Source organism: Phaseolus vulgaris, chromosome 7 (genome assembly GCF_051622355.1).
Source record: "Phaseolus vulgaris cultivar YP4 chromosome 7, ASM5162235v1, whole genome shotgun sequence".
NCBI classification, from domain to species: Eukaryota; Viridiplantae; Streptophyta; class Magnoliopsida; order Fabales; family Fabaceae; genus Phaseolus; species Phaseolus vulgaris.
Window position 1 is genome coordinate 13,909,596 of NC_143504.1, and position 72,089 is coordinate 13,981,684.

General features: G+C 32.5%; 2 protein-coding genes across 4 annotated transcripts; one reads left to right on the plus strand and one right to left on the minus strand.

Annotated features, from left to right (window-relative positions):
- The first annotated feature begins 24,765 nt into the window (after nt 1-24,765).
- Nucleotides 24,766-35,732, plus strand: LOC150025793 (uncharacterized). The gene is made up of 3 exons (XM_090304737.1): nt 24,766-26,040; nt 33,789-34,736; nt 35,592-35,732. The coding sequence occupies exons 1-3, from the start codon at nt 24,766-24,768 to the stop codon at nt 35,730-35,732; spliced, it is 2,364 nt and encodes a 787-aa protein (XP_090160863.1).
- A 13,917-nt stretch (nt 35,733-49,649) lies between these two features.
- Nucleotides 49,650-51,541, minus strand: LOC137828687 (protein LIGHT-DEPENDENT SHORT HYPOCOTYLS 4). Of its 3 annotated transcripts, none has more exons than XM_068635364.2 (2): nt 50,315-51,541; nt 49,650-49,978 (listed from the first exon to the last, which is right to left on the minus strand). In XM_068635364.2, exons 1-2 carry the CDS (start codon nt 50,889-50,891, stop codon nt 49,965-49,967), a joined length of 591 nt encoding a protein of 196 aa, XP_068491465.1. In that variant the 5' UTR covers nt 50,892-51,541; the 3' UTR covers nt 49,650-49,964. The 3 variants fall into 3 exon arrangements, with proteins under 3 accessions (XP_068491465.1, XP_068491468.1, XP_068491467.1); XM_068635367.2 differs by having other exon boundaries at nt 50,319-51,455; XM_068635366.2 differs by having other exon boundaries at nt 50,311-51,446.
- Between the last annotated feature and the right edge of the window lie 20,548 nt (nt 51,542-72,089).

The following is a 72,089-nucleotide window of genomic DNA, read 5'->3' on the forward strand; positions in this document are numbered from 1 at the left end:
TGTATGATGTTGATGAGTGTTAAAGCTTTCACATCATTTATGTTATGTGTTAAAGTCTTACTAGTTGGTTCTCATTTTGGCCTAAAGATGTCATCATATATATACATATAGAAATGGGAACCAAATTATATGGAATAAAAGTGTTTATTTAAGATCTTGCTTGCATGGTTTTCTCATGTGTGATTTTCCTATTCTATCATTGAATCTTGATTTTCACTAACATTCGAGCTTTAAACTATAATTACAGTCACAGTTAAGGTGTACTCAAATCTGGATCAACGATCTACAAATACATGATTTCAACCATGTATTAATGGTTTCAATCGAGATGGGTCCAAATTTTAAAATTCATGATTCCAAATTCACATAAAGATATACACACAAAAAAAACCTTAAAGAATAAAAATATCAATTGAGTTTTTTTGTTATCCTCGAACTTTTTATTTGATATTTTTCTTTTATTAAATATTGATTTGTCCCTTTTAATCGAGCTTTTAAATTATAATTACCACGATTTAAATAATTGATCTGACCGATCGATTCAATCGAAAAAAATCAATGAAGTCAAAGTGGTGAAGGATTGACCAAATTGGTAGAAAGAATTGGTGATTTATAATTTAGACCGGTCTCCAAAATCTCAAAGTCAAAGTTTGAAATGGATTAAATAAAAGATGTTTTCTTCCTCAGAATTTTCAGTAATGTTTAAAGGTTTGTCTCATGAAAAGTAAGAATACTAAATTGGAATGAGAATGAACAATTAGGGATTTACTCAATTTTTTTATCAGCAAAGAAAAAATGAAATAAATTGGAGACATTTTATTGATGTTTCAACCCTATTACATTTTAGGGATTAGGTATATGTATACCCCAAAAAATCATAATATCATCAAAACCTTCATATATAAAAACTTCTTTAGTTGACGGCGGCGCAAGCATGACAGCGGCGCAAGTATCTGTTCTCAAACTATCTTTTTCTAATTCGTTTCATCTTAACCTAATTAGGGTTTTTTTTTAATGGGCTTTACTCCTTTGTAAAACTTTTGTAAAGTTCTTTTAATTTTTGTTAGACAATTGTTATTCACAACTCCCTCCATTATTAAATATGACATTTTTTTTCTCTTTTTCCATTTATAAAATTACCTTTTTTGTGTTTATTTGTTGAAGATTTTCATATTGATTAAAGAAATGACTAAATTATAAAACATAAGTGGATACCAAACTCATCTTATAAACTAATTTTATGACATAATAATAAAAACATCATAAATATATTAGGTGTTATAAAATATTTATGAGAAAAAACGTCATTTCGCCATTAATACTGACATAAATCACACTAGATAAACTCTTTATTTTGTTAGAAATAATAATAATTACATTAAATTAAAACACGTTTTTCATCGCAAAATTTAATGGGATGATTTGTCACAAATTATGAAAGGATGATTCAAAATGAACCATATGTTGTTTGAAGTACAATAATTGTTATTTAAAGCGAGACAATGATCATATCACTTAAAGTGATAATAATGAGAAATGTATATGAGTTGGTCGCTTTATGTGACATAAACACGCTTGAACCAAGATACGAAGGGTTGATCACCCCGTGTAACCCAGACACACGCTTAAAGTAATGTTGTACTCTCATCCATATCTCAAAGAATAATTGTGTATTTGGATTGGGATTTTCCTCGTGAGTCTTAGAATTAGATTTTCAAGATACTTTCATTAGTTGGTTGATAACGTAATTGTCAAACAGTTCTTGTTGACTAGAAATAATATTTTTAGTACGATTGATACAAGGGAAAATAAGAAATATTTTCACTATCATTTTCCTAACAATTATAAATATGCATAAAATCTTTTTGTTCTACACTACAAGACAATCATTAAATAAAAATCAATTTTCGATACAAAAAAATAATTAGTTATTATATTGACTAAATTAGATTCTATTTTAGAGAGTAAAAAAATTATTGATATATCTAAAGTAATTTTTATTATTAATAAAAATTTATAAACTAGCTTCTAAATTGGTATCTAATTATAAGTTATCAATGTTTTAGCTACCAACCTCTTTAGATTCTAAAGTTGGTAAGTTGGTAGTTAAAATTATGCTAGTTAATTAAATATCAATTTAAAAACTAGTTTATAAATTTTATTAATAATAGAAACTACTTTAGATACAATTAATTTTTTTAGTTTATAAAATAATATTTAATTTAGTCAATATAGTGACTAATTAATTTAAATTTCTAAAATTAGTTTCTATTTAATGATTTTATTGTAGTGGTAGAAACGAATCTTTAGTGCATTTGACTCTTTTGTATTTTCACATTTACAAACTTTATAATGACACCTTATTCACTTTTATCGAATTTTAGTCTCTAAAATAGTATCTAATTAAATTAATATAGTAACTAATTATTTTTTTATCTTTAAAACTAGTTTCTATTTAATGATTTTATGGTAGTAGTAGAAAGGAATCTTTAGTGCATTTGCCTCTTTCGTATTTTCACTTTTACAAACTTCATAATGACATCTTATTCTCCTTTATTGAATGATTTTTACATCATTATCTAATGCAAACTCACAATTCTTGAATTTCAACCAAAAAATTATTTAATGATACTTGATTGAAATCTACCATATCACTACAAGAAAACTATCAAATAGAAACTAATTTTAGAAACCAAAATTAATTAGTCACTATATTGATTAAATTATATAATATTTTATAAACTAAAAAAAATAATTGTATCTAAATTAGTTTCTATTTTTTTAAAAAAAATTATAAACTAGTTTTTAAATTGGTATCTAATTAACTAGCAGAGTTTTAAATACCAACTTTATAATCTAAATTAATTGGTAGTTAAAACCTTGGTGATTAATTAGATATCAATTAACTAACTAGATACCAATTAACTAATACCAATTTAAAAATTACTTTATAAATTTAGAAACTACTTTAAATATCAATAATTTTGTAGTTTATAAAATAATATTTAGTTAATATAATAACTAATTATTTTTTATCTTTAAAATTGATTTCTATTTAATGATTTCTAAGTAATCTATTATCCAATCATAATTTTTTTTGAAAATTTCTTTGTATGCAACATTTTCATTAACAACCACTTACAACATAATTATTTTTACAACATAACTATCTTGTGTATCACACGCAATTGAAAGAATTCTATAATTATTAGTTCACAAATATTTTATGTACTTAAAAAGAATCGCTAAAACGTATAGTAATCACTTGAACAAATATTGATTAAAGTGCTCACCAAACATTTTAGTGAAAATAACTATTGTACCTAATTCACTTTGAACGACTATTTAAGCAACTAGTGAGTAATCACAAATGTTCGAATGCTACCACTTCAAAGCTATTGTGAAATTACCTTTACAATGTGGAAAATGAACTTCACATAACGAAGAAAATGCAACAAAGCTGGAAATTAACCTTGAAAAAGTGTAGTTCTCTCCGTTATGCTTGAGATAAAAAAAAAAAAAAAAAAAAAAAAAAAAAAAAAAAACCCACCACTTATTCTTCAAAATTGAAGCTACACTAATTTTATTCAAATTAATTGAACAAGCCTATGTGTTGGGTTAATCTGAAACACGAATTTTTCTAATTGAATAATAAATGGTATCAAACGCTAAAACTTAGAAAAGAAAAATACGATATTGCACCAAATGAAAATTGAGACAACATGGAGAAGGATGAAAAATCACAAAAAGATAGAGAGGACTACTATATACAGATTTCATTCACCTAATAATATTTAGGTTCTCTTTGATTGTGAATACGAGAGAAGAGATGATACAAGTAATAAGATTGTAGCTTGTGTGGGACACAAATATTTCTTTAAAAAGATAAGATTCACTAAAAATAACATTAAATAAAAACTAATTTTAAAAACAAAAATAATTAATGCCTAGATTAGATTCTATTAATTCTATTATTAATAAATAATTTTTAAATTGATATTTAATTATCAGCAAAGTGTTAATCACTACAACAAATATAAATTCTTTGTAAAAAAATTTAATGATAAACATAAAATTTATCACTATTTATCTATTAGTTGTGATTATCATTTTTACTTCTCACAAATATAATTTATAATAATGATAAAACTAAAACAAATGTCCACAATAGTTATATTAAAAACTTAAGAATATATATCAATTAAATAATTACTAAAAATATATAACAAAACTATTTTTCTTATAATAAAAAAAATTATATAAGTTTATCAAATATTTATAAATTAACAGTTATTTGTTATCTATGATAAACTATTAATTATTAGTTTGTTGAAATGTGTCATAATTATTTTTTATATGCTTAATAAAAAAACACAGAAGTACTTGATAATAATAAAATTTATCATTGTATATTTTTGTGACTATTTTTAATTTGTTACAAAAAATTAAAAATATGTTCAACTTTACTATTGAATTCATTGAACCTTTAATAAGATAACTTTATAACTTTCACTATATCACTTTACAATTATTATGATATTTTACAAATAATTTGAGTCTGTACTGGCCAGTCTTCGGACATCGGACCTCGGCAACAGAGGGAGAGATCGAACGTCGGTGGTCTGAACAGCTATATTGGGCTACGTAAGGTGGGTCCCAAGAATCATATCAGTTACTAGTTAAAACATCCAAATATAAGAGGAAGTACTAAGACATGAGGGATCCATGCAGGTGGTGTGTATTTGGGCGCAACACGAGTAAATAGCCCTTGGAGGCGCTAAAACCCGTTAGGGTTAGGGTTTCCAATGGAGATTGCATGCATGGCACGTGAATACTTAGGGCACCCACAAAACAAATTGGCCTCGCAGCATTGGTGCATGAGTTGGTACCTTGGCGGCCATACTGTTAGTCGTTGCACTCTAGTAAAGGGAAGTCTTACGTGTCAGATTACGCTAAGATTGTGTAATAGCGACGCAAGGACGTTCTCACAGGAACCCTAGATACGGGTAACAGAACAGAAGTAAACCCTAGCTACAACCTATATAAAGGGCGGTAAGAACCCTAAAAAGGTACACGGTTTCTAAGCTTGAAACGATTTTACTTACTTACTGTTTCTTTGCCCCAGTACTGACTTGAGCGTCAGAAACGACCACCAGGGCGCCCTTTTGTCTCTACAGGTACAACGTTCTTTAACCCAAGGAAGTGCAAGAGAAGCAGGAGACATGCGGGGCCATTGAGAAGACGGTCCTAGCAGTAGTGTTCTCAGCGCGAAGGCTTCGCCACTACTTCTAGAGCTTTACGGTGATAGTGGTGATAGACCTTCCCATTCGCAAGGTCTTGCAGAAGCTAGATGTTGCAGGAAGAATGGTGCGTTGGGCAGTACAACTATTAGTGTTCGACGTGCTATATGAGCCCAGAGGCCCTATCAAAGGCCAAGTTTATGCTGACTTCGTGGTAGAACTCTCATCGGCAGCCACACACCAAGAAGGAGCAGGTTTCAAATGGATACTCTTTGTAGACGGTTCCTCCAACCAACAAGGTAGTGGGGTTAGCATCATCTTGGAAGGACCAAATGGGCTATTGATTAAGCAGGCTCTGCAGTTCGTTTTCAAGGCTAGTAACAACCAGACAGAGTATGAGGCCCTAATCGCTGAAATTCTATTGGCTAAGGAGATGGGTGCGAAAAGTTTGTTGGCAAAGAGTGACTCCTTATTAGTCACGGGTCAGGTTACGGGAGGATACCAGGCTAAAGACCCTCAGATGGTCGCATACCTAGAGTACATTCAAACTCTGAGGGAGACGTTTAAGGTGTTCGAGTTAGTACACGTCCCTAGATAATAGAATGTCCGAGCTGACTTGCTAGTAAAGCTCGCCAGTTCAGACAAAGGACAGTTATTCAGGAGACCCTAAGGACACCTTGAACTACCACAAATAATGCAGAAGAAATCCAGCAGATAAGCACTTCGGAAGGGGTGAAGAGGAGTCATCGGTCGTTGACTCAGAAGACGTTGAAGACGCCCAGGGTAAGCACATACCCAGTTTCTAGGGAGAAGTCATTGCAGGTTTGCCTAGTCGAAGGGGGTGAAACCTGGATGACACCCTACAAACGCTACTTGGTTGATGGGATACTCCCGCTAAAGCCCACAAAGGCCAGAAAAATCAAGAAAAATTCGAGCAAGTACACCTTGATCGATGGAGAGTTGTTCTGACATGGGTTCACTTACCCTATTATGATATGTGTAAGTGGCGAATAGTGCACACGCGTTATGGCAAAACTCCATGAAGGGATATGCGGGAGTCACATCGGTGGTCGAGCTCTCGCATCGAAGGCCATTCGTGCAAGATATTATTGGCTAGCCATAAGGGAAGATTACGCAAGTTACGCACAGCGGTGCAAGCAGTGCCAGCAACATGCTGATTGGCACAAGGCGTCTCCAGAAGAGCTCATATCGATTTACAGCCCATGGCCGGTCCATACCTAGGGGATCGATATTCTGGTACCATTCCCTTTAGCGGTACGACAGATGAAGTACCTTGTGGTTGCAATATAATACTTCACAAAGTGGATAGAGGCTGAGCCAGTAGCGCAGATCACAACCCACAATATTCAACACTTTGTGTGGAAGAACATATTATGTCGTTTTGGAGTCCCAAAACGGTTGGTGTTTGATAATGGCACCCAGTTCGCGAGTCAAAAGTTGGCCAAGCTATGTACAGAATTTGGCATAAAGCAAGTGTTCTCATCAGTCGAACACCCCCAGAAAAACGGACAGGTCGAGTCTACCAATCGAGTTTTGCTCAGAGGCCTAAAGAGAAGGTTGGAGAAGGCGTGATGTATGGTTCGGACGCGATGATTCTTGTAAAGATCCAGGAGAACTCGCCACATTTCCAAAACTTTGTGGTTGAAGAGTCCAACGAAGAAAGAAAGGTGAACCTGGATCTACTGGATGAAGTGAGGGAGGAAGCAAGAATCAAAGCTAAAGCTTTGAAGAGAAGGGTGGAGTACAAGTACAACTCCAAGCTGAGACCTCGGCAGTTCCAGGTTGCCGACCTGGTGATGCGGAAGGCCCACCCATACCAGCTAGAGACCAAGTTGTCTCCCAAGGGAATTGGTCCCTTCAGGGTGACAGAGGCCCTTGGGAATGGAGCATACATGCTCAAGACTTTAGAAGGTGGAGCGATCCCTTGTACATGGAATGCGATCAACCTTAAGTTTTATTTCAGTTAAGTTATTGCATTGTACACAGTTTTAGGGGACACTCTTTTTCCCTTATAAGGGTTTTTTAACGAGGTCACCCAATAAAATTTTAGTTATTCAGTTAAAGCAATATGTCTTTTTCCCTTGGGTTATAAGTCTCAAGATTGGGAACAATATGGTTTTTCATGAACCTCCCTCTTGAGTGAGAACGCCAAGGTCGAGAACAATATGGTTCGCTAGTTAAAATCCTCCCTGGACCTATAAGGCAAGGATGGGGTCAGATAGCGAACCTCTCCCTTTTCTTGTAAGACAAGATGGAGAACAACACAATTCACTAGCTAAATCCTCCATTGCCCTCATGGAGCAAGGTCGAGGTCAATAATGAACCTCTCCCTTGTCTTGTAAGACAAGATGGAGAACAACACAATTCACCAGCTAAATCCTCCCTTGCCCTCATGGAGCAAGGTCGAGGTCAGTAATGAACCTCTCTCTTGGGTTAGAAGTCTCAAGATCGAGAACAATACGGTTTAGGGTTTAGGGTTTAGTGTGGAAAGGCCAAGGTCGAGACAACAAGGTTCTCAATCAAATCCTCCCATGAATTAAGGTCGAGATCAGCCACGACCCTCCCTTCGGTTATAAGTCTCAATTTTGGGAACATAATGGCTTTTCTATGGGCCTCCCTCTTAATTGAGAACGTCAAGGTCGAGCCAGCATGGTTCAACAGTTAAATCTTCTCTTGCCCTCAGGGGGCAAGGACGAAGTCAGCAAGCAGACCTCTCCCTTATCTTGGAAGGCAAGGTCGAAAAACAGCAAGTGAGAGTTTTCCCTATGTGATAAAGATAGGGCAAACTCACATCACCAATACCTTAAGACATTGAAGATTGAAAGAAGCGTGCTACTTAAGGGGTGAATATTCGTTGAAGGCGTTGTTAATGAAGTTAATACAAGACATGCAAGGCAGCTAACAACCAAGACAGAGAAACAAATTAGAAGAATACGGATTTCATAAATAAGAATATATACAAGTTATCAAATTGTTCTTCAAGCTACAAAATAATTACAGATAGGAAGGAGTTACTCCTGGGCGTTTACCAACTGCCCATCGACGACTCTCTTTGTCAGCCCCATTTGACATAGGTCCACCCTAGGATGCATGCAGGCAACCTGGGCCATGGCATCCTCAAACCCGGCTCCATAGGCCCCAACAACGTCTTCGGTAAGCTCCTCCTTGATCTGGTTGAAGAGTTCGTCCTTACGGGCTAGCTCTCCCTTCAGTTGGCCAATTTGTACCTCCTGCTGAGTTGCCCTCTCCTCGAGCCTAGCCAATTTAGCTTGCGACTCCTCATCCTTCTCCTGCAGAACAACGACCTCTTTTCGGAGATCCAAGATCTTAGCATGAGTGCTCAGAGTGTCTTGGGAGTTCTCAAATAGAAGCTTTTTGGTCTCCTTGTCGGTTTGGCGAAGGGCAGACACCTCCAGATACAGTGCAGTTTCACGTTGAGAGAGATTTTTTATCTAAAGGGCGTCTTGACCTGCTGCCTCCCTTAGTTTTTGCACCTTAGCCTGCAACTCTTGCACCCTGGTCATGGCAAGGCTGGAGGCGATAAGGAACTCCCCAAGGCCTTTAGTTGCACGCCCCTGCAGGAGGTCTTTGCCCAAACTTTCCACCAACCCCCGGTCTTGGAAGGATAGGAGGGCCTATTGGAGGAAGGTGGGTAGATTAGCTGCAAGAGGCACGCCAGGGGCATCTGTAGGGGCATTCTCCCCCTCGCCCTCGTGCATCACAATGTCACGAGGAGAAGAAGCGCTTGGGGTATTCTCTCTGAAGCAGGGGGCGCGGTCATCTGAGGCCGAGTGGGTTGGAACCGCAGCACTGACAACTCGTTGCCTCTTGAAGACGAGGCCAATACAAGTGTCCTCGTCCTCAAAGGCAGTGGCCTCCACTGCCCATTTTTTCCTTTGACCCACAGAAGCCAAAGCGGAAGGGCTTTGGACAGAAGTGGTCGTAGGAGGACCATCAACGGGGCTGAGGCATCGGCGGCAAAAGGGTCAACATCAGTTTTGCGTTTGGAGGCTCCCTCGGCCAACATCCTCCTCTTCTCTGCGTTAAGCACCATATCTGCACAAGGAAACAACATTGCATAAGAGTCTAAGCCAACACAACACACAAGCAAAAATAGGTAAAAGCAGAAACGGGAAAGTACCGATATAAGCCTTGAGAGGCTTGGGGTGGTACTCATGCTTGATCAATTCAACGGTGTTGAACACCACCCCTAGGATGGAAAGGAACTTCCACACCTCACGATTAGTCGGGGTTAAGTCCTCAAGACTCTTTGGCTTCTTGATCCCTGGTTTCTCCACCTAGTAGAGTGGGAACCCATCCAGCAAGGTAGGGTCGTGTTTGTTGCGGCATATTTTAAAGAACTTCTTCTTGAAGCCTTTGTAGGACTGCTGGAAGAGGGTTAGATGAACTTTCCTCGCAACTCCGTTGAAGCTCATCCACAACCTCTTTCCAAGGTTCTTTGCCTCGAAGAAGTAGAGGAAAACGTCCACCGATGGCGTATGGCCAAAGTGGTTGCAGAGAATGGCAAAGGCCTACACAAAGGCCCAGCTTTTGGAGTTCAGCTGGGCAGGGGCCACGTTCACCTCAGTCAAGAGCGCGCGCTCAAAACCCGTAAATGGTAGGCGAAGCTTGATCCATTTGAAGATTGTGGAGTACATGAAGAAGAAGGGTTCTTCAGGGTCTGCGCGATCATCGACGCACATGGGTCGTGCTCCCTCCCGAAGATGCGGAACTTCTCGTCAGACCCGCTTTCCTTGTAAGCCGCTATGTCTTTGAAGGAAGTGATTTGGGAAGTTTCGGCTAAGAGGTCATTAGGAACCCAACGATAGAGAGAGTTGTAGTCAATAGGAGGAGGAGTGTTTGGTGTAGTTTTCGTTCGGGCCATCTTAAGAGAGGAAGCTAAAGAAGAAAATGAGAGGAGAAAAGAAGAAAAACGAAGGTTTAGAAGAAGATGATGGTGTGACTTATTGATCCAAAAAAACAGAGACTCAAAAACGAAGAATAGAGAAAACGTAAAATGCAGAAAACATAAACAATCTCATAACAGTTATAGCATGTTATGAGCATCAGAATCATAAAGCAAGAGTGATCATGAAGTAAAAATACTACCTTTGAATAAGTTAGGGTTCGAAGGATGAGGTATTCAAAGAGGAAGAGAGAGCGTTTCGAGAATAAGAAATGTTCGAGAAATGCTAAGAGGAGTAATGAAACAGTGGAGGAGCGTAAGGGTTTTGAGGGGTTTAACGTATACAAAGAAGCGCAAGCGACAACGAGTCTTAGCCGTTGATCTTGCCACGTGTTTGTTGATTAAAAAAGTATGGTGAGACGTCACTTCGATGCACTGTTTATGTTTTATCAACCCAGAACGCCACGTAGGTCGTCATGAGCGATCACTTAGCCTCTTCGCTGAAACAAGTTGCAGCTCGAGCCTGGGGGCCTTGCGTACTGGCTAGTCTTCGGACCTCGGCAACAGAGGGAGAGATCGGACGTCGGTGGTCTAAACAACTATATTGGGCTACATAAGGTGGGCCACAGGAATCATATCAGTTACCAGTTAAAACACCTAGATATAAGAGGAAGTCCTAAGACACGAGGGATCCATGCAGGTGGTGTGTATAGCGCATTTGGGCACAACACGAGTAAATAGCCCTTGGAGGCACTAAAGCCCGTTAGGGTTAGGGTTTCCAGTGGAGATTGCATGCATGATACGTGAATACTTAGGGCACCCACATAACAGATGGCCTCGTAGCATTGGTGCTTTAGTTGGTACCTTGGCGGCCATATTGTTAGTCGTTGCACTCTAGTAAAGAGAAGTCTTACGTGCCAGATTACGCTAAGATTGTGTAATAGCGGCACAAGGACATTCTCCCAGGAACCCTAGATACGGGTAACATAACAGAAGTAAACCCTAGCTACAACCTATATAAAGGGTGGTAAGAACCCTGAAAAGATACACGGTTTCTAAGCTTGAAACAATTTTACTTACTGTTTCTTTGCCCAATACTGACTTGAGCGTCGGAGTGCAAACGGCCGTCAGGGCGCCCTTTTGTCTCTACAGGTACAATGTTCTTCAACGCATGGAAGTGCGAGAGAAACCGGAGACAGGTGGGGCTTGTGGCTGTTGTTAGAGTTAACCGACAACGAAGTCAACCAGCGAGAACATAGTCAATTTGAATTTATGATCTTTCTTCTCTTAAGTAAACATTATTTTTTTAATATGATAATATAATTAATAATGATATATATAAAAAAATCTCATTATTTATATATTAATTATCATTATAAGAAAAATACATTTTAACTGTATAAAAAAAAAGTTATTAATGTTCATAAAACCTACACAAAATAAACATAAAAATAAATATTAAATATTTCCTTGCTTATGGAGACGCTTAAGCCATACTAAAAATTATAAAAGTAAAAATAATAATAATTATTATTATTATTCTTTAGTATCTACATTGAGAGACAAATTCAGACATTGATATGTTTAATGCATTAAAAAAAAATAAAGTGTGAGTCTTACCTATGTTAAAATTTGCATTATAAATACATAAGTGTGTTGGCTTAGTTTATACAAATAAATTATATTTATTATGTGTAGTGTAGTTCTAAGTCACGTTAAGTTGAAACTTATCTCAAGCTAACTTTACTAACAAAAATAAATAAAATATTAAAATGCTTTGTTTCACATATTCACTTTTCTTACAAATATTAGAATACACACATATTCTCCAGAGAATTTAGAAATTTAGTATGGGCGTTCTTCTCCATAGTTTTTTTTTTACCAATAATATTACTAGAATATATTACTTCCCATTAGTTCATGTCATCAAAGTATTGGGTGCATGTTGGTTTTGTAATTTCGTTGACAAGAATTTTAGTAAGATGGTGCCCAATAATTAATGGTTGGTAACATTCCACTGCACCATACTATCATAAATCAAAATTAAATTAAATAATTATAAAAATAGTAAAATCATTCCCATCATCAATAGGAAATTTTAAATCAGTAAATAGGATTTTTTCTTTTACTTTATCGTTCTGCCCATGTAAATGATACAACAGAGGACTACAACCCCCAATTAGTGTGGTTAATCCGTTAATGCTTGCCATGGGAACATTGGAACAGTGTGAAAGCAAACAATAATAAACTTGTATTCAAGTTAAAGAAGTGAAGTTTTATTCAACAATATTACACTTTTATTTAATGACAATTATAAGATTTCTTTTTGTTATCTGTAATATTTAAAATGCAAAACAAGTCAAGTAATGTCATCACACAAAGCCAAGTCAAGTGAGTCTAGTACGGTCACTGTTGCCGAAATTCAGTATTTCATTTCTTATGTGTAGTGTGGACAAGAAAAAAAAAATTAATTTTTTTTATTTCATTGTTCACATATCCACTTAAATAAACAATATAAAAGTTGATTTTATTATATTTATGATTTGTATTCAACACACTCACGTGAAATGTCTATTTTGTTCTTAATGATTTTAAATTTTTGTCTTTCGGATATTCATATCTGTAAGTCAAATTACAAAATTTCGGATATATAAATCTGGAACTAATATGTCATTTTTGGATCCGGAAGCTTATTTGGACAGCATAAATAACCTTCCGGATGTTAAGATCCATAAACAAACATAAATGTGTTCCGGATTTCAATCCTTAACACCATTTACAACACACCATTTCGAATATAAAAATCCGGAACTCATTATTCACTTTCGGATATGACCATCCAGAAGCTTAGATGAAATATGAAAATGACCTTCCAGATTTCGAAATCCATAATGAATAAAAACGACTTATGATATTGAAATCCGTAAGCAAATGTGTGAGAAGGGCTAATGGGGTTTTAAAATTTTCGTTGGGTGCGAGTCAAAATTGATTGGGTGCATGAAACAATTGTCCAATATAAAATATAATTTTATGTGGGTAACATGTAGATTAAGTCCACACTTGTTTACAAATTTTGGGTGACCAACATGTAGGCTAAGCCCACACTTGTTTAAATAAAAAATATAAAACATAATTTTGTGTGGATAACATGTAGGTTAGGCCTACGCGAAAAAACACACCACTTGTGTTGTATCCCACTTACTCGCAACTATTTTTACGTCAAACATATTAGCTTCCAAATTTCAATAAAGCATTAAGCCCAAGATAATTACACTTTTGCGTCCGTTATTTATAGCTAGTGTCATTTTTTGGCCAATCCTAATAAGCATGTTTTTTTTAAGTGTGCGACTACTTTTTAATTTGTCATTATAAATATTTTTTAATTTGCAATTTGTGTATTAGTTGTTTTTATTTTTAATCTGTCATAAAGTTTTTATTAAAAATGACAAAATATATGTCACAAATGATTTTTCATTAAGATAAAATATCATATGATAAATTTATTTTTCTTTCAATAATAATATAATTAATAAAAAATTCTTGAATGTTTATAAATTAATAATTATCATATAATATTAGTTTTCATTATTATTATATCACTGGTAATTGTTTATAAAAACATTAAAGCTCACCCGGCTCGTACCTCACTGTGCCCAACAATCCGTTAAACTTCACCCAACACTTTGTTTACCTTCGTGTCATCGTGTCACTATCAGAATCAAAATATTGAAAAAGAAGTTGTAAGTCATATTCCTTCTTATGATTTTCTCACGAGTTAGAGTTTTTATTATGAAATTTGGGATTTCAATCCATTTAGGGTGTAAGGGGTGAGCTTCCTTTGATTATGTTTACCAAGAACTCGTTCATTAGCATTTTGCGCGACGATAAAAAAGGTCGCTGATTATGGTTAGTTTGGGAAGCTTGCATCAACGATCTTATAATTGGGGAATATATACCTTTTATTTTCAAATGGGTTTTAGATGCAAACAAAGATTTCCTATTTCCTATTTTTTTTTTCAATTTCAGCTTTTAATTACTATGTTGTGTTTTTGAATTTTTTGAAGCACTTAAATAAGCAAACCTTTGAGAAACCCAACAGATTCATGAACTATAATATATTTCTAGAATGATAAAGTATTTGTTCTCTTAGATTTTGAACTTCAGACAAATTTGGAATTTCAATGATAGATTAGTTGTATGAGAAATTGATGTTAGACATGAAAAATTCTGCAAAAATGAAAAAATTCAATACTAAGCTATATTAATTTTCCAATTTTACTATGAAGTTATTATAAAAAATGGAACATAAAAAGTAAAAAAGTTGTTTTTATAATAGTACCTTAAGTGATTTAGCAAATGTTTTGGCTCAACTACAAAAATATGTAATTTAAACAAGAAGAATTCTAAGTCATTTCATTTTATCAAATTTCGTACCACTCCAATCTACTTCTTGTTAAGTTGGATTAAGCCTTATCACTTGAATCTTATCACTTTCCTTCGAAAAAAAATCATACAAATAAATTGAATTACATATTGTCATTAATAATATAATATAATGTATGACTTGAAAAATAAAATAGTAAATGATTCTTATAGAATGTTCATTTAGTGTCTTAATCTTATTGTTATATTCCCATATTCTGTTAAGTTCTCCAATATTTGGTGCTTCTTGTCTAGAAGGACCTTCTTTTGATTAAGCTTGCATTTTATTTCATTAATTCCTTTCCTTGTACTGCCTAATTCAGTTTGTAACTCCTTTAACATCTTTGATAGAAGTGTCTTTGGTAAATCTTCCAAGCCATTGATTTTGTAATAGTGACACTTTTGTAATAAACAATGAATTTACTATGTCATTGACAATTTTATGTTAATTTTACTAACAACTGAGATAACAAGTTCTCTATTTGGTAAGTTTTTTTCTTATCTTTGTTTATTGTTGCTCTCACATGACTTCTTGCTTCCTTAGCGAATTGGGGATTGTTCATTTATTTACTCTTCTCAACTTTCTAAAGCGTTTCTCAAAAGATTTTATTTGGAATCTGATGGGAATGACAAACTTTCATCAAAAAATTTCAGTTGTTGGTTTTTAGTGACTAAAGTTGGCTTATTCATTTGCTATCGATGCCTACTTAATAATCTAATGATTTGTATGTGGATATTGACTGCATGTTTTGAAAATTTTGAGTCATATTTTATTTCATTTTAGTTTAGTTTTATTTGGCGTGGAAAAGTTTGACTTATTTGTAAGCTAAAATTCACTTCAACAAATCCTTCTTCAAGTGGAAAAACATACTAACTTTTTTGTTCACGGGGGACATGTCTAAATATGAAGAACAAAGGCTACATAGAATGGAAAAAAACAAAGCAAAATTAGAGGCTTTATGATTATCATATATAGCTTATTGTTTGAAAGTCTCAACTCAAAATACCAAGAACCGAAAGGGAAAAGAAAAGGATGAAGAGTATAAACCCACATAATTGGAAAAGTTTAAATACTCAAGTGAAGATGAAAAATACAGTAAGAAAAATGTATGTAATGAGACCATTAAAATTAAATTCTAAAAGGATCAATGTCTCTGAGTTGGTTAATGTTGAACAACATGAAACAAGTACAAATATTAGTATAACATGTATTCTTAGATTAAATAAATCATTATTAAAATTGGTATTGATTTATTTTACCTAATTTAATTTAGTTCGACATGTTAAGAAGCGACATGGACATTGTTGAAACAAGTGGAGTTCAATGTTTTGAAGAATCCAAATCCTTTGAAGGATGATAAGCCTCTGCTTTGCTTGATGCTGTTGTGCTGGTTTCAGCCTTGTTCTGGGGTAGTTCAATGTTGTAATCAACACTTAGATTAAATCTCAAAGCAATTAGCATCTCAATTTTAACAAAGCAAAATGATTTTTAAACTAAGTTGAAACAACCGATTGTTTACACTTAGATGTTTTGAGAAAGTTTGAAAACTGTTTTTGAATGGTGTATTTTGTTAAGTAACAAAACAACCGATTGATTCGAGGAAACAATCGATTGTTTGTTTTAAAACCATAACAGAAAAACTATTTTCTTTGACTAAGCTTTAAATGCTTTAACTGAATACGCTCCAGTCATTAAATGCTTTGACCAATCTATTTTAAATGCAATTAAGAGTTTGTTAAGATTTGATAACAAACTATATTCTTAGATATATTCTGAAAAACAGTTTTGATATATTAAGAATCTTGAAACAAATTTTTAAGAAGAAGAGTTTTTCAAAGTATTCTGAGATTGCTAAAGAGTTGAGAGATTGATCAAGGTGCTGAATAGGGATTCTACTAGTATTGATTTCAGATTTGCATCTGTAACAAGTGTAATCTTTGTAAAGTGCTGAACAATTTGTTTGTGTGTGTTGCTGAGATTGGTTGTGTGTTCTTGAGGTGTTCAAGATCAGCAATCTTAGTGTTGGCCAAGGAGAGTGTGTTTCTTGAGGTGTTCAAGGTCATTCTCTTGGTTGTGGTGTAAGTGATCAAGTGGTGATTGCTTAGTGGATATCCTCAGGGTTTCTGAGAAGATTGGACGTAGCTCTTGTTTGGAGTGAACCAGTATAAACAACTGTGTACAATTTCTCTATCCCTATCTCTTTAATTCAGTTTGATATTTTGGAACTGGTATAAACAACCGATTGTTTTTCCAGCTTTGTGCTTTTACTGATTGTTTTGGAAAAACTGAATCCTTAATCAAGGTTCTTCTGAAGTATTTTTTATTCTAAGCTTAAAAGTTTTCAAAAATCCTTCTTAAACAATTTACCCCCCCTCTCGTTTAAGGCCATATATTCTAACACATATCATTAATGCAAAACTCCCAAAGAAAAGAGAAAAGTTAATGGTAATGGGAAATACATTTGACATCCAATTCCCCCTCCCTATTTTAAGCTTTGTGGAAAACATACAAAATATTTCAAGGCTGAAGCAATTATGTGTATACGTCAAAAGACTCTTTTACAAATTAAAAATTCAAAGGACGGGGGTGACTCCTAATCAGGTTTCTTGTAATGAATTTCTTAATTGAATTAATACTAATGATCTTTCTTGTATGCCTTTTATTGGACCTTGTTATACTTGGTGTAATGGAAGGAGAGGGTTGCATAGAATTCATAGAAGTCTGGATAGGGTTTTATGTAATGGAGTGTGTCTGGATTAATGAGATTCTTGTACTTATAAAGTTCTTGTTAAAAATTGTTCCGATCATTCCCTTATTCTTGCTAGGGAGGTTAGAAATTTTCATTCCTTTTCTACGTGGCTTCAGGAAACTTCATGTATGAAGCTTATTCATGATTCTTGGGCTAATAAGGTTGTTGATTATCCTATGTTTATTTTGCAACATAAGTTAAAAAGGTTGAAAATTGAGCTCCAGAACTGGAATAAAAATTCTTTAGGTAATGTTCACAATGTAGTTCTTCTAAAGAAGGGTCTTCTTTTTGGTATTCAACAAACCTTAGAGACTGCTAGTTTGTTTAATATTGATGGACTTCTCTGTTAAGAAAAGATTGCTAAGGAGGAGCTTGATCATGCTCTTCACTAACAATATTTGTTTTGGAAAGAAAGGGTTAAGATGCTATGGTTTAAAGATGAGGATCAAAATACTGTTTTTTTTCATGTTGTGGTCAAGAGGAGAAATAGTTCTAGTCGAATTCATCGTCTACGGATTGATAATGAGGTTATTGAGATCATAAACTCACTAAGGATCATATTTTGGACTTTTATAAAAATCTTTATGCCGAGTCTATTTCTAATGTTTAGGATACAAGTAATATGGAAGATTTTATTGGTACTTATATTCCTGAGCTAGTTTTCTCTGAGGATAATATGATGTTGATTAAATGTCCTGATTTTTATGGAAAACAAGAATGATATTTTTAATCTTAATGGTAATAGTGCTCCCGATACTGAAGGTTTTGGTGGTGTTTTCTATCATTCTTGCTAGGAAATTATTGGGACAAATGTTTGCAATGTTGTTAAACTGTTTTTTAAACAAAATAGGGTTCTCCTTGGAATGAACAGTAATGTGGTATCTCTTATTCCTAAGATTCAGGGTGTTAACTCCATTAAAGATTACAGACCAATTATTGTTGCTAATTTCAAATTTAAGATTATTTCTAAGATACTGGCAGATAGGCTTGCACTTGTGGCTACTAGAATCATTTTTCCTAATCAATATGGATTTGTGCAGGATAGACAAATTCAGGATTGTATTGGAATTGCTTCTGAAGCTATTAACATGCTTTCTCAAAAGGTTAGATGAGGTAATGTGGCTTACAAAAAGGATATTCATAAAGCCTTTGAACTTTGAGTTGAAAGTTCTTATTATTAGTTTTGACACGCTTTGGTTTTCTCCCCTCGTTTGTCGGTTAGATTAGTACAATTCTCCGTTCAACTATGCTTTCTATCATAATAAATGGTAGTTTGGCGGGTTTTTTTCCTTGTAGTACAGGTGAGACAGGGTGATCCTTTGTCTCCTTTACCTTTCTGTCTTGCAGAGGAAGTTCTTAATAGAGGTATCTCTAAGCTTGTGAATGATAAGAAGATTCTACATATGGCTAGTCCACAAGGTTATCTCAGTCCCTGACATATTTTATATGTTGATGACATATTTGATTTTTGTAGAGCGAATAAGGAGTCTCTTAGACTTTTGATATTTTTTCTTAAAACATGGTGATTTTTTTTGGTCAATATGTTAATAATTCTAAGAGTAGTTTTTTCACCATGGATAATTATGCAAGATTTGTCACCAAAATTCAACGTATTCTTTCTTGTAGTCATGGTTGTTTTCCTTTCACTTATTTAGGAGTGCCTATGTTTATTGGTGCTCCAAAGCGTTGATTTTTTCAACCTTTGGCTAATAAAGTCAAATTGAAGCTAGCATATTGGAAAGGTAAATCTCTTATCATGATGAGTCGGATTCAGTTGATCAATATGGTGATTGCAGGCTTTCTAACTTATAACTTTAGTATGTATAAATGGCATGTTTCACTTCTTAAGCTTTAGTCCCCCCATACTTTTTTTATTTTATTTCTTTTTTCTTTTTGTAATAATATTTGTTTCATGTGATGACAGATGATTGTTGTTACTTGAGGTGTCATCATAGCTGAGATGTCAAGTTCCATAGTGATGCCTAACATGAAAGCTTTTATAAAAAAAAGTTAAAACTTGAAAGGAGATATCTCAAGAGGACTTAACTCTAATGTGGAAACATATGAAGGTTAGTATAACTCTATTCATGTAAGTGTACTCAATTAATTTTTATTTATATATTTAATGTATATTTTGACTATTTGGTATTGCTTTTAACTTCATGGCTTTAGGATGCATTATGTTTAATGGAAGGGGGAAAAGAATATGCAATGAAACAATTGTTATACCAATATAAAATAGACATCATCATTTTCTATTAAACATACATCCAAAACAAAGGTAGACCAAATGATGTACTACCCAAAGATTGGAATTGGTTAATACATAACAAATAAAATGATTCTAAATTGAAGGCAATGTTACTTTCTTTGTATATCTATATCTATATTTTAAATTTGAATTTTATTTTTTATGTATTTTCACATTATAATATTAAATTATTTCTACATTTATAGGAAAGGAACTTGAAAAATAAAGTTAGTTGAACAAAAAGTTAAATCATCTATTAGCACAAAATTAGTTGTGCAAAAATCATTTGAAAATGGTAATGTTACTTTTATGTTTTATATATACAAACTTATGCAAATCTTCAAAGCATTATCTTGAATTATATATCATGTTGATGTTGATGAGTGTTAAAGCTTTCTCATAATTTATGTTGTGTTAAAGTCTTACTATGTTGATTCTCATTTTTGCTTAAAAATGATATATATATATATATATATATATATATATAAAAGATGGGAATAAAATTATATGGAATAAAAGTGTTTATTTAAGATTTTGCATACATGGATTTCTCATGTGTGATTTTCCTATTCTATCATTGAATCTTGATTTTCACTAACATTCAAGTTGTAAACTATAATTAGCCATAGTTAAGGTGTACTCAAATCAGGATTAACAATCTAAAAGATTTCAATAATTTATTTATGGTTTCAATCAAGATGGGTCCAAATTTTAAAATTCATGATTCCAAATTCACATTAAAATATACAAAAAAAAAAATAAAATGAAAGAACCTTAAAGAATAAAAATATCAATTGAATTCTTTTTTTGTCAAGCTTTTTATGTGAATTTTTTTTTTCTTTTATAAAATTTGTCCCTTTTATTCAAGCTTTTACATTATAATTACCATGATTTAAAAAATTGATCAGACCTAAAAAAAAATCAATGAATTGGTTTCTTGATATATAATATAATCTAATAATTAAATAAAATGAAACAGAAGCAATTAGGGATTTACTATTTTTTTCATCAATAAAAATAAATTAGAAATATTTTAAAAATGTTCCAACCCTATTACAATTAGGAGATTATGTATATGCATAACCCAAAAAAATCAGAATACCATTAAAGCCTTCATATATGAAAACTTCTTTAATTGACAGCGCAAGCATCGATTGTCAAACTATGTTTTTTCTAATTCATCTCATCTTAACCTATTTAAGATTTTTAATTGGGTTTTACTCTTTGTAGAGCTTTTGTAAAGATCTTTTAATTTTTTTAGACAATTTTTATTTGCAACTCCCTCCATTATTATATATCACATTTTTTATGTTTTTCTATTTAAAACATTGCCTCTTTTTCTTTTTGTGCTTATTTTTTTTTTAGAGATTTTCATATTGGTTAAACAAGTACTAAATTATAAAAGTTAATAAACTAATTTTGTAAGGTTGAATCACTATATTAAAATTGTAATTTTGTGACAAAATATGTTACAAAACAAGAAAAATATCATTACGAATATAGTAAGGATGATAAATATCATAAATAAATAAGTGTTACAAAATAGTTATGACAGAAAACTTCATTTAGTCATCAAGACTGACATAAATCACACCGAACAAACTCTTTATTTTGTTATAAATAATAATAATAATCACATTAAATACAAAAATATTTTTTATCGTAAAATTTAATGGGACGATTTGTCACAAATTATGAGAGGGTGGTTCAAAATAAAACATATGTTGTTTGAAGTACAATAATTTTCATTTAAAGTGAGACAATGATCATATCACTTAAAGTGAAACAACTCACGCTTTGATTGAGCATGAGTATTGTCTCGCTTAAACGTTGTTAATGTCGTTCTAACCAATACAACGATATTTAGTCACTTAAAGTGATAACAATGAACAACGTATATGAGTTGGTCGCTTTGTGTGACATAAGTATGCTTAATCAAGATGTGAATAGTTGGTCACTTTGTGTAATATAAACACACTTAACCAAGATGTGAAGAGTTGGTCGCTTTGTGTGACATAAACACACTTTAACCATGATGTAAAGAGTTGGTCACTCTGTGTAATACAAAGACACTTTAAGTAAGGTTGTACTCTCATTAATATCTCAATGAATAATTATGCATTTCGGTTAGGATTTCCCTCTGAATCTCAAAATCAGGTTGTTGAATATACTTATTCATTTTTTGGTTCACAACATCCAGTACTAATTGTTAGTAATTGTCAAACAACTAAAAATAATATTTTTAGTATGATATACAAGAGAAAATAGGAAATATTTTCATTATGATTTTTCTAATAATGATAATTATGCATAATTTTTTTTTTACATTACAATAAAATCAATAAATAGAAACCAATTTTAGAAAAAAAAAATAGTTAATATATTGACTAAATTAAATTTTATTTTAGAACTAAAAACATTACACTTATCTAAAGTAGTTTCTATTTTTAATAAAATTTATAAACTAATTTCTAAATCGGCATCTAAAGTAGTTTCTATATTTTACCTAAATGAAGTATAATCTCACCTTTTTAAATAACCTCAGTTGCACCCCGCACCTTCATACATCCTTTCCAAGCGCATATCTCCATTTTAGTTGCAACACTTCCATTCTTCTTCAGTCACATCATCTGAGATAGCAATTTTATCATTTGAGCGTGTGTGAGAGACTTGTCAAGAAATTTGGTTGTATTCTACATTCCACAATGCAAATATAATTTATTTTTTTTAGTTTTGCACTCTATTTTTACACCTCGTTAGTTTTTTTTCTAGGTTTTTTAGCTTCTAGAATGACTAAAAGTTGAGAAAAATAAAATACTACTTTCGCTTAAACTAATAATAAAAGTAAATATTTTTTAAATATCTTTTTATTTTATTTGACTTAGTTTTTTTTTCATTATTCAAAGAGAAATAATTTAATCATTGTTAAATTATATTTTGACACCAATTAGCTCAAATAACTTAATACTCTTATTTAGCTTGTTTTAGTATTTAAAAATAAACAACATCAAACAAACTTTTTAAAATAAAAAGGAAAAAATTTAAATGTTACATTTTACTAACTTCTTTTTTATAGGAAATTTTATTTGAGACATATTGAGTTTTTAGCTTCTTTTTATTTATATATATTTTATTAAAAAAAGTTAATGTATACCTCGTCTCAATCCTAATTATCTTGAACCATTCAACTTTACCTCACTCTTAAACACTGAAAATCTCATTTCCAAATTATCAAAAATTATTACAAAGTGGATTTTAAGCCTAACTCAACCCCATAAAACCGGTTCATGAGGTGAGGTTTGTGTTGAAGATGGTTGTTGCCCCTTCAAGATTGTGTTTGATGAAGACTTGTATGTTGTGTTTGATGAAGACATTTATGTGCTTTCCATGTATTTGTGCTTTGCTTTAAGAATGTCTTAGTTAGTGCTTAGAGGTTGTCTAAGAGTAGCTTTTTGCTGAGTAACTCACCTCATAACCACTGGCCATGTGTTAAGAACAAGCATAAGTTTTCTAAAACTGTTTTTCACATGTTTTACACAAAAACACGTTTTACTGCATAAAAATAAATCTGTTCTTTTCTAAATAAACAGATTCATTTTCTTCACTGATGCCTTGGCTAAAGTCTTGTAAAAATTTGATTTTGTGCATCAGGTATTTTGACTAAGTCTTCTTCTTTTCAAAACGACTGAGTTTTAAATTGTTAAACTTTCTCTGTTTTCGTTTTGAAAAATAAATCTGTTCATCTGTAAATGAATAGATTCTTTTTCTCTCTGGTGCCATGACAAGCTTAAACGTTTTCAGTTTTATCTCAGCACCAGAATGGTTGACTAAGTCTCCTCACTTAACAGATTCTCTAACTGCTTTTTGAAAATAAATCTGTTCATTTTATTTTCAATCTGTCCATTTTATAACAGCTTTAACTGTTTTTCAAAAATCTGTTATATGCTGGCTTTCTATAAAATGCAAACTTGTTTTCTGAGTTAAAAAACGATTCAAACAGTTTATACATTTGCAAAAACAAGTTTTGACAGCAGAGAGTTAAGTGTTTTCAAGAATTAGCATTTGTTCTTCAAAGATTTCGAAAATCACAAAGTGCTTGTTCTTGGTTTGGTTCCAAAAGCTTGGTGTGAGGTGCAGCTACTGTTCTAGCAATCTTGCCTACTGGTTTAAGGCTGATCTTTGCTACCTCAATCAGGTGTAGTCGTTTCACTTCTTATTACTTGTAAAAGTTTGGTTGAATCCTCTTCTTGATAGGTGTTCTTGGAGAGTGGATGTGTGTGTATGAGTGCTGAAATAGGTTTTTTCAGCAAGGGTACCTAAGTTCTTGTAGGTTTCAAGAACAGTGGGAAGTGTACTTGATTGTACTGTGTGTTAGTGAATTCCACCTGTTGTTGGTGAAGACTGGATGTAGCTCAGGTTGAGTGAACCAGTATAATTGCTTGTGTTCATTCTCTCTCTCTCTCTGCAATTTCGTTTCTGCATAATTGATAAAACAGCAAAGAAATAAATCTGTTCAATTGAAAATAAATCGGTTCTTTCTGGGCACTGTGCATACTGTTCTTGGTTTCTGAAAAAGCTGTTTTAATCTGATAAGAACGTATACAATCTGCTAAAAACCATTTGAACAGACTGACTGTGATAGGCTGCTTAAGAAACTGTCAATGCTATTAATTGAACCTTAAACAAATTGCTTAAAGTTGAAGCTTGCTGTTCTGGGTTTCATTGTTCTTGATTTCTGAAAAACTGTTTGGTTTCAATAAGAACACTGATAATCTGTTAAAGGTTAATAAAACAGGGTGTGTGCAATAGATTGTCTCACTAATTGTCAAGCCCTTAACTGAACCTAAATCACACGAATTGAAATTAAGGTTTGCTGTTTTTGTGTTACACTGCTTTTCAATCTGATCTCTGTGTGTGTGCATCTGGAAATTTTATCTGCATAATCTTGAGATTGACCTTGCTGAATTAAAAGCTTTTCAAACAAAAACAGTGCTGAAATAAATCTGTTCATTTTCACATAAATCGATTTATTTTCTGTAAAACTGTGTTAAACACTGTTTCTGCGAGAAAGTTTTAAAAGGTCAATTCACCCCCCCTCTTGAACTTTGGCACTATTAAACCCAACAATTGGTATCAAGAGCTGGGACTTGTAGTTTAATCAAGTTGTTTGTAAAAATGTCTGAGTTTAATGTGCTTTTTGCTGAGGGTTCTGCTGTAAATAGACCACCTATGTTTAATGGATTGAATTATGCATTTTGGAAAGTTAGAATGAGAATTTTTATGGAATCCATTGATGCATTAATTTGGGAAGCTGTGGTCAATGGACCTTATGTGCCAATGCAGATTGTCAAAGATGAACAAGTTGAAAAGCCAAGATCAGAGTGGAGTGATACTGAAAGGAGAAAAGCTCAACATGATCTGGTGGCCAAGAATATCATAACTTCTGCATTGACAATGGACGAGTTCTTCAGAATATCTCAATGTAAGTCAGCAAAGGAGATGTGGGAAGTCTTAGAAGTGACTCATGAAGGGACTGAGGATGTAAAAAGGTCAAGGAAACATGCACTCATCCAAGAGTATGAGCTGTTCAGAATGCAACCCGGAGAGAACATTGCTGATGTGCAAAAGAGATTCACCCACATTGTGAATCACCTCACAGGCTTGGGAAAAGAATTTGATAAAGAGGAGCTCAACATAAAGATACTGAAGTGCCTCGACAGAAGCTGGCAACCAAAGGTGACAGCTATCTCTGAAAGCCGTGATCTGTCAAAATTGGGAACTACTGCACTGTTTGGAAAGCTGATGGAGCATGAGTTAGAGCTTAAAAGACTTAAAGAACAGGAAACAACAGAGAGGAAACCCAAAGGTTTGGCACTGAAAGCAACTGAATTGGATGAGATCAAGGAAGAAAAGGAAGATGCTGAAGATGATGATACAATCAACCTTCTTACAAAAAGATTCAGCAAATTTCTGAGGAAGAAAAGCAAAAATAGGAACCAGCAGAAAAGAAGGTATCCTAAACCTAATGATTTAAATTCCTCTAAATATACTTGCTTTGGATGTGGCAAAACAGGGCATATCAAAACAGATTGTCCAGACAATCAAACAAGGGACAAATCTGCCAGCAAGAAATTTGAAAGGAACAAAGGAAGAAGAGCCTACATCTCATGGGAGGAAAATGAAGTTTCCTCAACCAGCAGTTCTTCAACAGAAGATGAGGAGAACAATCTGTGTTTTATGATGAAGGATGAGGAGTCAAGCTCTGAATCAGTAAGTAATTTCTCTGCTGATTCTGATAACTATGATGATTTGCTTGCTGCCTTCAAGGAAACACATGAGGAAGCCAATAGGCTAGCTGTAATATGCAATAAGCTGCAAAAGGTGAATAATGTGCTTGCACCTAAAGTAAAAACACTTGAAGAAGAATTGCATAAGGCCAAAATAGATTTGGTAAGCCTTGAACTGACTTGCTTGCATGCCTCTATTAAAAACTGTGAAAACTGCAAAAGATTGGAAAAACAAGTGGAATATTTGCTGAAAACCCTTTCCAATTTCACCAAGGGAAGAGAAAACCTTGAGTCTCTCCTTGGATCACAGAATGCTGTTTTCAATAAGAATGGACTTGGTTATACCCCTGGAAATACAACCAATGTCAAAAAGCTTTCAAGTTTTTTTGTTCCAGCAAAATCAGTTTTTCCAGCTTTTAACAGTGGCAAAAAGGCATCTCATGTAACCTGTTTTTACTGCATGAAATCTGGTCATACATCTAGGTCTTGCATTGCTAGAAAACATCTTGTGCCTAAGAACTTAGCTAAATGGCTACCAAAGAGAAGGTGTTAATCTGTGCTGGACCCTATACTGAAAAGGGTACCATTTGTATATTTTTATTCTGTTTTGCAGATTGGAAGCAAGAAAAACCAATGGTACTTGGACAGTGGCTGTTCCAAGCATATGACTGGAGATCTTACAAAGTTCACCAGCTTAAAGCTCAAAGCAGAAGGACATGTGACCTATGGTGACAATAACCGAGGGAGAATTTTGGGCAGAGGAACTGTTGGAACAGGAAATTCAACAACCATTGAGAATGTGCTGTATGTAGAAGGACTTAAGCATAGTCTTCTCAGCATAAGTCAGCTTTGTGACAAAGGATACAAAGTGAATTTTGAGTCAAGTGGCTGCACAATCTCAAGTAATTCATCCAGTAAGGCATTGTTTACTGGTAAGAGAGTGAATAACATTTACTTGTTGAATATCATGGAAACTAACTCTTCAAATGAGTGCTTGCTGTCCAGAAGTGATGAGTCTTGGTTGTGGCACAGGAGCTGCTGATGAACCTGACAGTAATGAATTTAAATCTGTTTTAAATCAAAATGAATCGATTCATTTTGATACTGCTGATACACATACTGTACAAGAATCTACTGCAGCTGCAGGTTTGCCAAAAGAGTGGAAAACCCCAAGAGACTTAACCCTTGATAATGTCATTGGGAACATTGAGAAAGGAGTATCAACTAGAAAATCCTTGAACAATTTCTGTGAAGCAATGGCCTTTGTATCTCAAGTTGAACCCAAGAATTTGAAGGAAGCTCTCAAGGACAGTAACTGGATTTTAGCTATGCAAGAGGAACTGAATCAGTTTGCTCTTAATGAGGTCTGGACTCTTGTTCCTAGAATACCAGAGATGAATGTAATTGGAACAAAATGGGTATTTAGAAACAAAATGGATGAGCATGGAGTGATCACCAGAAACAAGGCTAGGCTTGTAGCTAAAGGGTACAATCAAGAAGAAGGAATAGACTATGATGAGACATATGCACCAGTGGCTCGGTTAGAAGCTGTTAGACTGCTGCTTGCTTTTTCCTGCATCAAAGGGTTCAAGCTATTTCAAATGGACGTGAAGAGTGCCTTTCTAAATGGCTATATAAATGAAGAGGTATTTGTCTCACAACCACCAGGTTTTGAAGACCATCAACATCCAGAATATGTGTTCAAACTCCAAAAGGCTCTCTATTGACTCAAGCAAGCTCCTAGGCAATGGTATGAGAGGCTAAGTGATTTTCTCACCTCTCAAGGCTATGAAAGAGGCACATCAGATAAGACCTTGTTCATTAAGAAGAAAGGAGATGACTCAATTCTAGTTCAAGTATATGTGGATGACATCATTTTTGGATCAAACAATGGAGAATTGTGTGAAGCTTTCGTGAAGGTCATGAAGAGTGAGTTTGAAATGTCAATGATGGGTGAGTTGAACTATTTTCTAGGCTTGCAGGTCAAACAACTCAAGGATGGTATTTTCCTAAGTCAAGCTAAGTATTGCAAGGATCTGCTGAAGAAATTTGAAATGGACAAGTGTAAACCAATCAGCACACCCTTCTCAACAAGCTGTCATTTGGATCATGATGAAGCTGGAATTTTTGTTGATGAAACCAAATACAGAGGACTCATAGGATCACTGTTGTATCTTACTGCTAGCAGGCCAGATATAATGTTTGCAGTGTGCATGTGTGCAAGGTTTCAATCTGCTCCTAAAGAATCACACTACAATGCTGTCAAAAGGATTTTGAAGTATTTGCAAGGAACTAAAGAAGTTGGATTGTGGTATCCAGGTAACATTTCATTAAGCTTAACTGGGTATTCTGATTCAGATTTTGCAGGTTGCAAAATTGATAGGAAGAGCACAAGTGGAACCTGTCATTTGCTTGGATCAAGCTTGATCTCATGGCAATGCAAAAAGCAGGCTTGTGTAGCTCTTTCCACTGCTGAAGCAGAATACATTGCAGCAGGGAGTTGCTGTGCTCAAACTATATGGCTAAGACAACAATTGAATGATTTTGGTATCTTACTTAACCATATACCTCTGCTGTGTGATAATACAAGTGCAATCAACTTAACCAAAAATCCTGTCATGCATTCAAGAACCAAACACATTGAAATAAGGCATCATTTTCTAAGAGAACACATATCTAATGGAACATGTGATATTAAGTTCATTGGTACTGATTTACAACTTGCTGATTTGTTCACAAAACCATTAGCCAAAGATAGGTTTAATTTTCTGCTTAATGAATTGGGTATTTTAAATGTCAATTGTACCTAGCAGTGAAAAATTAAATCTGTTTATTCACAATTAAATGTGTTTATTTTCTGCACTGATACGCATTGATGACTAGGAAAGAGAAATTCTGATCTTTGACTGCTTTACTGACTTAGTGGGCATTAACCTCTGTACCTTTGACGGTTTTGGTCATGGTTATGTAACCGATTTGATGGTTTGGGTGTTCAATAAGAATTTGAGTGTATGCATCGTGACCCTAAAGATTTGGTGCTTATTTTCAAAGATACTCTGCACAAAATTCAGAAGCATAATATCTTCATGCATATCCACTCATAACTGCCATATCAATCCATTTATTCTGCTATAAATCTGTGTGAATACTTGCTACCCACATTGGCCATTCTCTTTCTATTCTCACCATCTGAAATCAAGAAAAGAATTCAGGTTATCATGGCTTCGTCTTCAAGACAAAAACAGAAAGGCAAGGGAAAGCAAACCACTTCTCAAGGTGTGTTAGAAGGATGGTTCGCTGGAAATGAAGAAGGCATCAATGCCTACATTCATGAAACAAGCAGGAAGCAGATCAACATACCCAAGGTGCTGGATTTCAACTGGCTGAAATCTGAAAAATTGGTAGAAACAAGGGCTGTGTTGAAGCACCAGAAACTGAAAAAGATGTTGGAATTAACGGGTAATGTCTATCCTGACTTGGTTAAGGTGTTTTATACTAACCTCACATTGGATGGGAAGAATGTTGTCTCTTATGTGAAAGGGACAAAGATGAAGATCACAAGTGAGGTGTGGAATTCTGTGGCTGGAATAAAATATGCTGGACTGAAAGTAGGGAAAGGAAATACCAGTGGAATTTCAGAATTTAACAAGCTGCAATATTACAAAAGTTGTATGAGGAATCCTACAGAAAGCATAAACAGGTTCCATGCAGGGCATTTGAACCTCACTCCACGTCTAGTTGCATACATCATAGCTTGGCAACTGATTCCAAGAGGGACAAACCATGCTGTCTTACATGAAGAGGATCTTATTCTCCTATACTGCATCATGAACCAGATTAAGAAATGACCCTATCAAAGCTGTAAGTGAGATTGATACTTCAACTCTCACCAAAATGGGTTTTCACAAAATTGAAGACAAGTGGGTGGTTCTCAAGGAGAAGGACACTCAAGCAGAACATGAGGATGAGGATGAAGCTGTTGCTATGGATGATGACTCACCTGCTACCCAATCTGAACATGAGGAAGTTGCTGCAAATGCCATAGTTGCCTATCAAAGTCCAGAATACCGTGGAGAACCAATGTCTATGTTTGAGAGGCAAGTGCTGTACCGTCTTGATGTCATGTCTGCAGAACAAAGGGCACACTTTGAGGCTACTCATGCAAGGTTCCAACACCTTGATCATCAGATTGAAGGAGTTCAGGCACAGCTTGCAGAGCTCTACTACAAGGATCAGTAGTTTTCTGTTTTTAATGCTTTCCTTATCAGTTTTCAAGTTTCTGTAATGTTGAACAATTTGGTTTTCTGTTTCTGAACTATTATGATTGTGATTTCTGCTTTATATCCCTTTATTCCCTATGCTTATATGTTGTTTGATGAATCCAAAGGGGGAGAAAAATAGCTCACCATGCTAGGTGATGCTAGCTGTAACAGGGAGTTAATTCTGCACCTTTAAATCTATTCATATGCTATGCAATACTGCTGTTTTTTTCTGGTTTAAAATCTGGTGCAGTGCAGGTGCAATTTTGGTTTAAAATCTGGTGCAGTACAAGTACTTAAAGCAACAATGCTATGAGGTTAGCTATGGGGATTTGTCTCCATCAAACAGGGGGAGATTGTTGAAGATGGTTGTTGCCCCTTCAAGATTGTGTTTGATGAAGACTTGTATGTTGTGTTTGATGAAGACATTTATGTGCTTTCCATGTATTTGTGCTTTGCTTTAAGAATGTCTTAGTTAGTGCTTAGAGGTTGTCTAAGAGTAGCTTTTTGCTGAGTAACTCACCTCATAACCACTGGCCATGTGTTAAGAACAAGCATAAGTTTTCTAAAACTGTTTTTCACATGTTTTACACAAAAACACGTTTTACTGCATAAAAATAAATCTGTTCTTTTCTAAATAAACAGATTCATTTTCTTCACTGATGCCTTGGCTAAAGTCTTGTAAAAATTTGATTTTGTGCATCAGGTATTTTGACTAAGTCTTCTTCTTTTCAAAACGACTGAGTTTTAAATTGTTAAACTTTCTCTGTTTTCGTTTTGAAAAATAAATCTGTTCATCTGTAAATGAATAGATTCTTTTTCTCTCTGGTGCCATGACAAGCTTAAACGTTTTCAGTTTTATCTCAGCACCAGAATGGTTGACTAAGTCTCCTCACTTAACAGATTCTCTAACTGCTTTTTGAAAATAAATCTGTTCATTTTATTTTCAATCTGTCCATTTTATAACAGCTTTAACTGTTTTTCAAAAATCTGTTATATGCTGGCTTTCTATAAAATGCAAACTTGTTTTCTGAGTTAAAAAACGATTCAAACAGTTTATACATTTGCAAAAACAAGTTTTGACAGCAGAGAGTTAAGTGTTTTCAAGAATTAGCATTTGTTCTTCAAAGATTTCGAAAATCACAAAGTGCTTGTTCTTGGTTTGGTTCCAAAAGCTTGGTGTGAGGTGCAGCTACTGTTCTAGCAATCTTGCCTACTGGTTTAAGGCTGATCTTTGCTACCTCAATCAGGTGTAGTCGTTTCACTTCTTATTACTTGTAAAAGTTTGGTTGAATCCTCTTCTTGATAGGTGTTCTTGGAGAGTGGATGTGTGTGTATGAGTGCTGAAATAGGTTTTTTCAGCAAGGGTACCTAAGTTCTTGTAGGTTTCAAGAACAGTGGGAAGTGTACTTGATTGTACTGTGTGTTAGTGAATTCCACCTGTTGTTGGTGAAGACTGGATGTAGCTCAGGTTGAGTGAACCAGTATAATTGCTTGTGTTCATTCTCTCTCTCTCTCTGCAATTTCGTTTCTGCATAATTGATAAAACAGCAAAGAAATAAATCTGTTCAATTGAAAATAAATCGGTTCTTTCTGGGCACTGTGCATACTGTTCTTGGTTTCTGAAAAAGCTGTTTTAATCTGATAAGAACGTATACAATCTGCTAAAAACCATTTGAACAGACTGACTGTGATAGGCTGCTTAAGAAACTGTCAATGCTATTAATTGAACCTTAAACAAATTGCTTAAAGTTGAAGCTTGCTGTTCTGGGTTTCATTGTTCTTGATTTCTGAAAAACTGTTTGGTTTCAATAAGAACACTGATAATCTGTTAAAGGTTAATAAAACAGGGTGTGTGCAATAGATTGTCTCACTAATTGTCAAGCCCTTAACTGAACCTAAATCACACGAATTGAAATTAAGGTTTGTTGTTTTTGTGTTACACTGCTTTTCAATCTGATCTCTGTGTGTGTGCATCTGGAAATTTTATCTGCATAATCTTGAGATTAACCTTGCTGAATTAAAAGCTTTTCAAACAAAAACAGTGCTGAAATAAATCTGTTCATTTTCACATAAATCGATTTATTTTCTGTAAAACTGTGTTAAACACTGTTTCTGCGAGAAAGTTTTAAAAGGTCAATTCACCCCCCCTCTTGAACTTTGGCACTATTAAACCCAACAGTTTGCACCCACTTATATACAATAAAATGTCATAATCTCTAGTCGATGTGCGATCTCCAACACACCCCCATCACGCCTAGGCTACCAACTCGTGCGTGGAGATATATGTTATGGGTGGTCCGATAACGGCCCGATAGCGGGTGGTCTGATAAGCCCAACAAACACTCGATAGGATAAGCTCGAAATGGCTCTGATACCATGTTACGAAGTGGACTTTAAGTCTAACTCAACCTCATAAAACCGACTCATGGGGTTGAGGTTTGCACCCACTTATATAAAATGAAATATTCTCATCTCTAGTCGATGTGAGATCTCCAACAAAAATCTATACATCCTCCAAGAAAAGCTAAAACTTTTAGGACGGAACATTCCAAAAAAATTTGGAGCATGATATCAAATAACCACTTACAATGAAGAAGTAATATGTCGAACCAGCTACTCATCCTCTTTCCAAATTAAGTCTTCCCCTTTTACACGCAAAATAGAAGTGATAAAATTCTTCGGTACTAAAAAACTTCCTCACATTTTAAAAAGGTTTGTTTTATCGACTAGTGCGTAGAAATGTCTATAAACAATGATTTTTAAACTCCTTAGAAAATGATTTTACAATCGTAGTCCATAAACACGTTGTTTATAGTTTTGACTTACATACGACAATTATGAATAGTCTATAAATATCACTATAGACGTTGGTTATTTTAGTAACCAATGCCTATTTCTCACATGAAATAATGTCTTAATATACTTAGAGGAGGGTATATACGATGATTATTATTATGAGTATTGGCGCTTATACCCTTCTCTATACCTATACCCTTTTCTTGCATGATCTCTCCCATAGACTATGAATGTAGTCAAAATAGTCATTTATGGACCACTATAGGCAACGATTTTGTCTATAACTGACACCTATAGTAGCTCATAAACTATGGTTTTAACTACAGTCCTAATCTATTAAGGGTGGTCATGGATTAAATTTTGAGTAATTCAATCCAAATCCAAATATTTGGATTGGATTTTAAATCAAAATCCATATTTTTATAAAAAAAAATGAATTGTATTTAATCAAAATCCATAATTTCTAAAACAATTAACATAATATTAATATAATAATATGTAAGAAAGTTGAATATTATATAAATTTTAGAAAATATAATAAAATTATAATTTAATAATATAAAAAAAAAATTAAAGATAACATAATATATAAATTCTTAACATCAAAATACACTTATAGAATATTAAAGATCATATTATATCCATTTATTAATATATAAACTCTTTGATACACAATTCACTACTAGTATTATATACATTTATAATATATAAAATATTGGAACAAGCTATGAAAACCAAGCTGTTATCGGGCCTCAAGATTGGACGAAAGGAGATGGAAGTATGCATCTTTCAGTTTGCAGATGATACTCTTTTTCTCTGTGAAGACTCCTTTAATAATGTGATAACCTTGAAGGCCATTCTAAGGGGCTTTGAACTAACCTCAGGATTGAAGATTAACTTTCATAAGTCAAAACTAGCAGGCATCAACGTTCAAAGCTATTCTCTAGATTGCTACACAAAGACTCTGAACTGTACACAGATGGGGATACCGTTTAAGTATTTGAGAATTGAAGTGGGAGGAAATCCAAGGAAGGAACAGTTTTGGGAACCTGTCATTAACAAGATAAAAGCTAGGCTCAGTGTGTGGAAAGGTAGATTCTTGACTTTGGCAGGGAGAATTTGTCTTATTAAATCTGTCATTACTGCCATACCCTTGTATTATCTCTCCCTCTTCAGAGCACCGGACATAGTCTGTAAAAGGATTACTAGCATCCAAAGGAGATTCTTATGGGGTTGGGGTAAAGTGAATAAACCAATCTCCTGGGTAAGTTGGAAAGATGTTTGTAGAAATAAGGAGGAGGGAGGCCTGGGCTTAAGAGATATTCGAAAGTTTAATTATGCTCTTCTAGCAAAGTGGAAATGGCGTTTTATCTCTCAAGAGGAAGGAAGGTGGAAGGAGACTTTGATATCAAAATACGGTTTGGAGACCGAAAGCACTCAAACTCCTATTAAACTTCAATCGTGGTGGTGGAGAGACCTTAATAAACTATGTAAGGAGGGAGGAAGAAAGGGATGGTTTCAAGAAGAATTAAGTTGGGAATTAGGTTGTGGGGACAAAGTAAAATTCTGGGAGGAGGTGTGGGTTGGAAGTACTGATCTCAAATCTTTGTTTCCCAGATTGTACTCCCTGTCCCTAAATAAAGGCCAAACAGTGGGCGAGGTAGGTGTTTGGGTTAATTCAAAATGGAGGTGGAACCTGGGGTGGAGACGCAACAGATTTGAGTGGGAGTCCGCAAAGGAAGCAAATCTTCTTATGCTTCTAAATGGGGCTATTATGAAAGAGAATGTCAAGGATGTACAGGTGTGGGGGAAGGAAGTAACAGGGTTATTTTTTGTAGAATTCTGCTTATGAATGCTTAGACAAGCAATCCAGAGGTCCTTGCTTAGAAGTCTTCAAACTCCTTTGGAAGGCTAAGGCATTCCCAAATGTGGTGACGACTGCTTGGAGGGTGTTGCTGGGTAGAATCCCAACAAGGATGAATTTGAGTAGGAGAGGTGTCACGGTGAATACCACGCTTTGTGCAATGTGTCAGTCAAAGGAGGAGTCATGCCAACATCTTTTTCTAGAGTGCAAATACGCTCAAAGGGTCTGGTCGTTGTGCCTCAAATGGATAGGTATATCTTTTGTTCAACAAAATGTCTTAAATTTGCACCTCACTAGCTTTTGTCTGAGCCAAACCAGTAATAAGCAAAATCTGGTATGGAAAGGTGTATGGGCAACTATCATTAGATGTATTTGGGATCAAAGGAACCTCATTGTCTTCAAGCAAGGGATAGTCGACGCGAAAGAGGTGTTTCAGAAGGCACAACTTAAATCTTGGCTCTGGATAAAATATAACGTGCACTCCTTTAACTACTCGTATGTCGACTGGGTTCTTAACCCAATGCTATGCATTAGAGGCTATAAGTAGGCCCCACAGTTTTGTTGCAGGTGCAGGGGTCCTTAGTACACCAGTTTCTGCCACTGGTGGAATAAGGACATGGCTTGTGTCTAGGTGTAGTGGTTGAGGGATGTAGAGATGAAGGAGTAACAAATCTGAGCCTGTCAAGTTGTGACTGCTGCTAGTGCTATTGGCTCTGGATGGTTTTGCTGCTTGTACTTGTGCTTATGGTGTTGGCTTGGGTTCCTCTGTCTTATGGTATTTATGGAATCTAGATGCTCAATGGGACTGTGAAAGATGTCTATATGGTCCAGTTAGGGGCAAGTGTATCTGGTTTTATGCATAATGGAAGAGGTTTTGCAGTGCTGGAGGAAAGTCTATCTTGTAAAAGTGATAGTATTGCCTTGCTGGAGTAATAGATGGAGATGGAGGGGCCCCGGACGTTGTCATCACTGTCACCACTTGTCGGCTTGCACTGAAGAAGGGCTGAGAGTTTTTGGAGGCTGGCCTGAAGTGTAGGGATTGGAATTATGGATATGCATACTTAAGTAACAAGTGTGCAGGTCTGCTTTATAGGAAAGGCTGGAACCAAAGTGTGTCATTCAAAGCTTTGGAGGCTGCATGGTTAGTCAATGCAGAATCTTGGACTAACTTAAGCCACTGCAGCTGTTATGCCTGTTTTGATTTGGTGGGGATCAGATTTGGAAAGCACACAATAAGATGCAAGAGGGGTAGTGGAATGGTGACTTGAAGTTCAGTGATGTAAGCAGTCTAGACTTGGACATTGTTGTATATCATTAAAGAGGACAGAGTTGCAAAAAATAGTGGATGTATGTTGCGGTAGAAGCAGGGGCTATGTTATCAAAGAAGAGTGGATTTCTAAGATCATGAGTGGAGCCTGGAGATGTACGGTGCTCTTGAAAGAGTCAAACACGTGTAACCAGTGATCTCACATGCGGAAGAAAGCATTGTGATGTGCCAGATTTGAATTGATGGACCTCTTGGAGATGGGACGGACATGGTGGAAATAAGTAGTGGACTTGCTGCTTGACATACGGACAGGTTTAATTCTTCTGTGGAGTTACCAGGGAACCAGGGTGTTTTTAGGTGCAGCCAAAGTTAAATCTGAAGTATATGAAGACGTTGTTCAAAGCTTATGTGACGATGGAGGTATCTTTTTTTTCTTGGTGTGCTACAGAGGTATTGATGTTGCAGAGCTTATGGTAGCACAATATTGACATAGTGATTGCCGGTACAGGGCGTCTAGCCCATACAACAAAGAACATATATTGTCTTCATATAATTTCTTCATTTTCAGATATCTTTTCTTGTTTGTGGTAAGATCTTAAAGTGGTCTGGTTTGTGTAAATGGGTTGGGATACCCCACTTGTATCCCCCTTAATTTAATTTTATTCTTTGCTGATAAAAAAAAATATTGGAACAAATAAAATTCTAAAGAAAACATAAAAAAAAAGTTGATTGCTTCATGTGTATGAGAGAGTAAATAAAATTCTAAAAAGTGAATAAGAGGTGCTAGAGAGTGTTGCATGAGAGAGAAAGAGGAAACCCCAAATGAGAGAAAGTATAAAAAAAGTGGTTTGGATAGGGGCACTTGAGAGAGAGAATACTTCTAAAAATTTAGATTGGAAATTTGGATTATCCTATTTTTAAAATTTATATAAACAAAATGGAAATCTAATATGAAAATATAATAAAATGTGGATCAGACTAAAAATTATATTTAAATAAATAAATTTTTAATAGATTAGAGTCGTGCAAAAGTGAAACAGTTCTAGAAAACTAGACTTTTTGTCACCCCTATAGTCTATGATTACATTTTTTGAGTTAAATTTTTTATGCATTTCCTTCTCTTAATTAACTTGTTCATTTAAAAATCCAACTAGATATGCAATAATATTTCAGACAATTAGATACACATTTTTCAAAACTATCAAATCACATATATATATATATTGATAAATAACGTATGTGGTCACCAATACATATTCCTATCTTCTCCTATCTATTTAGCTAATTTCCTATACATTAGAAGCATGTTACATTAGTTAAACCTATATATTATTCATTAACTATCTTAGAGTTATTAAACTTAATGAAGTATGTAGTCCAAGCATTCCTCACATAGTCTATTAGATGGCATTTCATGAAGTTCTTCTTGAATCAAAGTAGAGTAAAGGGGCGGAAGCAATGGATGAGGTGAGCAAGATCCTCCTAAGAGTGGTGTTGATCTTGTAGGTGCATGTTAAGTGTGGGTATTGGGTGGTTCGGCCAGTCCAAGGGAAAAGATGAAGGAATTGAAGTTTAGAGCCTAGGATTCTAGGGAGAAGCAAAGTTGAGCACAAATGGGCAGCATAACTTTACTCACAATAAACTTGAAAATACAAGGTGTAGGCTCCTCCTTTTATAGGCTAAGGAGGACCATAATGCAACCCTAATGCTACCAAAATGAAATGCAAATTACATCCAAAGACTAAAGGCACATGACCGGCCCTAGCCTAAAGATTCCTTCTAGAAAACGCACCAAATCTTAACAAATCTAGGTTAAGTCCTTATGAAACCATGTGTGCTATTTACACCACAATTAATACCATGCTACCCTTAATGGGCCGTCCATGTATCTTACAAATCTTTCTTGGATTCACATTGGTCTAGACGCTTCCTCCATTGGCCTAGACGCTTCCTCCATTGGCTTAGACGCTCCTCCCATGGGTCTAGACGCTTCCTCCATTGGCCTAGACGCTCTTGGTTTGGCTTTGGATGCTTATGTCTTGGCTCTTGTCTTTCTTGTGAGGTTGTGCTTGGCCCTCTTCCATCATCCCCTCCCTCTTGAAAAGGATTTGTCCTCAAATCCAATGCTTTTGTTGCTTAGGGGAATGGTTGTGGCTGGATGGTGTCCATCATCTCCTCCTTCTTGAGAAGATCTATCCTCAGATTTGCAGACTTGATCTCGGATAGCAGCCTCTTGCTTCATCAAGGTGTGTCCTCCCGGATCAAATATCAATCTATGGGAATCTTGAAACAAAGCAAAGGAGTTAGAGTGAACATTTGGAGAAATTTTAATTGTGTGAAGTTGCCATTTTTGTTTTTCTCTTGTTTTGGCCAACTTCTCACAATACCTCCCTTTTGATGGTTGTAGGTGCCCTCTAATCCTCTTATGTTTTCGAAAATTTCCAAAAGTAGTTACTTTTCCCTTAGGCATAATCCCTTTAAGAAATGGTAGCAACTTTAAAAAGGCAAGAGGACAATGTGCACATACAACTTCAAATGGAGAAATATGAGTAATCTTGTGGACTACTCCATTGTATGCATGATTATAAGGAAAAGGATTCTTATCCCAAGAATTGTGAATGTCCCTCATGATTTCGTGAAGCATAGAAGGAAGAGCTATGTTTTCAAATTTTGGAGCTCTATCCATTATTTTTTAAAATAAATCATGGAGGCTTGTCACGTTTCTTAGGAAGAGTTTATCCACTTCCATGAAGAAAGAATCAAGAGCTTTTGTTGTCCTAGGAAGCTCTAATATGAAATGTGTGTCTTCCCAAGTATCTTTTACAAAAGGTGAAGGAGTATAGAGTTCTTGAGACTTTGCTTAGGTGTAGTTTGAAAACAAGAGTTGTACCTAAAGTAATGTCTTTGAACCTCTTTTCTCATGGGTGACAAAAGTTTTCCTCTTAAAAGCTCTAGAGTTTTATCAACTCTCATTTGTCCCATGAGTTCTCCTTCTTGTAGACTTTTTCTCTTATGTGCAAAGAGAGTCTTGTTGGTACAACCACGGTTTATGAAAATTTGTACATTTTGCAATGGTTGTCTCAATAAGACATGGCAAGTTGTTCTAGGCACTACTTCATACAAAAATTGGTAGGTGCTTATAGATAACTTGTCATTCTTTTGGGGATATCTTAACACATTTGAGAAATAGTCTTGATCTATGCAAGCTTCTTTTAAAGACTTTTCTTTTGTGCTTATGCTTGCAAGTGTTCCTTTACAATAGGAAAGGCTAGGTTGTTCAACAAGAAGCATGTTTGTAAAGGTATTTTCATTGTGCTTGGCTTGTTGAATGACCTTGTGGGAAGGAACACTATTCTCCCACGCCTTTTGTTTCCCAAAATTTTTCTCTTTTTCTATTTTTTCTTCATCCCTTTTGTGTTTCATTTGTATTTGGTCTTTTACCACTTGGGAATGTGGTAAAGGACTAAGTACAAACTTTTTGTGCTTGTGGATGAAAGAAATCTCGTTAGTTAGACCATTATGCGAGGTTTTCTTATCAAATTGCCATGGTCTACCTAATAAGACGTGGCAAGCTTCCATAGGTACTACATCACACAAAACATTGTCTTCGTAGTTACCTATAGAAAACTCGATTTCCACTTGTTTGTCTACACGTAGTTCTCCATCCTCATTGATCCATTGTAAATTGTAAGGTTTTGGATGAGGAACTACTTGTAGATTTAGTTTCTCAATCAATCTAGTGCTACAGCAATTGCAGCATGATCCACCATCCACAATAAGAGAGCATATATTTTCTAAAATATTGCATCTAGTATGAAAAATGTTCTCTCGTTGTGTCTCAATGGATGCACTAGGTTGATTGTGGAGGATTCTTTGAATCATCAATAAGTCCCCCTCCAAAGGATTTATCCTCTCTCCTTCCCCCTTTCCTTGTGTACTAGGTTCATCCTCACCACTTGTGTACTCATCTTTTCCCTTTAAAAACAAAACCCTTTGGTTTGGACATTGCGCTTGCACATGCCCTCTTCCAAAACATTTAAAACACTTGGTGTCCCTAGCACGGATGTATGGGGTGGAGGCATCTTTTACTAAGGGTTTGGTAGTTTCTTTGGATTCGTCTCTAGGTGTACTACCCTCCCTTTTAAAGTCTTTCTTGGGATAAGAGTTGAAGAACCCACCCTTTGACTTGAAGTTTTGCGCAAATTTTGTTGTTCAACTTTAATGCAAAGTTGAACCAAATCATTCAAGTCTTGATAGGGTAATAGTTCTACTCTATCTCTTATCTCAAGGTTGAGCCCACTTAGAAACCTAGATATGGTGGTGGTTTCTTCCTCTCTAATGGATGCTCTCATCATGTAGAGCTCCATTTTCTGCCTATACTCTTCCACACTTAAGTTCTTTTGTTGGAGTCTTTGGAGCTTGTCCATCAACTCCCTATGGTAGTAGGAAGGTATGTGGCGACGTCTTAGGGCTCCCCTAAGGTCATTCCAATATTCTATGGGAGGCTCCCTATGAAGACGTCGGTCTCTCTCTAGAGAGGTCCATCAATACATGGCATTGCTTTGGAAACTAAGGGTTGCTAAGGGTACCTTCCTCTCCTCACTCACCCTATGGCAAGCAAAGAGTTGCTCTACTTTCATCTCCCAGTCTAGGTAGGCTTCTACATCTTCCTTACCATAGAAATGGGGTAGGTCTACCCTTACTTCCCTTGGGCTCTCTTGCTCCCTTTGCCTAGTTCTTCTAGGGGGTGGTTGGTAATAATCATTGATCCTACGGCTTCCCTCCCCTAGAGACTCAATACTTTGAGATGCATGAGTAAGCGTTTTTTTTTATTTTTGTGTTTTTTTTTATTTCTCTTCTTGAGCCTTAGCCAACTCATTGATTTTGTTCTCATTCTCCAATTGTCTAAAAGAGATTAATTGCACCGCTTGTGAAACTTCTTTCAAAAGAGTTTTCAAAGATTTTACTTCACTTTCAATAGACTTTGGAGAGTGAGGAGAAGAAGACATGGCTAAAACTTTGTGTATATAGGTGTTTTACTTTGAGAAAGTTTAGGAAAGTTAAAGAAGGTAGTTTTCCAGGTAAGGGAGGTGAGTCACAATGGACTACTTAAGTACCAAGCCTTTTCCTTGCCAAAAACTATCCTCCAATATCTTCACACAAGACTTTCTCTTAGTGAAACACTTAGAACACAAATAAGTTGAGAAATAAAAGCAAGAAAACAATGTAAGCTAACTATGCAACAAGGCTAGTCGGTTTAGCACAAAATTTAAACAAAATTAAACATGCAAAGCGTTTCTACTAAAGCAATAGAATAGCAAATTCAAACAAGTAACAATTACTAAACAAGAATGCTATACTATTCGGCCCTAGGTGAGGCTTCTTGGACACTTGGAGCCCTTGAAGACACACTCACCGTCTAAAACGTAATTAAAAGGGTAATTAACAATAAACCAAGTTGCAAAGGAATTAAGAAAACTCCCTTTGTTGATCCTCTTTTTGGTTAGTGCACTTCCTTGTTGTCTATGCTTCTTTGATCCTCCAAGTGTTTGTAGTGTTTTCTTTTTCAAGAATGCTTGTTTCGGCTTTGGCTTTGTCTTCTCCTTAGAATGATGGTCTTAATTCTCCAATTTCCAGCACCTATCACAGGGCTGAACCTTAACCAAGTCAAGTTTCAAACCACATAAGCACCAAAGAAGAGAAGAAATTCCAGCACCCAAATTAGAGGTCAAAGAACAAAAGCAAGAAACAATTAAATTGAATAAAACAGTACCACCAAAAGGATTTAGATTATGACAACTAGAAAGAGAGTCAAGAAATTAAAGCAACAAATAAAAGGTACTCAATTAAAGGTTGGCACACAAAAGAATTCCTAAAGAAAACCACTAGATTAGATGACCAAATAAAAAAAACAGCACCACTGGAAAATGTTGTGGGCCTGAAAACGTGTTTGTTCCCCAATTTATGCTGAGCTGTATTTTTAAAATTTGATATGCAAGATATTCAGGATCTTATCTAAAATCTGGCTTTGGAATCACTCAAAACGCATGCACCATTTTTTTTAATAAATTTTGCAATTTTGGTGTTCAGTTAGGCCAGCTGGAGCGCCTCAGATTTGCACTCTGATTTTAAAAGATTTATCATTTTTTTTCTGTTTCTTCTTTTGACCTAATTCTTTTTTTGTCCTTTCTATAACACTTTAAACTTGCATATTCCAGAGAATCAAAATTTTCCTATGAGTGGAAATATTTTTCTGGATCAAAACAGCCAAAACAGAGAAGGTGAAAACAGGGGAATCTGAAAACTGGAAACAAAAACAGCAAGATACCAAAGTTTAGACACAATGGAAATTTGTGAAATAGAATTGTGTAGGATCTAAACACAATATGAACTCAAACTAAAATTAAAAAGGCACCAAAAGATCAAAGAACAGCAGATTCAAGCAAATTAAAGAGACCCAAAATCAAGAAACAATCAAGCCAAATAAAAGGACTACTATGAATTGTTGACAATATGGATGAACATGACTTGACAAAACATGTATAGATTCAGAAAATTAAAGACTCAAAGCATAATATGAACCAAATAATGAAAGCAATAAAGACTCAAAAGCCTAAAAGAAAATAGCAACTCAAAGGTGTATGGAATCCTATCACAAATTGCACAAGAACTTGTTCAAGATCAATTGAACAAGAGTGCTTCGGTTGGATCTTCCACAAAGCACACCAAACAAATTAAAATGTAAAAAACAGCAAGACAATTATGGAAAATAAGATGAACAACATGAAAGTAAAGAAGAACTAAAATTGAAAAGACCAAGAGCTACTCATCTTGAAGAACCAAAGCTCATGATACCAAATGATGGCATTTCATGAAGTTCTTCTTGAATCAAAGTAGAGTAAAGGGGCGGAAGCAATGGATGAGGTGAGCAAGATCCTCCTAAGAGTGGTGTTGATCTTGTAGGTGCATGTTAAGTGTGGGTATTGGGTGGTTCGGCCAGCCCAAGGGAAAAGATGAAGGAATTGAAGTTTAGAGCCTAGGATTCTAGGGAGAAGCAAAGTTGAGCACAAATGGGCAGCATAACTTTACTCACAATAAACTTGAAAATACAAGGTGTAGGCTCCTCCTTTTATAGGCTAAGGAGGACCATAATGCAACCCTAATGCTACCAAAATGAAATGCAAATTACATCCAAAGACTAAAGGCACATGGCCGGCCCTAGCCTAAAGATTCCTTCTAGAAAACGCACCAAATCTTAACAAATCTAGGTTAAGTCCTTATGAAACCATGTGTGCTATTTACACCACAATTAATACCATGCTACCCTTAATGGGCCGTCCATGTATCTTACAAATCTTTCTTGGATTCACATTGGTCTAGACGCTTCCTCCATTGGCCTAGACGCTTCCTCCATTGGCTTAGACGCTCCTCCCATGGGTCTAGACGCTTCCTCCATTGGCCTAGACGCTCTTGGTTTGGCTTTGGATGCTTATGTCTTGGCTCTTGTCTTTCTTGTGAGGTTGTGCTTGGCCCTCTTCCATCACTATTGCTACTGGATTTAATGGTTGAGCATTCCTAATATTGTAATACAAAAGAAGTTGAGATTAGTCTTAAAGTACATATAGTGTATTATAAACAATAACTTAAATACATATTGTTACCTATTCCCAACTTCCGTCAATGTCAAGTTTTATAATGGTAGTCATCCATTGCATAATGTAGTAGGCACACTCATACCCTTTCGTTTGTTTACTACACTACAATTCAATATTAATTAAAAATTAATATTAATATTTTGACAAACAATGAAGAGAGGAAGACAAAAAATTACAAACATGCAGGTTCAACCATGTTAGTTTTTGACAATTTACATTGTATCGACCTTTGAGTATGCTATATCCACGCCATACCCTGATTAATAGAAAAAAAACTTGGTAGTTGACGTTTAAGTATTATACGCATGTAAGTTGATAATGTAATTACCTGTCAACTATTTACTTGAGATGTGTATGGATTCTTGTGTAGTGAACAAAACCACACAGTGTTATCAATTACAGATAACACAAGTATATTGAACTAAAAGCTTTGATGTCTCCAAATCCATGAAGATTGCTTGAAGGCTAGGTTGCTGCTTGTGGGCATGGGTTCTGGGTAGATTAGAATTTGTCAATCCACTCTTAGCTTAATCCAAAACTGAATCAATCAAGTTCTTTAAAATGTGTTTTTCAAAGTAGTGAAAAACAACCCGTTGATTTATCATTTCAATCGATTGTTTTACACTTAGTGGTTTTGAAAAGGATTTGAAAAAGCTGAAATTGGCTGACCTCACAATCAAGGCCAATTCAATCGGTTGAATCAAGTTTTCAATCGATTGTTTTTTAAAAATCTTGACAAAATTTGTTAAGTCTGGTAAATATGTTTTCCAAGATTCTAAACTATTTTTGCCCTTGATTAAAAGTCTTAAACGGCTATTTTGAGACTATATAACTGGTGTTTACGTCTTTGAATAGAGAGATATCAGATTACCAAAACGATTAATAAGTTTTTCAAGATTGCAAGATTGCTTAAGGCTTTGCTTTGGTTAAGAGTGGAATAGGAATTGTTGTAATTCTTCTGTATCAGGTGTGATCTTTCTTGTTCTTACTTGTATTTCTTTTCATATTTGTAAAACTTGTAAGGTGCTGATGTATACAGTCAAAGGGTGTTCTAACTTGTAGTGAATTGTGTATTAAAGAGGGTGAATGTTCTTAAGAGGTTCAAGATCACCTCTTTCGTGTTTGTGTGTTTGTAAGCTAGGGTTGATTACATAGTGAATTTTCAATGGTTAGCTGAGGACTGGATGTAGCTCTGGTTAAGAGTGAACCAGTATAAATTCTTGTGTGAATTTATCTATCCCTCACTCCTTAAAACTGTTTGAACTGTGTTTTTTATAAACTACTGATAAAAACAATCGGTTGATTCGCATAAACAACCGATTGATTTTCTGGAATCAATTAAAAACAGTTTTGTTTCTTGGCTGATCTGATTGCTTCTTCTATGTTTCTTCATTCTTGTCTAGTATTTTCGAAAATCTTTCATTAAACAATTCACCTCCCTCTTGTTTAAAGTCTTTAATTCTAACAAAGTAACTATTAGTGACCTCTGCATCATCCATGAAAACAGTTAGTAAAACTTAAAAAAAATGAAATACTAATAATTGACAACTTATACTAACTGAACTTACTCATTATTATAAGGGACAAATATATTTGTTTTCTTCCTGGAATCAAAGAATTGGTCTGAGTTTGAACTTTTTAAGTTCCAATTGGATTAATTAATTGAAAATCCAAAAATCTATATACATATTGTTTCTCCTCGTTAATAGAAACTCTAGAAAATACCTATAAATAATTAATTAAAACATAATTAATAATTTAATACAATAAAGTAAATAGATCTCCAACTCCAACCTTAACCTCTTTAAAACATCCTCCATATGTTTAGAATTTTAGAAAGACATTTCTAGAGACTAGTTTTACCAATCAACTTAGAACTTCATAATATAATTGTCATATCACTAAAAAAAATCATTAAATATCAATTAATTTACAGATAAAAAATATTATATTAATTAAATTAAATATTATTTTATAAATTGATTTTTTTTTTATCAGCAAAGAATTAATAAATTAAAGAGGGACACTTCAGGGTGTCCCAACCTGTATACATAAAACCAAACATCAGGGAGCACATATAAGGCTCACACAAACCTGCTTAAACTAGATACTCTTCCTATAAATTTTAAAAGCTAAACCCACGTCCAGCTGAGAACCATTATGCTAGAAGACCAAACAGCTAATGGCTTCAAAGATTGATGGAGCAGAGGGCCAATTTCTCCCATTCCAAATACCAGGAAACACCACCGATGCCAATGAGCAGAATGAAAACAGCAGCTAACCAAGCCAATATGTGTTGGTCAACAGCACTCTTCACACTCCACTTATGAAAACTATACGCACCAAAACCAACTGCGGGTCAACTGCAGGTCGCACTCCAGGTCAACTACCTCAATGCTCAAGGCTGTCCAGTAGGCTATTGCATACTAGGAGTCATTACTGATGTGCCTCGCTCAATTCACACTTTGCTTCACAACACTAGCAGCGCATACTCCCAATGCCATTATACACTAGGCCAACCGAACCACAGTACCAGACCTGGCAGCAACATAAAATGTTCCACCATCAGCCCTTACCACACCAACCTATAGCAGTACCACTCAAGGCCAGACAACACCTTCACGGCTCAGAAGAGCATGCAGATTCAAGATTGGAAACTATGGCCTTCCCCCTGGAAACAAGAACCACAGTGGCTGCCCTCCAACTGCCTCCCCTCTAAAGAGAATTCAGGTGCACTGCACACTACAGATGGAGAAAAAACCAACAGCATCAAAATTCCCCCCTTCACCTTTCACCCCATTCTGGACAGATTTGCACCTCCTTGCCACTAGCTGGACCAACCTATTAGAAAACCAGTCCATACGGGTAATTTATTATATATAAAATAATTTTTATTATCAATAAAAGTTTAAAAAATAATTTTTAAATTAATATTTAATCTTAACTATCAAACTTTTAATTACTTATTATTTTAGATTTTAAATTATTTTTTAATTAAATTAATAAATATTATTAGTTTAGAGACTAATAAGTTAGTTTTTAAAATCAATTTTTCATTATCTTTAAATTTTTGAGGTATGGGAGTTTGAAAACCAAAGTGGGAGAATCTTCTCCCTTGCGACTTAGCAAAGGGAAAATTTTCTCATTATTCCAATTCGTTTTAAAAGAAATATGATGAATACAAATTTCAATTAAAAAAAGAGTGTTTTATTCATTATAAACTACTTTATCGCTTATTGGCGTTTTAATTATTTTAGTATACGTTTTAATTGTAGATTTTAATATATAGAGAGAGGTATAATTTTTAAAATTGAACTTAAAGATAAAATTTGAAGTTTGTGAGTGATTAGGGAGAAAATAAATGTAACAGATTAATTAGAGATTAGTCAAGAATCATTGCATAATGTCTTCATGTTTTTCTGCGGATCCCACTATATTATATTATTTTTAAGACTTGTTGTCAATTTTTCTTTAATACAAAAGTTTTAATTTTATAAGACCTTACTTGAACGATAAAGAAAAAGTTATTTTAAGAAAAAAAAATATTTTAAAATCTTATTTAAAACTATTTTTTTGTTATATTACTGTGTTCTGATAAATAGATCTTATAAGATTTAAGTTTTAAACTTATGTAAAAAGACTCAAATCTTACTTATATCATAAAATTCAAAATATTAAACATGTGATTCTAAAGTAGAAGATTGGTGTAAAAATAGTTTTATAAGTAATTACTGACCTAAATTTAGAGAGAAAAAGTTCCTTTTAAAGTTGTCACTTATTGTATTAGCAAGAGATTTGTAAAGAATTTGCAAGAAAAATTTTCCTCACTGATTAATTTTCAATTTTCTTGTGTCCATTTATGTAATAATTAAGGTAATACATTTGTCAGTATAACAATCTTATTGGTGTTTGTGAAAATAGGTTTAAGAATTTCCTTGGGAACCCCAACTAGGTTCTTCCAGTCACAATATTTTTGTGAGATCATTAAAACAAGTCTCGTTTGCTTATCCTTACCCCCAATGATTTTCTTTTTCAATTATTATTTTTTATTTGATTTTTTATGATGTGTCTGGAAAAACCTGAATTCAATTAAACTTGTAGCCGTTATTTAGAAATTATGATAGATTTTGTAGGTAAACAAGATCTAAATCCCTTGGATTGCAATATATAAATATTAAGTAGTTGATAAAGGCACATAAAAAAATTTATTCCCTTAATAGGACCCACCTTATGAGCGAGGTAAAATTAATAAAAAAATGATGAATTGAGAAGAAGTAAGAAGTAAAGGGTGGCCCTCTTCTTACATGATTTGGCACAGTAAACCCACTACATAGAAAACTAATATAAAGACATTGCTTTAATAAATTCTTTCCATACCCTTTAACTTTTATAATTGAAGAAGGAAACATTTCGACACACGTAGGGCATCTGTATGAATGATCAGCATTTAGTGCTATTTCAGGAATCCCAATTAAATCCTTCATCTCAAATCTCTCTATATATGCCAAATTATGAACCACATCCTATGCAAATAAATCACCAAACTCACTGCAATTCCCATAATATATAGATACATAGACTTCAAAATTAGTAATCAGCTCAAACTATATATTATCCACTCATATCCTTCATTCTTTTTCTTTTTTAATAACTACCTACTATTCATTTAACTATTATTAATCTATTTTATATCGCATTCTTTCTCTTTTTTTCTTTTTAAATCATCATTTTTCTTTCATACTTGTTCAGTATTTGTCTTATTCTTAAGCAACGTTACTCTCCTCAACAAATTCATCATCAGAACCCAATGAAATCACAAAGAGAGAAGAGCTACAGCAAGAGGGTTACTTCATACAATTCATAAGAAGGAGAAAACATGCAAAACAGACACACACATATATTGTGTTATGTATGCAATTTTCTTTCATGATATAATCGGGACATACTAGGCAAGTAGTAGCAGAAAATAGTCTTAATAGTACCTCTTATTTTTACTGGACCAACTCTGTTAGGACATTTTAAATTTGTTTAGCTTTCAAAACACAGCAGTATGTCAGGTTTAGTATGGTCATACATGCAGTCACATAAGAAGAATGTCATGACATCATCAAGAACTTGAATATCTCTAACTACAAGGGAAAACACAGCTGTGTTCAGAATTTATATAAAAACAATTACCCATTTATATTTTTTCAAACACTAGACAAAAATAAACGACTGTTTTAGTTTGTAAATTTAATCACACTCTTCCACATTTTCTAAAATATCTATTAACAAAGAAAATATAAAATAATGAATAAGATTCATTAATAAGACATGCTTTCATAATTTTGAATAGATTTTAATTAAAAATGTGTGATTAAAATGCATTAGATTAGACGTATATCTGTCCAATCATTATTCTGTTCTGATTAATATTATATTAATATACAAAGAGATACTAAAGCTGAATGAAGACACCATGGAAAAATGAAAATAACTACTACATACATACACAGATATGGATTTTGCATAGTATGTTGCCTGTTTCAAGTTTCAGGCTTTGACCAAAAGAAAACAAATAGCACTATTATGAGGGTATTTAAAAATGTGGCAATAGCGCAATCTCTTTTCTCCCACTTAAGTAGACAATATATCAGAATTGATTCAGAGAGAGTTCGTGTGCACACACTCCAACGCACTACTCACCTTATGATGACTACCAATTGCATGACAGTTTGAAGCATGGATTATGTGGACTCGGTGTTCAACTGCATATTTATAAATGAAATCACACATGAAACTACACAAAATAAATGAACTAGCAGAACAGAAACCACCACCAAAATCACCTGACTCTCAACTGAAGTATAAATGAACATGTACGATTAAGTAAATGGCATATATGGAAGTTAGAGAGAGAGAGAGAGGGAGATTTTCACACGGTAATTAAAGGAAAAGAAACTGCACTTCACCGCATCCAAGGAATGAAAATACATGGAGACTAAGACGATCTTGAGATCCATTATTTTCGTCATAACATCTTCAAGAGTACATACACATTTTTATTTTATTAATACAAATTGGACGATGTTGCAATATTGGTCTGTGACACACACGCACGCACAGCCCTCCACTGTTTTTTACTGCCACTGCTTAAATTACTGCTGCATCTACCAAGAGTACTGCTGTTTAGGTTTACACAATATATTTTCTAATGAAATTGCAAAGGGTGTCCCCATTTTGCAGTGCCCCAGCCCATTGTCAAATCACAATTTCTGCATAACAAGCAAACACGGAGTAAAAAAACATGAAAAGAAAACAAAGAAACATAATTGATCTGCATATACGCATTGCTAATTTCTACACTACCAATGGCCTCATGTGAAAGTAAGTCCAAATAAAGATTAATTAGATGACACGTGCAGGTTAGTTTACAGCTAGTTATAGAAACCTAAGAGTTGTGTTGTGATACAGTTATTGTTTGACTAATAGTTTAATGAGTTTGGATGCATAGGAAAAAAAGGTAGAGAGTGTCTTAATAACTACCAAAACCCTTGAATTTCGTAAGGTACATGGAATAATTATGAGGTTAGTTATGTGGCCTTACTAACTTGCATTATTTGAGGGGGGCAACGGAGGAGGATGTTGAGGACGCTTGCGTTTCTTTTTCTCGTAGCTAATTCCCCTAGCCTTGGCTTGTGAATCGCGCACTTCACGAAGGTAAAGTCTCACAGCACGAGCACCAAAAGGGTTAGCTTCAGGTTTTCCTCCATTTTCTTCGAAAGCAGCTCTGAGACGACCTATAAGAGCATCAAGGCTGCCCCATGCTTGGCGTAGAGGGCAAGGACAAGGTGCAGGAGGGTTGGGGTGCCCGAAGAATGGACAAAGGTGGGTGTGAACCTTGGTTTTTCCGAACTGGTCGAGGTACCTCAGGAATTCCAGCACGTGTGCGCCGCTGCAGCGTGAGAGCGAAAGTGGGGGTCTGTGGTTCCGAAGGTACTGCCCGAACGTGTTCCAGTCCCGCCGCTTTTGGTTCTCATAGCGGCTCAGAGTAGTGGAAGAGGAAGGTGGTGATGATGAAGATGAAGGTGGTGGTGGTGATGGGAAATTGGAGGTGTTACCTGCTGAGAGGCTGATGGCTTTGGAATCCGAGTTTGACGAGGAGTCAAATTCTTGAAAGGAGTTCATGATCTGTAGGAGAAGGTGTTATTGGATATTTGGATCTGCGATCTTCTTTGTTACTGTTTGGGAAGGGTTTGCTGCTGTTTTTTGCTCAGTGACTTAGCGTGTTGGATCGATAAGGAGGGTGTTGAACAGTTGTGGAGATTGAGGTGTGTAAGGAGGGTAAGGAAGAAGATCTCTCAAGAATATAAGGCATGGAAGGAGGGTGCGCAAGAGAGAAAAGAAAAATGGCTTTGATGGTGATCAGATTTCGGCAGGGTTTGAACTGTGCTGAGAAGTGAGAAGTGAGTGAGAAAGAAAGAGAGAGAGAGGGTTGAATTGATGGACAATGGAGATAACTTAACAGGAAGGAGGGTAAAAGAACAGTTTAGAGAGAGAAGAAGGAGAAACCTATTTTCCTAGTAGCTAGGCTACCTTCAACCCCTCATATTTTTTGATAACTCCTAGAATACTTGAAAGCGTAGTGATGCTAGGTGCTTTTTGCTAACCCTGTTTTTCTGAAACCATTTTTAGGAATTTCACAGTGTTTTTTTTTTTTTTTTTTGTAGGAGAGGAAGAAAGGGGTGTGCAGCTAGGTGAGTTGGTTTGACCTATGGCAGTGTCCGAAGCAAAGAGAGAATGTGATAGTGAGGGACCAGAGGGGCTTAATTGAGAAAGAAGCAGTGTTTTGGCCTTTAGGGCTTTTGTGGAAATGGAAATAGGTTGAAAATGACAGTGAGAGATTATTGATGCAGACAGATAAAGGTGTTGGGTAAAAAAATAAAAAATAATGGTTTAGGTGCTTCTATTATCTCTCTTGGTTTGATTGACAACACCTCTTGGAAATTACCTCTTTGCCCTTTTATGTCTGAGACGACTAACTTTAGTTTGGGGGAAAATGGGATGATCAAGCATAGTTGCATAGAAGTAGAGAGAAGTAGGGCTTGTGAACTTACCATCATTAGAATGTTACTTTTCAACAAGTGCTAATCCCTAGGCCCTAGATATCTGTGTGCAGATTATAATGATTTCAATGATGAAAAATCATTGACTGCAAATGACTTCAATTAAATCCCCTACTAATACTAAATTAGGATTACAACCACCAACCCAAAAATAAGACATTTTACTTAATTTTCAACTTTTTTATATTAAATCAAAGCTATTATTATTATTATTTAGAAATATATATTAAATGTTATTTTGTTTTATTAAATTAAAATTCATTTTTGCTATAATTTATATCTTAATTGTACATTAATTTTTAGATATCATTTATATGTTTATCTTAATATGTATGTATATAATTTTAATTCAATTTGATATATTATTTAAAAGATTTAAATTTATGACCAAACGGATTTGAGATGCAAAAAAGAAGAGAATTTGGAATTTTTTTTAAAAATGAATTATGAAAGGTGCTAGATGATCAGTTTTAGTGATTAATTAGAAAAGTAGATGAATTAAAAGAAACAAAGTATAGTATTAAGTATATTAAAAAATAAAATATAATAATTTGACTTATATTATGAAATTAAAAACTTGTAAAACGATAAAAAAAAACATTATTGAATACTCTTAAATCGATAAATTCATATATGATTAAATATTTTTAAGACAGTTGAAGTTAAAATCAGTTCATAATATATATCGTTTTGTAAAATTAAGATTTAAAATTTATTTTTTAATGATGTTATAATTATTTATAATTTAGATTAACGAATGTTTTTAGAAAATCATACTATCCAGTATTAAATTTTTCATAAATACTTAATCACAATAATAAGTTGATTGATTTCGATTATTGATTTCGACGTGATAAATTGTATTAAAGATCACACATTAATTAAATATTAGATCAATTTTATAATATATAATTGATAATAAATTTTATCAGTTTTATAAAGATTAGTTAAACTTAAAATTTAATTTTTAATACATAAAAAAATTGAAGTAAAAGTAAAAGTAATTAAAGTTGCAATATGAAGTTTTACAATTTGATGTGTATGTATTTTTGTTTTCTTTAATAGTGATATGATGATGTAATATGTTCATCAGCAAGATGATTTGAATATTTTGTTGATGATGAAAGTGAAACGATCTGTTCCTTTAGCAATAGTTAACAATGCAATGCGACATGTATATGAAATACTCATATTCCATAGAAAGTCTCATTAATGGATGAAACACCTCTATAAAATGGGGTCCTTGTGGAGAGATATAAGGTGTTAAACCACATAAATTCACATCCTTTTCTACCTGTATTCGTAACGTTTTTTTGTTGATTTTCATTGTTCTGTATGAAATTATTTCCCCCGAAAACAATGTCAAAGTTTATGGTGTGATTTGATTAGTGGTAAGATAATATTAAAGTAAGATTAAGCTGATAATTGATTGTAAGACCGTCTTAAAAATTAGTTATCTTATTTAAAATAATAAATATCCATTTGGGTGCGGACAAAAGAAAAAGTGTGGAATCACGTTAGATCTATTAAATCTATGTTTCTCATAATTTCTATTTATAATGCTGTTTTTTATGTCATATCGTTTCGATCATCATTATTGTGCGAGAAAGAATTTTTCCCTCAACACGTATTTGATTTCTTTAAGGAAAATATTATCTGCTGCCATGGGAATCAAATCCTCTTAAAAAATCATAACATAGCAGTTAAGATACGCTTCACTGTATGTTCATCTATCTAAACTTTACAAAGCTTTAATTATATAATTTTATAAAAAAAAACTTTACCATTCCTCGTTCAATTCCTAGAGTTAGTGCGTCTTTGAATCTGTATACATTGAACCATCTAAAATGAAATTTAATATGTTAATTTATTCAATTGATTTTATATTGAGGATTATAACATAAAAAACTTTACAATTGTTCGTTCAAAAATCCTAGTTATTGCGTCTTTTGAATCTGTATACATTGAACCCATCTAAAATTAAGTTTGATATGTTAATTTATATAATTGATTTTATATTGAGAAATTGATCATTTGATGTTGAAATAATTTTGGTAATTTTCCATATCAAATAAAAGGCTTATACTAAATTCTACTATTGACCTTTTATCTAATAATATATTTAAAACTTTTTTTAAGACATGGCCCCCTAATACACCATGAATATTTGTGGAGAGTGTATGGAATATGGTGAATCGTTTGGAGAATGAGACTTCCAATTATAGCATGCAAATTTGGTTGGAGGATAGTCATATTTGCAAAGCAAATTGCTTTTTAAAGGTGAAAGTTTCACCCCAAATTGCATCCTACAGAAAGATTAAAGAGTTGGTAGAGGGGCATTTGAGAAAGTGTGAAGTTTGTGAAGACAAATCAAATCATATTTAATATATATAGAAGAAACAAACAGAGTTGACACACCTAGGTTGTCTTGATATTTGATATGCCAACAAGATTTAACTTAACCCTGCTTCCAAAATGTTTGAAGACTGAAATTAATCAGTATCATTTTGCTTTCATTAATTTAAATTTATAACAAAGAAAAAAAAAAGTCCATTACTTTTCAATCAAATAAAGAGTGCTATCATTTTTGCATTATTAAAAAAATTATTTTTCAATAGAAAAAGAAATTAAGTTTTTTGTTTTAAAAAATTGAATTATTTATTCTTAAATAACATTTCTTGAATTGAATTGAACTAAAATTGTTAAAAAAAGTTTTAAGATCAAATAATAATTAATAATATTTGAAATAATTTAAATAGTTTAATCAATTTAAAAATAACTTTTATTAATTTAATTTTTTAGTTTGCTTAAATTATAATTCTATTTATATAAACAATTTTACAGTTGAATTTAGTTTTATCAAGTATTTTTTAATTTTAGTTTAATATCATAATAGGTCAATGAACACATTATTTTCCAATCTTATTTATAGAATATGTATAAATTTTAGAGTTATTTTTTTCCTTCTCCACACCACAAGATGGGTGAGTTTGAGTAAAAATGGAAAATTTAAACACTATTTTCCTTCTCCACACCACTGTCCACTGTGCTTTTTTTTTCTTTTCTTTTTTCCTTCAACCCTTATTTCTTCCAGAGTTAAAAGCTATACATCTCTTCTCAATTCTATAGAAAATTTTGTCCAATGTGCTTTTTTTTTCTTTTCTTTTTTCCTTCAACCCTTATTTCTTCCAGAGTTAAAAGCTATACATCTCTTCTCAATTCTATAGAAAATTTTGATACCTGGAACCTATCGTTGAGAAGAAAGTATATCAATTTTGAAGTGTATAATTGAGGTAAATTTTGTATTTCTTCCGTGTTGATCTTTTTTTTTCATAAAGGTGTGAGCGTGGGGTGTTGGTTATGGGTTTGAACTTATGATTGATGTTTATTATTAAGGTTTCTTTAATGATATTGATTTGTCCTCTCTTTTGAGTTTTACTTTTCTTAGAATATGAAAAGTCTTAACGGTGTAAAAACATGATTTAAAGAATTTAATAGTTTTCAAATTACAACATAATAAAATTTTAGTAGAATCTTAAAAGTATTTGATTCTCCTGAGTATATTAATGGAAGTGTTCCCGTCGGTTGACTCGTTTCGCCGGTTGACTCTAACGGCAACCTTCGACCATTTTATCTCCGCTTGAGAATCGTACTTTCTTGATCAAAAAATCTCTCACCTGCAAAGACAAAGGGGCGCCTTGACGGTCGTTTGCACTTCGACGCTCAAGTCAGTATAAAGGCAAAGAAACACCAAGAGTGTATATTAACTTCAGTCTTAGAAACTGTGTACCTTGCTAGGGTTCTTGGCACCCTTTATATAGGTTGAAACTAGGGTTTACCTTTGTGTTGTTACCCTTGTATAGGGTTCCTTGGGGAACGTCCTTGCGCCACTATTTACGTAATCTTAGCGTATCTGGCACATGAACTTTCCTTCACTGGAGTGCAACGAATGACATAGTGGTCGCTTGGGTACCAACTTGTGCACCTAATCTCTAACACCATCTGCTTTGTGGGTGCCCTAAGCATTCAAGTGTCATGCATGCAACTTTCTCTGGAAACCCTAACCCTAATGGGCCTTAGCGCTCCCAGGATCATTCTCTCATGCCACGCCTTGAGACAGGCCTTGTTTAGGTCTGTGAAGTAAACACACATCCTCCACTTCCCGTTGACCTTCTTTACTAGCACCACATTGGCCAACCATTTGGCGTACTGAATCTCCCTAATGTGGCCAGCCTTCAACAGCTTCTCCGTCTCTTCACGTACGATCTGACGCCTTTCTTTGTTGAATTTTCGTCTTCTCTGGCGAACAGGTCGGACCTGGGGATCCATGGTGAGACGATGACATAGGAAGTCAGGGTCTATGCCAGGCATGTCAGAGGCAGACCACGCGAAGGCGTCAAGGTGTCGCGCTATGACCTTGGCAACCTGATCCTGCGACTCTTGGCTCGAAGATTTGCCAAGCTTGAACATCTTCCCACTGGTTTCTCTCTCTAGTACGTCTCCGGCGGGTTCAGGTCGTTTCTCCCGGGCGATCGTTGCACGAGTGACCCCTTCTTCCCTTGGAAGTTGGGTAGTAACAGCGAACACCCCTCTCTTTGTCTTGAGGCTATTTTCGTAACACTTCTTAGCCTATTTCTGGTCAGACTTGATGGTGATCACTGAATCCTCTAGGAAGACAACATCGTCTTCATATGCCTCGTAGAGGCAATTGCTCGATCCTGTTCAAAGTAGGTCTACCTAACAATATATTGTAGGCTGATGGGGCGTTAACAACAAGATACCTTATCTTGACGGTGCGTGAAGTTGTGTCGTCCGTGAAGGTCGTCCTCAGCTCAATATGCCCACGCACCTCCACCTGGTCTCCATGGAAACCATACAAGCACCCAGTATAGGGCCTCAACTGGTCTGGGGACAGTTGCAACTTGTTGAAGGTAGACCAAAACATCACGTCGGTCGAACTTCCTTGGTCTACGAGGACGCGATGCACCCTCCTTCATGTTGTGACTAACGAAATTACTACTGGATCATTGTCATGGGGTATGACATCCTGGCAGTCGGCCTTGGTGAAGACGAGGTCGACGTAGGGAGTTTGATCTTCCTCCTGTACCTCTACTGTCATTACCTCTTGTGCATACTTCTTGCGCTGGGAGGCAGTACATCCTCCTCTTGAGAATCCCCCAGCGATGGTGTTGATCTCACCGTGTATGGGCACCTCGTGCCCCTGTTCTACCCCTGCAGTCACCAACACTTGATCGTTTTGTTGTTCTTGAAGGTGAACCTTCAAGAAATCGCTTTTCACGAGCTCGTCTAGTTGGTGTGCTAGGGCCAAACAATTGCGTATATAGTGGCCATGTGCTTGGTGAAACTCACACCAAGTGTTCTTGTTGGGCCCCATCTTCCTATTTGTCTTCACGGGCACCTTCAATCTCGCTGCTATGTTTGGGATAGCGATTAGCTCCTTGAGCTCTACCCAGAAGTTATGCTTTGGGGGTGGGTCCCTTCGCCTGCGCGTCCCCGCCTGGGGTTGTTCGTAGGGTTTTTCCGCTCCCTTCTTCTCTGTGGTCGCCTCTTGCACCCTCATGGGCTGAGGTCGTCCTGTTGTTCGAGGTTGGATAGGACCGACAAGACCTTGTTTCTCCGTTACTTGATCATTTGCAGCGATGTGTGCCAACGCTCGACATTTAATCTCAGTGAACGTCTTCGGGTAGAACCTTAGCAGTGATTCGCTGAAAGGTCCCGACAACATTCCCTTGACAAAGGCATGCACCGTCATGGCCTCATCCGTGGGTTTCAACCTTACCACCTGGACCCCGAATCTGTTCAAGTAGTCCTTCATGGGCTCCCCCTAGTATGTTTAATATCAAAAACATCATAAGAAAGCCGAGTGGGGGCTTTGTTAACAAGGTATTGTTCCCTGAACAGCGTCGTGAACTGGTCAAAGGTGGTGATGTGTCCGTCGGGAAGGCTAACGAACCATTCCAACGCCGCGCCTACCAACATGCTCATGAACAATTTGTAGTACACGACGTTAGATCCTCCCGTAAGCATCATCTGAGTGTGAAACGCCGTGAGATGGGCCTCTGGGTCCTCTACTCCTGTGAAAGTGACCTTCGGGCCCAGAGACGTGATTGGTAACATTGTATCCATGATCGCTTGTGAGAACGGCATGGGACGTGCCCTGAGTGGCACAAGTGGGGCATGTTCGTCAACCGCGTGCTCCCCTACTTATTGCAAATCCCTGTGCAGTTCCTCATTGGCTCAGCGCAGTTCTTCGTTGTCCGCTCGTGATGCGGCAATTTCAACCCTAGATGCTGCCACCTCTGCTTGGAGAGCACGCATAGTCTCCAAGATTTGTTGTGTGGTAACGTTGTCCCCTCCAAGGGGCACAACACCTGTGGCTACAGCAGGTCCTTGCCCCGTACTCCTCATATCGCTGGTAAAGGTTCTTAACACGATTGTGAGTGGGACCTTTCTTTAATGGGCCCCACGGTGGGTGCCAAATGTTCCCGCCGGTTGACTCTAACGACAGCCTTCGACCCTTCTATCTCCGCCTGAGAATCATACTTTCTTGATCAAAGAATCTCTCACCTGCAAAGACAAAGGGGCGCCTTGACGGCCGTTTGCACTCTAATGCTCAAGTTAGTATAAGGGCAAAGAAACACCAAGACTGTATATTAACTTCAGTCTTAGAAACTGTGTACCTTGATAGGGTTCTTGACACCCTTTATATAGGTTGAAACTAGGGTTTACCTTTGTGTTGTTACCCTTGTCTAGGGTTCCTTGGGGAACGTCCTTGCGCCGCTATTTACGTAATCTTAGCGTATCTGGCACATGAACTTCCCTTCACTCGAGTGCAACAAATGTCAGTGGCCGCTTGGGTACCAACTTATGCACCTAATCACTAGCGCCATCTGCTTTATGGGTGACCTAAGCATTCATGTGCCATGCATGCAGCTTTTCCTGGAAACCCTAACCCTAATGGGCCTTAGCGCCTCCCAGGATCATTCTCTCATGTCGCGCCTGCATGCGCTATACACACCATGTGCATGGATCCTTCGTGGTTTAGGCATCCCCCATATCTCATGTCTTAACTGATAACTTAGTAGAACTCTAGGGCCCACCTTACGTGGCCCACTACAACGTTCAGACCATCGATGTCTGATCTCTCCCTCTGTTGGTGAGGTCCGATGTCGATCTTCAACATCGGGGTCTATGATACCAATGTCCTAAGACTAACCAATCCCTTGGTAAGTGCGTCTGCGACCCACCTTATGTGGCCCCCTTCCATTACCAAGCATTGGTGTATGATGTCTGAGGTCAGTCACTGAGTCGATGACTGAGGACAGGTCGAGACAGGAAGAGTATTGATATTTTTTTTAGAGATTATCTTTTAGTCTTACTACAATAAATCTAGGTGCAGGTAATTTTTCTATGGACTGTGTGGGTAACGAAAACTGTAATTACCCACCAACTTTAATCCGTAGGTAATATTCACTCACTCCAGTTTGTAGGTAATGTATCCTTGAGTAAATTCATAGATAATTCAATATACTCTATTTTTAAAATTTTAATTATTGTTTTTTCAATTATTATTTACAAATATTATTTTATGTCAATTTGTATGATTATTATATGACACTCGAAGCCAAATTCTTTGATAAATGTTCAAAGAAACTTTAAGCATTACACTAGTCAAGTTTTATTATCATGTAATGTAATGATTATTATTATATTTATTATTAAGATTATCAATATTAATATAATTAATAATACAAAAATTATTAACATTATTCATATATTTAATATTATTATTATTATTAATATTATTACTATTAAATATTATTAATATTATTACTATTAAAAATTATTAATATTATTAAATATTATAATTCCTATTAAATATGATTATTATTGTTATTAAATATTATTAAATATTATTAAGTATTATTAATATTATTAAATTTTATTAATATTATTAAATTTTATTAATATTATTAAATTTTATTAATAATATTAAATTAATATTATTAAGTATTATTAATATTATTAAATTTTATTAATATTATTAGATATTATTAAATATTAATAATATTATTAAATATTATTAATATATTTAAATATTATAAAATATTACTAATATTATTAATATTATTTAAATATTATTAAGTATTAAATATTATTAATATTATTAAATATTATTAAGTATTATAACTATTATATATTATACAGTATTATTACTATTATTAAATATTATTAATATTACTAATACCATTAAATATATCATTAAATATTAATAATATTATTAAATATTATTAAATATTAATAATATTATTAAATATTATTAATATTATTAAATATTATTAATATTATTAAATATTAATAATATTATTAAATATTAATAATATTATTAAATATTATTAATATTATTATATATTATTATTATTATTAAATATTATTTATATTATTAAATATTATTAATATTATTAAATATTATTAATATTATTAAATATTATTAATATTATTAAATATTATTAAATATTATTAAATATTATTAATATTATTAAATATTATTAATACTATTAAATATTATTAATACTATTAAATATTATTAATTTTCTTAAATATTATTAATATTATTAAATATTATTAATGTTATTAAATATTATTAATATTATTAAATATTATTAATATTATTATAAATTATTAATATTATTAAATATTATTAATATTATTAAATATTATCAATATTATTAAATATTATTAAAGATGATTAAATATTATTAAATATTAAGCATATTATTAAATATTTTAATATTATTAAAATTTTTAATATTATTAAATACTATGAATATTACTAAATATTAATATTATTAATTTTATTAAATTTTATTAAATATTATTAATATTATAAAATATTATTAATATTATTAAATATTCTTAATCTTATTAAATATTATTAATATTATTAAATATTATTAATATTATTAAATATTATTAAATATTTTTAATATTATTAAATTTCATTAATATTAAATATTATTAATATTATTAAATATTACTTATATTATTAATATTATTAAATATAACTTATAATATTAATATTATTAAATATTACTTATATTATTAATATTATTAAATGTTATTAAATATTATAACTATTATTAAATATTATTAAGTATTATTACTATTATTAACTATTATTAACTATTATTAATACTATTAAATATATTATTAAATATTATTAATATTCTTAAATATTATTAATATTATTAATAATATTAATATTATTAATAATATTAATATTATTAATATTATTAATATTATTAAATATTATTAATATTATTAAATATTATTAATATTATTAAATGTTATTTATATTATTAATTATTATTAATATTATTAAATATTATTAATATTATTAAATATTATTAATATTATTAAATATTATTAATATTATTAAATATTATTAAATATTATTAAATATTATTAATATTATTAAATATTATTAATATTATTAAATATTATGAATATTATTAAATATTATTAATATTCTTAAATATTAATAATTTTATTAAATATTATTAATATTATTAAATATTATTAATATTATTAAATATTATTAATATTATTAAATATTATTAATATTATTAAATATTATTAATATTATTAAATATTATTAAATATGATTAAATATTATTAAATATTAAGCATATTGTTTAATATTTTAATATTATTAAATATTTTTAATATTATTAAATATTTTTAAGTTTATTAAATATTTTTAATATTATTAAATATTTTTAATATTATTAAATATTTTTAATATTATTAAATATTTTTAATATTATTAAATATTTTTAATATTATTAAATATTTTTAATATTATTAAATATTTTTAATATTATTAAATATTTTTAATATTATTAAATATTTTTAATATTTTTTATTTTATTAAATATTCTGAATATGATTAAATATTTTTATTTTTATTAAATATTCTTAATATGATCAAATATTAGTACTATTTTTAAGTATTTTTAATATATTTAAATACTATTAATATATTTAAATATTATTAGTATTTTATTAAATATTATTAGTATTTTATTAAATATTATTAATATTTTATTAAATATTATTAATATTTTATTAAATATTATTAATATTTTATTAAATATTATTAATATTTTATTAAATATTATTAATATTTTATTAAATATTATTAATATTTTATTAAATATTATTAATATTTTATTAAATATTATTATTTTTTATTAATTATTATTAATATTTTATTAAATATTATTAATATTATGAAATGTTATTAAATGTTAATAATATTATTAAATATTATCAATATCATGAAATATTATTAATATTATTAAATATTAATATTATTGAATATTATTAAATATTATTAATATTATTAATATTATTAAATATTATGAATACTGTTAGTATTTTTAATATTATAAATAATATAAATAAAATTAATATTATAAATAAAATTAATATCTTATTAAATATTATTAATATTTTATTAAATATTATTAATATTTAATAATATTAATAATATTTAATAAAATATTAATAATATTTAATAAAATATTATTCATATTTAATAAAATATTATTCATATTTAATAAAATATTATTAATATTTTATTAATAATATTTAATAAAATATTAAAATTAAATATTATATTTTATTAATAATATTTTATTAAATATTATTAATATTTAATAATATTTAATAATTTATTAATAATATTTTATTAAATATTATTAATATTTTATTAAATATTATTAATATTTTATTAAATATTATTAATAAAATATTAATAATATTTTATTAAATATGAATAATATTTTATTAAATATGAATAATATTTTATTAAATATTAATAATATTTTATTAAATATTAATAATATTTTATTAAATATTAATAATATTTTATTAAATATTAATAATATTTTATTAAATATTAATAATATTTTATTAAATATTAATAATATTTTATTAAATATTAATAATATTTTATTAAATATTAATAATATTTTATTAAATATTAATAATATTTTATTAAATATTATTATTATTTTTTAAATATTATTAATATTTTATTATATATTATTAATATTATTAAATGTTAATAATATTATTAAATATTATCGATATCATTAAATATTATTAATATTATTTAATATTATTAATATTATTAAATATTAATATTGTTAAATATAATTAAATATTTTTAATATTATTAATATTATTAAATATTATAAATACTGTTTTAGTATTAGTAATATTATATATAATGTAAATAAAATGAATATTATAAATAAAATTATTTTTTTTATTAATAGTATTTATATTTTTAATGTTATTATTACTAATGTTATTAATTTTATTATATTAATATATCATTAATACTATTAATATTATTAATTTTATTATTATTATTATTATTATTATTATTATTATTATTCATATTATTAATATAATACTAAATATATTATTTGTATTATTATATTAATATTTTTAATTTTAAATATTAATAATATCTATACTTATTAGTTATGATTTTTATTATTTATGAATATCATTTATAATTTTATAATTATTCATATTATAATTGTATTTTGAATATTATGTATATAATTATTATGATAATAGTTGGTAGGTAATTGAGATTCGTGGGTATATAAATCTGTGGTTAAAAGTTGGTAGGTAATTAGAGTAGTGAGTAATAGTTAGTAAGTATTGCTGAATTTACCTACAGATTCATATTTGTGGGTAATATCCGTAGGTAATGCTGAATTTACCTATGAATTCAAATTCGTCGATAAAATCTGTAGATAATATTGATTTTTTTTTGTAATGTTCAGGTGATTTAATGAGATGAATGATTCTTATATTTTTCTCTACAGAGATTATTCCTAAATGCTCTAGAGATCCAATTAGATAAATGACGATCCAAGATTTTATTTCATTTGATTCTCTATTCCATGATCTCACTTTCTTGGCGGATACAGGGTAGAGAAACATATGTATTTGTCATGGATGAGATCTTTTCTATATGTTAGTGGTTTATATAGATATATAAACCTTGTTATTTTTCTATTTCCAATCCAATAGAAATCATGATCACGAAATTGTTCCTTATTATCCCATTATTTCTCTATCTTCATTATTAATTTATTTACTTATTGATCTATTTTATTAATAAGTCATGTGCATCTCACATGAGACATAAAGCCTTACATTCTCCCACTTGGCTTATGCGACATTGTATACATTTATTGACCAAGAAACAAACTAACTAAACATAACATAATGTGCGTTAAACCCTAAACCCTAAACCCTAAATCAAAACATTCTTTCTATTTAGACATCATAATTTCATAATCAAGAATAAGAACTAATTTCATACTTCATTCCATGTACCACAAACTAGAATTCTTCCTAATATGAACATAATTAGGAGTTCATAATTGGTCCAATATAATGTCTTTATTTAAGACACTACATGTTTACATTACTCAAATACAATTATGCATGCAATAGTAGTGAACAGGTAATAAAAAACATATAATATATTGAGCTCAAAATGTGAATCATTTATCATAAAAGGAACATAATACTCAACATCCATTCTTATAAATAATACTCATATTCAGTAAATATTTTGGGCACTAAACTCTTTGTTAAAGAGTTAGCTATCATAAGATTTGTGCTAATATGTTCTATTGATTGTTTATGAATTTCCTCTTTCATGACAAAGTATTTAAACTCCATATGCTTAGCACCTTTAGAGTACTTGTCATTCTTAGAGAAAAACAATGTTGTGGAGAAACCACAATACATTTTCAGTAGCCTAGTAATACCGTCAACAATTTTAAGCCTTGGAATAAAGTTCCACAACCAATTAGCCTAAATTGTAGCCTCAAAACATTCTACAAATTTAACTTCCATATTGAATGCAACAACAACAAACTATTTTACACTTCTCCATAATATTTCTCCTTTGGCTAAAAGAAATACATAGTCCATAATGGATTTCCTAGTATTCACACATCCAGCTAAATCAAAGTCTAAATATCCAATCACTTCAAGATTCCTATACGTAAGCATACAATCCTTTGTACCTTGTAGATATCTCATAACTTTCTTTGCAGCTTTCCAATATTCCATTCCCATATTACTTTGATATTATCCTAACATTCTAGATACAAAGCTTATCTCTAGTTAAGTAAAGTGTGAGCATACATAATACACCCAACAAAACATGCATACATAATTACTTTCATTTATTTAGTTTCAAGTCATTCTTAACACATTGAAGAAGACTAAACTTGTTTGCTTTATGAATTGGAAAAACATGCATACATAATTACTTTCATTTATTTAGTTTCAAGTCATTCTTAACACATTGAAGAAGACTAAACTTGTTTGCTTTATGAATTGGAACAGGTGACGTTGAGCACTTCTCCATCGTAAACCTCTCTAGTACTTTATTTATATAAGCTTTCAGGGGTAAGCATAACATTCCTTCATATCTATTTTTGGAATATTTCACTTTCCTATCACATAACTTACCTCACCCATATCTTTGATTTCTAAGTTACCTGAGGGAAATTTCTTAGTCTCATGAAAAAGACCAAGATCATTAGTTACCAACAAGATATCATCAACATTAAAATTTTTAAAAAATAACTTTACTCCCACTAATATTTAGATATATACACCACAACTATTTCTTTAAATCCAAAATAAACAATAGTATCATTAAACTTCAAATACTATTAGTAGGAAGCTTGTTTAAGTTTGTATATTGATTTCTTTAATTTACACACCATATGTTCCTTTTCTTCAACTGAGAACTACATTGGTTGGTCCATATAAACATTCTCTTCTAAATCTTCATTAAGAGAAACCAATTTCACATCCATTTGATGTAAATCAAAGTCATAATGAGATATCAATGTCATGATAATCCTTAAGGAATTATTTCGTGAGACAAGTGAAAATGTCTCTTTATAGTTAAACACGATCTTTCTGACTAAAATACAAGTTTAGCCTTATAATGTTCAAGATTGTCAAGAGAGTCACATTTATTTTTAAAGACCCACTTAAAACCTTTCTTGGATCCTTCTAACAATTCTACAAGGTTCCAGACATCAATATGTTCCATGGACTTCAATTTTTTTTTTCAAAGTATTTAACCATTTCTCAAAATTATCACAATTTACAACTTGTGAAAACGAAATTGGATCATTTTCACTAATGTTTAAGTCACTTTCTTTACTCATGTAGATATACCACATATTAATTTGAAATGGCTTATCTCTTTACTCTTTGAAACCTACTTAATACTACTTCTTGTGGTTCTTCTACAATAGGTTGATTTTGAATCATTGGCTATTATAACATTGTTATTCTTCATTTTGATTTGTCAAAATAATTAAAGGAACACTCACTTTATTGTAGAGTCACAAGTTAAAGGAGCATGTATTTATCTTCTTTAATTTTCACTTGTTCGTGGAACTAAATTTCAATTGATTTCACCATTTTCAATTAACCTTGCATTTCTAGTTTCAACAATTCACATACTATGATTAGAACAATAAAATACACACCATTTGATTTTTCTGAACAACTAATGAAATATCATTGATAGTTCTTGCATCCAGTTTCTTTTCTTGTGGATTAACCCTTATTTATGTCTAACAACCCCAAACATTCAGATGCTTTATATTTGGTGTACCTTACCAGGAATCTTGTTTAACAAATACATGATAGTTTTCAAGGAATACATCCATAAAAAATATGGGTAGAAAAGAATTACTTAACATACTCGTAACCATATCTATTATTATTTTATTATGCTTTTTTATACACAAATTTTTGTAATGTACTTAGCATTGTGTATTGTGTATTGTTCTCGTCAAACTTGTGGTCGAACGTCCAAAGATATTCTCCTTACACGCTACGACAATCATTCTTTATTAATCCTTCCATCCTTTCTATAGAAACGTGACCTAAATGTTTATGCCATAAGAAAGCAGAGCGTTCATTCACTAAGTTACATTTAATGACAACATTATAATGCAAAATCATAAACTTTTAAGCATATAAATCATCCCAAAGAATATCAATACGAAGGAGATGATTATATTTAAACAAATTGAAACATTCATTACCAAAATTAAAAAAGTATCTAATAACATCATTTTAGACAACGAAACCAAATTCCTAGATAAACTAGGTAAATAAAGGATTTTTAATAAATCAAAATGATCTTCAATGTCAAATATTAAATGATAAGTCCTTATTGCTTCCTCTAGAGCTTTGCTCTATTCACCATGAAGTTAAATTTTTCATTTGGCCTTTTGGTTTGGATCATAAAGAATCTCTACATCGTATTAGAAACATGACTCGTACATCCAAAATCAATCCATCGTGTATTTTTGGGAAGTTCATCTAAATTTTATTCAAAATATACATAAGCATTAAGCTTACCATTCTTTTCGAACCAAGCCTTACGTTTTGGAAAATCTTTCTAAAAATGTCCAGATTTCTCACATAAATGGTAATTATTGCCCTTTAACTCTTTCATTAGAACTTTCATTGATACTTGATTAACTTTAACATCCCTTTGCCCTTATCACGTTTCTTCACAAATTTCTTTCCAACTCATTTATTTTCTTGATGGCTTACATAATGAATTTAGTTACTTCCCTGATTTTTAAGCCTCATTTCTTCCTAAACCAACATATTATACAATTCATATCATTCATGATATTTTTTTGGCAATTTGAAACAAGCTATACTAAAACAATAATGAATTCAAAATAAATTGTACAAGGAAGTTCTCATTCACAACCGTTTCCAAGGTCTTAAGTCTTGTTGCAATGTTGATTATTTCAATAACATGTTCATGCATAGTACGTGACCCATCAAACTTCATGGTGGTCAATATACTTATTAGTTGTCAAAATATTTGGCAGTTTCAGGTTTTGGAAGAGTTATCTTAATACTATCTAAGACAATCATCCTCATGAACATTAAGTTGATATGTTTGATCTTTCCCAAGCTTTATGATGGGCTTTCTTTTCATTGTTGCTAGAGTCAGTAATAACAACAAGTTTCTCTTCTGATATAACGAGATCAATATCCATAACATCAAGGTGTAATATGAGTTACTTATTCTAGAAAGAGAAATTAAACCCACTAAAATTATACCAACAATACACAAGAACTCATCAAATAGGGAAGCAATACTTCATACTGACATTTCACATAAGTTTTGAGTAATAAACACGTTTTAAACATAATATTCAAACAACAATTCATGTATATTGACATTCTCCTTTAGGTGATACATCAACATACAACATACACATGATGCTAACGTAATTATAACATCTAATAATTAAAACATGTACCAATCAGAATCACATACTACATTTGGGTATATAAGTAAAATTAATGGTGCACATAAAATTTCTACAATTATATTTGTTAATTATAAAAACAAATAATCAACCTTAGGGTGATCCATAAATCCTTTGTAATAATGAATTCCAATATACTAATAAATCAATATATATATATATATATATATAACATCCTTTATTTTACGAGTAATTGACATAAATTATCATTAATTTAAAATTAAATAAACATAAAAATCTGCCCACTATGGTGACTAAAAAAATCATTATACATCTAATTCCAAACAAATATAATACATGCACATCTTCTTAACCACACATCACCCTCTCATCTCACTACAAGAAACTAATGAAATAGAAACCAATTTTAGATACAAAATATAATTAGTTGCTATAGTGACTAAATTAGACATTATTTTAGACACTAATTTTATTTTTATTTTTTTCTAAATTAGTTTCTATTATTGTTAAATAGTTTCTAAATTGATATCTAATTAGAAACCAAAGTTTTTACTACCAAATTTAGAATCTAAATAATTGGTAGTTAAAACCTTGCTAGCTAGTTAGATACTAATTTAGAAACTATTTAACAAGAATAGAAACTAATTTAGAAACCAATTTTTTTTTTTAGTTTCTAAAATGATCTCTAATTTAGTCACTATAGCAACTAATTATTTTTTGTTTCTAAAATTGGTTTCTAATTGATGATTTTCTTGTAGTGTTTTCTCTTCTTAAGTCAAAAAATTCGTATATTTGTTTTATCTCTTTATCTCTTGTAGTGTGTGTACCTTTCACCAATCCAAAACCAAAGTACGTTTAAACCGAAGAAGGACCTTCGGCAGAGCTTCGCCTAAGATACTAAATGGACCTCAAATAAAAAAAATAAGTTGTTCGTTTATTGTTTCGAGATTATGGAAAGAAAAAGATAGAAGTCGCGAGAGAGAGGAGAACATGTCAGGGAGAGGGAGCGAAAGAGAGAAGACGCGAAGGAGTGGAGGGACCGGTAGAGTGGGAGTATGTTGCGAGAGGAAGCTGCGAAGGGAGAGAGTTGCACAGAGAGAACAAATTAGGTTTTGAATTTGGGGTTTTTTATTTTGAGAGAAACTGAGTGTGAGGAGATGGAGCTGACATTTATTAATAATTTTACGTTGGCTCAGACCGATACAAAACGACGTTAAAACCTGACACAAAACTTAAGTCGGCCAATCTGACGCATGCCCAAAACAACGACTATACTGTCGGCTAGGCCAATGCATATCTTTACAAGAATTTTCAGAATAATTAATTTATTTCTGTTTGCATTAACTTAGTCGACACATATTGTTTTTTTTTATCTTTCACTTTCTCTTGGCGTCTACCACGCGTTGGATCAGCTCATGCAATTTTTCTTTTGGTCCAACAATTTTTCTTTTACATTTATCTATCGTAAATTTGATCAAAGCAATTAACGTTCTTCTCTTGATCAACAGACTCTTTAATTAATCCTCCGTTTTCTTGGAGTGGATTGGTGATACTTTAACACCTTAAATAATAAAACATATGTGTTTAACAACCTCATAAATTATAATTTTAATTATAACTATTTTATTTTTAATTTAAATATTATTTATTATAATTAATTGTCAAAATGAATGTGATTTTTTTTTCTATATTTTCAGAGAGAGATAGAGAATGAGAATTCCATTGTCAAAAGAAACTTTTCCTTATATTAGGAGGCGGTTGCAGTAGTGGGTTTATTAATGCTTCTATATATGTTACATGAAATTATGTGTATTTTTAACTGAGAAAAAATTGGATTATTTATTTAAGTGTTAATTAATAGAATATGCATATAAAAGTTATAAGAATTAATTCAGAATTTTAAATTTTTGGTTTTAAGCAAAGTATTTTTCGTTATAAGGTATGTTAAAGTAGTACAGGGGACGAAAGTAAAGCTATTTCGTTCAAATAAAATTATATTTTAGTATAACTTTAAACAAATTTTATTATATTTATCCGATTATCCTCAGGTTTAGGTGTCAGATTAAATATTTTTTTATATTAATTAATATTTAAAATAAGATAAAGCAATTTAAATATTTGCTGAGATTAGAATGCTAGTAATATATCTCATACGCATATAATTTGACTTGTTCCTTAAATAGTAAAGCAATAATTTTTTATAGGCAAAAATAATCTTACTTTATCACTTAAATTAATTATGAAAAATAAAAAACAAATAAAATTGATATATAAAAATTAAATATTGCAGTGAGTTGGATTGTGGAACAACCGACCGCTCTTGAAACCAGATGCAGACATGAAGACGTTAGCCGACAAAGTTAAAAAGATTATGTATTAAGATTTTGATATCATAAAGTATATACTATTTGTGAAGGCTATGATTTATCAAACCTATTTGAATTATTAAATAATTATATATGATTTTAATTTTTTATATATTACCAATTCGAAGGTTACTTTACTGTGATATTCACTATTGTTATATACAAAATTTACCAAAAATTGTAAAAAATTATAACTGATAGTTGAAATGTAACTTTTTCTAATAGTATATTAACTTAGTTTTCATAATTTTTAATTATAATTTGACTTATTTAATATTTGAAGGGAAATAATTTATGCAATTTATAATGGTAAAAAAGGAATATAGATTAAGATAGCATATTTAATTAATATTAATTATAATAATAATAATAATTTGTGTATATTGATGAAAATTTCATACCTATCATGATTAAAATAAATAAATTTAAAACGCTTAATTATTCATGTGTTCATAGTCACATGTTTTGGTAGATGAATACTTTATCTAGACTTTGAATTCATTTATTGCTTTTTTTTTTCTAAAATGATTGAATCTGATTCTAATTATTAGGGTTGTTTGTGACGGGTCTTGTCTTATTAAACTGACTTGACCTCTAACTAATTTTAAGATGTTATCTCAACGGAGTTTAGTGTTATACTTACATATTTTTTAAATTATGCATTACTTGTAATACTTTTAATATAATTTTCTTAACATTATACCATATTTCTTTTAAAACTCTATTTTAAACATATTTGATTTAATTTTATATTTTAAATTTATAGTTTAGTTATTTATATTAATACTGTTTAATCCTAAATTATATCTCATTAAATTGATTTTTGAAATTTAGAAATTTTTTAATTAAGTAAGTTATTTTGTTATTGGAAATCCCACATCGACTAGAGATTAAGACATTTTATAGTATACAAGTAGGTGCAAACCTCACCTTATAAGTCAATTTTATGAGATTGAGTTAAGCTTAAAGTCCACTTCATAATATGGTACTAGAGCTCAGAGCTCTAGTTGCTACATTTACTCATGGGATGTTGATCCTTCACAAAATTTGTGTTCTCCTTATCATGTTAGTTCAAAGACAAAAGTTCTTTCCAACATGACAACACAATCTGGTAATAAATTTCTTTCTTCCTTCAGTTCTAGTATTCTTGATAGTGGTGATACTGACCACATTTGTTCATCCTTACCTCATTTCACTTCATATCATCAAATTAATCCTATTTATGTCAAATTACCAAATGGAAATCAAGTCATTGCCAATTCTGGAACTGTTTTTCTCAATCAAAATCATGTCATAGACAAAGTTCTGTATATTCATTGTTTCAATTTTAATCTTCTTTCAGTAGCAAAATTGATTGATATTTTATCTTGTGTTCTTACCTTTGACTCTAATGGTTGTCACATTTAGGACAAGAGCTCCTTGAAAATAATTGGTTCAGCTAAGATGCAAGATAGACTTTTTATATTCAGGTTCCCA

Bases quoted from the DNA above. Each gene is read 5' to 3' on its own strand.
- LOC150025793 (XM_090304737.1), top strand. From the start codon at position 24,766: ATGTCTGAGTTTAATGTGCTTTTTGCTGAGGGTTCTGCTGTAAATAGA. The intron at 26,041-33,788 runs GTAAGCCTTGAA...ATAACCTTGAAG, and splicing joins ATAAGGCCAAAATAGATTTG to GCCATTCTAAGGGGCTTTGA. The intron at 34,737-35,591 runs GTGTGGGGGAAG...TATGGAATCTAG, and splicing joins AGAATGTCAAGGATGTACAG to ATGCTCAATGGGACTGTGAA.
- LOC137828687 (XM_068635364.2), bottom strand. From the start codon at position 50,891: ATGAACTCCTTTCAAGAATTTGACTCCTCGTCAAACTCGGATTCCAAA.